The following is a 72089-nucleotide window of genomic DNA, read 5'->3' on the forward strand; positions in this document are numbered from 1 at the left end:
AACATTTGTGATCAACTTCATTTCTTACTTCCACATCTATAACATCAGGTAACAGTGTAGATGGATTCACATTTTCACATCTTGAAATTGTCACATTATCTGCACCTAAGATTGGTTTCTCGTATTTCATCATTCTGTTTTTGGTAAGTTACTGTGTTTTGGTTCTAGTGAGGAGAATCTCCACCGAATGAGGTACATATACTCTCAAAGGAAATCCCATCACTATACCTCCACTTTGTTCCAGACTCATACTTGTAGCAGCTACTGCTTTTAAACATCCCGGCAATGCTCTTGCAATGGGATCTAAAACAGCAGAAAAGTATGCAATTGGTTTTCTCAGTTTCCCATGTCTTTGTATTAAAACTGACAATGCACATCCTTCTCTCTCACTGCAATACAGTTCAAATTCTTTTTCATAATCTGGCATTCCTAATGCTGTTGCTTCACATAGATTTGTTTTTAGCCACTCAAAAGCTTCTAATTCTGCTTTATTCAGTATTATTGGATCTTTTACGTTTGCTTTAGTCAATCTCTGTAGTGGTTTAGCTATTAGTGAAAATCCACTAATCCATTGTTGACAGTATCCTACCACTTCAAGAAACATTCTCACCTGTCTCTGTGTTTTGGGAGGCTTCATTCCTTGTATCATTTTGATCCTTTCTATGGTGACTTGTCTCATTCCTTTAGAAATCTTGTGGCCTAAATATTGTACTTCTTTCTGACAAAACTGTAATTTTGACGGTGACACTTTATGTCCTTCTTCTGCTAAATGATTTAACAATGCAACAGTGTCTGAAACACATGCATCTTTTGTTTTTGATGCCACTAACAAATAATCTATGTACTGCACTAGAACTGATTCTCCAGGCATACTTAAACTTTCTAATGATTTCTTTAGCAATTGATTAAAGATGGATGGACTTTCAGTATACCCCGGAGGAATTCGGCAACATGTCATGACCATGACTCTCCTGACGCGCTCAGAAGAGGTCGCTCCCCACGCTCCCAAGGCTTGGTGATTTCAGAGCGCTTTGAAGCTGATTTGCGGTATCGTAGCGCCTTCCAGCTGACTTAGACCACTGCGTCTGCGCTCCGCTCGCTCTGCTGCCATTCATTAGCGCTATAATACCCCTGCATTGCTGCCGCTGCCTGCATTGTGAGATTGCCATCTGTAGTGCTGCATATTTTAGTTATCGCATTGTTCTGATCGCATTGTGTTTAAAAGTGCTTTATGCCCGATTGTGCTCCTGATTGTGCCCCAGTCTCGCCCAGTTTCGCTTTCTGTCTGGTGCAGCCATTTTGTTGTTGTTGTGCTTCTTAGCCCGTATGTCCACCCCGCTCCCGCCTCCCAGCTGATCCTCCCTCCCACAGATAGTTGTAGGTCGGCACCTCCATCCCCGCGCTGTGACTCTCCTGACGCGCTCAGAAGAGGTCGCTCCCCACGCTCCCAAGGCTTGGGGATTTCAGAGCGCTTTGATGCTGATTTGCGGTATTGTAGCGCCTTCCAGCTGACTTAGACCACCGCGTCTGCGCTCCGCTCGCTCTGCTGCCATTCATTAGCGCTATAATACCCCTGCATTGCTGCCGCTGCCTGCATTGTGAGATTGCCATCTGTAGTGCTGTATATTTTAGTTATCGCATTGTTCTGATCGCATTGTGTTTAAAAGTGCTTTATGCCCGATTGTGCCTCTGATTGTGCCCCAGTCTCGCCCAGTTTCGCTTTCTGTCTGCTGCAGCCATTTTGTTGTTGTTGTGCTTCTTAGCCCGTATCTCCACCTCGCTCCCGCCTCCCAGCTGATCCTCCCTCGCCCCTCCCCTTCCACTATCCATTTATGACAGATGCATTTGCGCGCAGCGTTCACGCGCAGCGGACGCGCCTTATGCGCGCCGAAGGTGCGCCAAAGGTAAGCCCGTCTACGCCCGTCCGAATCTGGACCGCGCCCAGCGCCAGACCCCCTGGTCCTCGCAAAACCCACTCCACCCGCATATCGTATGACGCCACTACCCTCTCAGCCCTTAACATCGGCCGTACACCACAATGCTGCGAGGCTGCCCCAGGACACACCCATGGACCATTCACCTGCCACTCCTGCAAGTTTGCCTGCATCAGGACCTACACCAAATCCACTTCTTCCAAATACAGCTACGAGTCTAACCACCTGAAGTGCATCCTACTGAACACCCGCTCAGTCCACAGACACGCCACCGAACTCTGGGACCTACTCGACACTATATCACCGGACGTCGCCTTCCCTACAGAAACCTGGATGAACGCCTCCTCAGCGCCCGACATCGCCATAGCCATCCTGGACACTTACAAGATCATCCGAAAGGACCGCACCAACCAAACAGGAGGAGATATCGCCATCATCCACAAGAACACCATCAGCATCACGACCAGCTCCGACGATAACCTCGCGACCGCCGAACACCTTCACTTCCAGATCCACACCGATCCCAGGACCACACTTAGAGGCACCCTCATCTACAGACCACCAGGATCCCGCACACAATTCAACGAAGACATCACTGACTTCATCAGCCCACATGCCCTCACCTCCGAGAACTACATTCTATTGGGAGACCTCAACTTCCACCTGGAAAAGAAAAATGACAGCAACACCACCACCCTTCTGGACAACTTGGCCAATCTCGGACTCAAACGACTTGTTGACACCCCCACCCACCTAGCCGGACACACGCTCGACCCTATCTTTACCTCCAGCAAACACATCTCCTTCGATCACACCACAGCTCTCCATTGGACGGACCACAGCTGCGTTCACTTCAGCTACAAAGAAAACACGACCCACATCCCCCCACATCCTATTCCACAAAGAAACTGGAACAAAATCACCACCGACCAACTCTTCACATCGCTTAACCAAAACCCGCCTACCATATCATCGGACCCAAACCAAGCTGCCACCAAACTCACACATTGGATCACCCACAGCGCTGACAAACTAGCACCCTTGAAAAACCACCAGATCAAACTAGGTAGCAAAAAGGCCCCCTGGTTCAACGATGACCTTAAGAAATCCAAGAAGGTATGTCGTACCCTCGAGAAAACCTGGAGAAAAAACCCAACCACTGACAACTTGACCACCGTCAAAGTCGCCACCCGCAAACACCACCAACTGATCCGATCAACCAAGAAATCAGCATTCAAGGATCGACTCGACAACAACGCCCACAACAGCAAGGAACTATTCAATATCGTCAAAGAATTTACCAACCCCACCACCGGCACCAACGACATCACTCCCTCCCAAGACCTCTGCGACTCTTTATCCTCTTTCTTCCACAACAAAATCGCCGAAATACATAACAGCTTTGAAAACCAGGCCGAAAAACAGTCCACTCCACCCACCCCCGAACCAAATCAGCACTTTCACAACCTTCACGCCTGGAACCCAATCACTACTGAAGACACCATCCGCCTGATGAACTCCATCCACTCAGGTTCACCAACCGACCCATGCCCCCACCACATCTTCAACAAAGCAGACTCCATCATCGCACCCCATCTCCGCGATGTCATCAACTGTTCCTTCAACTACGCTACCTTCCCGGAAAGCTGGAAACATGCCGAACTCAGCGCCCTCCTGAAGAAACCCACAGCAGACCCCTCTGAACTTAAGAACTACCGCCCCATCTCACTCCTCCCATTCCCTGCCAAAGTCATTGAGAAAACCGTCAATAATCAGCTTGTCGCCTTCCTTGAATCCAACAATTCCCTCGACCCATCACAGTCTGGATTCCGAGCCAAACACAGCACCGAAACCGCCCTCATCACTGCTACAGATGACATCCGACAACGGAGAAACAGTTGCCCTCATCCTACTTGACCTCTCCGCCGCCTTCGACACATTCTGTCATAACACCCTCATTCAACCCCTCAGCAACGTCGGAATACAAGGAAAAGCTCTGGACTGGATCATCTCGTTCCTCACCGGAAGAACCCAGAGAGTCTGCCTCCCCCCTTTCAAATCAGAGGCCACCGAAGTCATCTGCGGCGTACCACAAGGATCATCTCTCAGTCCCACCCTTTTCAACGTGTACATGAGTCCCCTCGCATCCATCGTGCGACAACACAACCTCAACATCATATCCTACGCAGACGACACCCAGCTGATCCTCTCCCTCACCAAAGACCCAAGCACCGCCAAAACCAATCTACACGAAGGAATGAAACAAGTAGCCGAGTAGATGAAAAACAGCCGTCTAAAACTAAACTCGGACAAAACGGAAGTCCTCATCCTAGGATCTTCCCCCACTGCCTGGGACGACTCATGGTGGCCACCGGCCCTGGGTACAGCACCCATACCCACAGATCACGCACGTAACCTGGGCTTCATCCTAGACTCCTCCCTCTCGATGACCAAACAAGTCAACGCCGTCTCATCTTCATGCTTCAACATACTACGCATGCTCAAAAAAATCTTCCGTTGGATCCCCACCGAAACAAGAAAGACAGTCACCCACGCACTGGTCACTAGCCGACTGGATTATGGAAATACCCTCTACGCTGGAACCACAGCCAAACTTAAAAAAAAACTCCAACGCATCCAAATTGCCTCCGCCAGACTCATACTGGACATCCCCCATCAAGCTCACATTTCAGGCCACCTGAAAGACCTCCACTGGCTCCCCGTCAATAAAAGAATAACTTTCCGGCTCCTTACCCACGCTCACAAGGCCCTCTACGACCTAGGACCTGAATGCCTCAACACGCGACTGTCTTTCTACACACCCACCCGCCAACTACGATCATCCAATCAAGCCCTCACCGCAATCCCATGCATCCATAGATCCACCATGGGAGGAAGATCCTTCTCCTACTTAGCGGCCAAGACCTGGAATTCTCTCCCCACTCACCTCCGCCTTACACAGAACCACCTCTCCTTCAGAAAGCAGCTAAAAACCTGGCTATTCGATAAGTAATGCACCCACCCCCCCTCAAGCGCCTTGAGACCCTCTGGGTGAGTAGTGCGCTATACAAATTCTCGAACTTGAACTTGAACTTGCCAAGACACAGTCTCCAAATGGGAAAGCAAATATTGGCTGGCTTTCAGGGTGAAATGGAACAGTGAAGAACACATTACATATATCAATGACTGTATACCATTCTGCATCATGTGGAATTTGGTAAAGAATTACTGCTGGGTTTGGCACAATTGGACAATATGGATCAACAATTTTATTTACCTTTCTCAAACCCTGCACTATTCTGAATGTTCCGTTAGGCTTTTTCAATCCCATTATCGGCGAATTACAAGGACTGCTTTCTATTTCTCTCAAGATCCCTTGTTTGATAATTTTATTTATCACTGGGGTTATGCCTTCAATATTTTCAGCTGTCATTTTGTATTGGGGAATATTTGGTAACTTATTCCTTCTTTCACAGAAACTTTCACAGGATCTACGTTTTTTATCAAGTCAATATCTTCTCCTGTGAAACCTCACACTTGTTCTTTGACTACCTCCTTCAATTCATCAGGCATTTTTTCTTGATCAAAAACAGGAAACATACTATTCTTTTCTGATTCTATTAGAGATATTGTCATTTTATACAAGCTATCCTCATCTGGGATTTGAAGCTTAATGCCATCAGGTGAACAGTAAATGGCACAGTTTATTTTGCACAGAATGTCCCTTCCAAGAAGATTAACAGGACTACTGTCACACACCACAAATCGATGCATGTCTTTGAAGTTTCTAATTTCTATTTCAACTGGTTTCGTTAAGGACGTTTTAGTCTGCTTATTAGCTACACCTACAACTTGAATGTGTTCACTCGAGAGAGGAAAATTTTGAATTTCCACTGATCTAACAGTTGAACGGGTAGCACCTGTGTCCACTAGGAAAGTCACAACTACATCATTCACCTTACCTTTCACATAAGGACCAGATTGATCTACCTCCAGAGTAGCGCCAAGTACGCACTCTTCTCCCTCTCTCAGGCACCGTCAGAAACGGTCATCCGACTCACTCCCATCTTCCTTCAGCCAATACTGCGGACTCACATTCACTCTTGGATTTCTTGTTACCTGATCTCCTGCGCAGAATCCTGTCTCTGTACCGTATTTCTGTAGGCTTACACTGTGAGGAAGTGGATGTTGTGGCACCTGACACCGTGGATTAACTACCTATTGCTGTGGCGATGATTGTTGAATTACCTCATTCTGCACATGCGGATTCAATGATGTATTTTCTGAATTAACTCTTGGTGGATACTTACGTTATTTTCTCCAATGCCCTATTCTGCCGCAATTATGACATGGATATTTCTTCTTTAATTCTTCTATATTTCCTGTTAATTTTGGGTTATTGAAACTTCCCTTCACTCTATTCTGGTTTCCGTCTGTAGTTTTATTCTCTAATTGAGCTACCTGATGTTCTGCAACTTCACTTGTGCCCACATTGCTTTTTCATTAAGTTTTCTTTGCTCTACTTCAATTTCATCACTACAGTATTTTGCATGTCTCAAAACCTTGTCTACTGAACATGACTGCCATCCCATCAAATTATGCTTAATCATATCCCCTATTTCTGGTCTTAGTCCAAACACAAAACGATATACAAAATGACACATATCCTTTTCATTCAGTTCCTCATACCCACTGTATTGTTTAAACACTAATAACAGTCTCTCATAAAATGCATGAACTGATTCTTTTGCTTTTTGTATTTTCCTATCTATTTTTACCCAATCTGTCTCTTTTGGTGGAATTTAATTTTTCAGAAACACTATCACTTGTTCATATTTTTGCATTACTTCAGGTCCAGAAGCACCTGTCACTTTATCTTGTGGATATTTAGATTTTGGCCAATCTATGGTAATTTTACACTCCGACCATAGATCTGCTGGTACTACTATGTCAAATAATCCATCCGAATCTTCCCACAAGACTTTTGAAACTTTTACAAATCGATCTACTTGCCTATACCATTCTACTGGCTTCTCTCTCAATCTGGGAAAGTCATTTGTAAATGATAAAATGTCCTGTCTGCTCCAAGGTATTTGTACATATCCTCCTTCCGGTATTTCTCTCCTAGGAAATTCATTTACCACTTCTTCTTTCTCTCTTACTGGCTACACTAATGTGGATTTGTCACTGTTTTTCTCTCTTTTCTTTGTCCAAATCATTTTCCACTTTTCAATGTCTCCCCACTTTCTCAACAACACAATCAATTCTTTTATTTGGGTAATTCTTCCTGCTGTATTAATTTTTTCTATATCTTTTTTGGAAAAATACACTCTATGGTTTCTGCAACGCTTTAAATTTAATAAAATCTACATCCATTTCACTTGCTAACCCTTCAAATCGATCATGCATGTTTTTGGTTTTCCATGTAATACTTTTACACATAAACATTAGTTCATCATCTTGATAACTTTTCAATCTATCTGTCCCAATCGTTCCAATTATTAGTTCTTCCATATCAATGTTTAGTCTAGCCACATCTAATGTTTTTGGTTAATTTTCTTTTAATTTCAGAGTTTTAATCCAATCACTTTATTCCTGTTCTGATGGTCCCACTGGAGTTTGTGTCAAATCGATTTTCTCTACAAATCTGGGAATTTATAAGGAAGACTCCGATTAAAAGTTAAATCGGGTGGGGGCGTGGCCAAGCGAGACATCATGGCGGACGCAGCCTAAAGATGCTCCGTCCCGCCTTGCATAAATCCGCCGAGTTATCCTGCTTCCCCCAGCGCTCGAGTGCTCCAGCAGGGAGGTTTGCGCGTCGGGCATTGGTGGCGGGCCCCGTGCGCAGTTCTGGCTGAATTCGCACACCGGGGGCAGAAGATCAAGGCCTTGGGCAGTGAGGCCTGGACGGAGTGGTGGAGCCGGGACCTTGAGTTTCGCAGGTCCCGGCGGTGAGCGAGAAGGCTGGGCGGGCAGTGTGGGTGCCGGTCCCCAGTTTGGTGGGACTGCAGCAAACACCCAGCGGCATTCATCGTTCCCCAGTAACATCCGGTGACCGCGAGTGCAACCTCGGACCACGGCAGGCACAACACCCTGGTGCAGAGGAGGAGCGGCGAGGCCTGGTACAGCCCGGAACACCGGGGACTAAATTTTGGAGCACCCCCGGCGGCGGACCCGGACATCGGCCTGATTTGTGGGGGCCCCCCCTCTCTCGTGGCAGCAGACCCCGGAGGGGTGCACGGTAGGAAGGCGGTGGTGGTGCAGTGGGGAGGGTGTACTGGGGGGCCGGATGGTGTGGAACACCTGAGGATGGCCAGCAGCAGCACCGGTGGCGGTCAGATCGGGCCGCATCAGTGGAGGAGGTCGCACCTGGGCCCACTTGGGGGATGCATTGAGCCTAGCTGCCCGCTGGTGGACATTGGGCCCTTGCACTGGATGCGTGCTGGTCGGGGAAGCGCCTTGCTCGATCGGGCGGCCCCGGGCAGGGCAGCACACAGGAAGTAGTGCCCAGTACCCTGCTACCGACCCAGTAGATCGTGCATTAGGCAGATCTCTGCGCGCATGGTGACACGGGGACGTCCTTGTACCCCTACGGTGGTCGGATCGGGCCGCGGTGGTGAACTCAGTGGTGCAAGACCCTGGCCCCAGGGGCGCTATCGCTGGCCCAGGCAGAGGGCCTGATAGAGGCCGCTGGGAGTGCCACACCAGGATGAGGGTCCGGAGTGGACAAGAGCCAGACATGCACACGGGACATCGGCGGTAAGCAGAGCAAGCCCTGCGGCGTTGTTGACGACAGGTCTCTGGGGGACTCGAGGTGGCGGAGGTGGGGGGCCCCCAAACAAGGCCCAATTGATTAATTCACAGGCCCCAGTGGTGGCGCGGCGGTGTCTGGTGGCCGCCAGGAAGCAGGGCCGGACAACGCCGCACTCATGGTGGCCATAACGCAGTCCCGAGATATCCTAGAGGCAAAGATAGGGGCTGTGGGGTCTGATGTGACGCTGCTGCGCCAAGATCTGAGGAACGCTGTGTCCCCATCACCGAAGCTGAAACGCGCCTCTCCGGAGTAGAGGAAGACGTCGAGGCCCTGAAGCGCAAGATGGCAAATATGGAGTCAGTTCAGAAGGGCCTAGCTCTCTAAATGGAAGATGCGGAGGGACGCGCTAGGCGGAACAACCTGCGCTTTGTGGGACTGCCCGAAGGATGTGAGAAAGGTAACATTGAGGGGTTCCTGACTTGGTGGCTAGAAGGCTGGCTCCCCCTGGACTCACTCTACCGCTGTTTTGTTATTGAACGGGCACACCGGGCCCTCATGCAGAAACCGCTGGAGAGGGCACGGCCACGACCAGTGATCGCTAAACTCCTAAACTACCATGACCGGGACGCTATCCTCAAACTCGCCAGGTAGAAGAAGTCGTTGCTCTACGAGAACCACCGAGTCATGATATTCCCAGACTATACTCGCATGGTACAGCAGCAGCGGCAATCATTCACAGCGGCCAAGGCCCGCCTGCGTGAAATGAAGCTCCCCTATGCCTTGCTGTATCCGGCACGCTTGGGGGTGGTGTACCAGTCCCGCACTCACTTCTTTGACACCCCTGAGGAGGTGTTCCAATGGACAGACGCGACTCTGCCAATCAGAGTTGGAGACGGACTCTTCTCGGGGTGGGCCGCAGCCACGGGCCTCCAGATCGGCTCGAAGTAAAGGTAACTGGAGGTCCAGGTCCCGGCAGCGTTCAACGTCACGGAGCTCATCTGAGAGGGGGAAAGAGGCTAAGCATGGGCAAATTTTGCGAATTCGCGATCCGCGAATTTGCGAATTTGCGATCCGCAAAATTCGCGAATTTGTGCGAATTTGCGTATTTTTTATTTTTTGCGTGTTCGCGGGGTTTTTTGCGTGTTTGCAGGGTTTTTTGCATGTTCGCGGGGCTTTTTGCGTCTTCGCGAGCCGCTTGCATAGCGAAGTTACCCATGCAGTCGTTTATGGGAGAGGGAGAGAGAGATAGATAGATAGATAGATAGAGAGGGAAAGAGAGAGGGAGAGAGAGAACGAGAGAAAGAAAGAGAGGCCGGATCTCTGAAGGGCCAGATTCCTGAGTTGCCCCTACAGAACATACAGCTTTTTATTTTTAGCAAAATGCATATGAAAATTGTGCTGTAAAGGTCTCTTTTAGTTTAACCCCTCCTGACAACTCAAAATGGGTGTATTTGCCATCCTCTCCCTTCTTCCTGTTTTTTATATCTGTAAGTGCTTCCTGATGAGGTTTAATTCCTTGGACAGGTGCCTCGTTGCCTACTATTCTCTGACCCTGCTTCAAGGGTCAGAGCAGGGTCAGAGAATAGTTGCAAGTAGGCAACGAGGTGCCAGGAAGCAATTAGCAGCAGGTGTCCAAGTAGAAGTTAATTTGTTTGTAACCCTTTTGTAAAAGGTTACAAAGAAATTAGGTTCAACTTTTGCACCTGCTGCTGTAACCCTTGCTTGGCTGAAAATTCGTCCCCGCTGATTCGCGGATTTTACCGTGATTTCGCGAGATTCGCGGATCGCGAAATCGCGGAAAGCCGCAAATTCGCCCGCGAAATGGATTTTACGCCCACCCTTAAGGCCCTTGACAGCCACATCGACGGAACCTGAAATTGATGTCAGTGACACTTTGGGAGTGCAATCTACGGCAAGTTTGAACATTCAGCTATGTACTAGCGCATGCATGTTTTTCCTTTTACTTATTTATTTATTTTTTTCCTATTCCCACTTATTGATTCAGTTGTGTGAGGGGGTAGCTCGATGGGAGCCGATGTCCACTCACATTGAATGAGGGGGCGCTGAGGAGCGGGGTGGGGGGGGAATCTTAGGTGGGTGGCTCTCCGAGGAGCGGGTTGGTTGCGGGTGACTGAGGGGTTGGGGAGAGTTAATGAGGATCCATTGGGGTAGGGGGCCTCCGGCCTCCCGTTGGGGGTCGGGTGCCCGCTATGCCGCGACAGGTACTTCATTGTTTCTGAGGTATGTGGGAGTGGGGGCAGGAGGGGGGGTTGTTAGAGTTCGGGGTCGGGGACTGTTGGGGGGGAGGGGTCGCATGATTAGATAGGAGTCTGTAATGTTACTTTGTGTGCGCAGGCTAGGCCCAATGGATGGGCATTCACATTAGATGTCCCCTTATGGCGGATTCCTAGGGTAGAGTATATGGGTCCAGGGGCTCCTTTAGGGCCTAAGTTGGAATGTACGGGGAATTCTGGATAAGATTAAGAGGGGGGCAGTACTACAGCAGGCAAAGAGGGCTGGCGCAGATGTGCTGCTGCTCCAAGAAACTCATTTATTAGGCACAAAAGCACCATGCCTACAGCGCTATGGTTACCACCAGGTGTTTCACGCTGGCTTTACGAGAGGCTCAGGGGAGTGGCTATCCTCATACATCGCAGGATCCCTTATATCCACCCAACTCAGTGGACCGATACACAGGGTCGTTATGTCATCATCAAGGGTACATTGGGTGAGGAACCACTGGTGTTAGGGAGTGTTTATGCCACGCCCCCCCTGCAGTGGTCTCTAGTTGAAAAACTGTTTGGTGTATGGGCCGATATTCCTGATGCCCTACAAGTAATAGGAGGAGATTGGAATGACGTCATGGACAGCCAGATTGACAGGTATCGCCCCGGGAGCGGTGGTGTAGTAGGCCCATCCACTAAACTTCAAGACATGGCACAGGGTTTTTAATTGGGTGGACACTTGGAGGCACCGACATGGCAACACGAGGAACTACACTTACAATTCCGCGGTTCACAAATCCTTTTCCAGGCTGGATTACCTGTTTGTCCCAGGTGTAGCGATACATAGAGTCGAAGCGGCGGACATCCTCCCACGCGGGCTTTCGGACCACTCTCCCACTACAGTTGATATTGGTTTAGATATGGAGCGGCGGCCATTCAGGTGGCGCTTCTCCGTGTGGCATCTGCAGCAGCCAGACTACCAGAAACACATGGGCGAGGCCGTTGCCCACTTCCTGACCGAAAATGTAGGGTCGGTAGCAGATGTTAGTACGGTGTGGGAGTCGATGAAGCCAGCGCTCAGAGGGATGGACATTGCATGGTGTGTGGCCACGAGGAAGAAATGTAGGGGGAACCTGGTTCGGGCTGAGGCCAACGTGGCAGCATTAGAGCTCCTGGGCAGTACAGAAGAGGGGGGCAGCTTCTTCTAGCGCAACAATCTTATGCGTCCATGCTGATGGACGTAGCCAAGCAGATTTGGATTGCTACACGCAGCCGGATTTACCAATGGGGGGAAAAATCCGGGACGATGCTCCACCAGCTCTGTCAGGGTACATTCCAGGCCCAGATGGTGCCCCGGATATTAGACCTTGAGGGGTCACCGGTCACAGATCCCATGGCATTGGTGGAGGGGTTTGCCGCCTATTACGCCAGCTTGTATGCTCCAAACGAATGTCTCCTCGCCGATGTGGTGGACAAATTCCTGGCGGATATGCCGCCGCGGGCAGTCTCAAATGAGGTAAGGGATCATCTGGAACTCCCCTTAACGGAGGAGGAACTAGGCACAGCACTGGGCGAACTTAATACTGGTAAAGCGCCCGGGCCCAACGGGTTTCCCAGTGAATTCTTCAGGAAATATCCCCTACAGATGGGGGCCTTTTATAGAAGGGTGGTGGAGGAAGCTAGAGAGCGAGGCTGCCTTCCACCCAACTGGAGACACGCAGAGGTGGTTGTCTTCCACAAGCCTGGTCGTCCCCCAGAGCAGCACGCCTCCTACCGTCTGATCTCCTTGTTGAACGTGGAAGCAAAGATTCTAGCTAAAGCGTTGGTCAATCGCCTCGTGCCCCACGTGGCCGATCTAGTCCGCCCAGACCATTGCAAATCTACCTTATGGGTGTTGGGTGGTCATGCACGGGCAGGAGCTTGGGCCTCAGCACTCAGGTAGCAAACAGGAGGCATTAAATACCTGGACATCTTCATATCAGAGGTTCCAACGAATTCTTGGGAGCGTAATGTTGTGCCGGTGTGGGAGCGGGCTAGAGCCGATATCAAAACTTGGTCCCGCATGCCGCTGACCATATATGGCAGGTCTGCTATTTTCAAAATGGTGGCCCTCTCCAGGTTGCTGTACCAACTGCAGAATCACCCCTACACAATTCCTTCCCCATGGTTCCAACTGGTCAACGCAGTGCTGGGGCAGTTCCTCTGGACTGGGGGCACTGTACGGGTCGCAGTGCGCACATGCTTTCTCTCCTCCTACTGTGGTGGCCTGGCAACATCGGATATCCTCTCCTACTATCAGGCGTCCCATCTGCTCGTCCTAAATGATTGGTGGTACGGAGATAGGAGAGACCCAGCATACGCCTTGGAGCGCCTCTTAATGGGAGCCCACTCGTTCCATACTATACTCTGCGCGGCGCGGATACGAAAGACACAACCGCCCGGCACGCAGTTAGTGTTTCAGATCTGGAGACAAGCCCTGCGGCGTATGGGTTGGTGGAACACTTTGACGGGCGAAACTCCCCTTTGGCGCAATGGTCAGCTCCCCGGTCTGGATGCGTTACAAGGTTTTGGGGGGTGGGACAGCATTAGAATCTCCACACAGGGGGATGTACTATCAGGGGTGACCCTTAAGTCATTTCAGGAACTAAGCCAGGAGTTTGGTATGCCCCGAACTCGGTTCTTCAAATACCTTCAATTCCGTCATGCTCTCGCCCCGTGTCTGGAGGGGTTGGAATCACTCCCTGAGTTTAGCCCACTAGAGGCCAAGGTATTTATGGGTGACCTGGGGCCCAAAAAAATATCCTATATATATCAATCCCTAGTCACGCATTGTTCCCCTTCGCTGCAGAAGCTTCAGGAGTCCTGGGAGGCAGATGTGGGTGCCTTGGAAGAGGAGGATTGGAGGGAGGCATTGGCCGGGCCCCGTGGAGCCGCCTTTCGGATACACCTCCGGCTTATACAGTTCAAAAACCTCCACAGGGTGTATTTTACCAGACAAAGATTATGGCGGGCGGGCCTGATAGTGTCCCCGGATTGTCTACGATGTGAGCGGGAAGTTGGGACGTTTTTACATACGGTACGGAGCTGTCCTGCACTGGCCATGTTTTGGAAGGGGGTGTGGGACTGTCTATCTGAAGTACTTGGGTGGGAACTCCCCCGTACACCGCAGCTGGGTCACCTTCATGTTTTAAATGGAGTGGGAGGGAACATCTACATGAGACATCTGCTTTTGTTGGGCCTTACTCTGGCCAAGCGGGATGTGGCCAAAGCTTGGAAAGACACACGTGCCCCTACGGCTGTAGCATGGAAGAGGGGGCTCGACTTTTGCATGGGGCTGGAAGAGTCGATTTTTGTTGCTCGGGCTTCCCACAGAAACATTTCAAAATTTGGAAGAGGTGGGCTGATTTTAAGGGCCTATGGCTCGAGCCTCCATCGGATCAAGACCCCCTGGTAGATGTGGGCTGAGATATTCATGATGTGTGCACACATTGGGTTCAGATTTAATGTATTGAAGCAGAGACAAAGAATGATGACTGTGCGATGGGGGGATTGGTTGGGGGAGGGAGGAGTTTGGGTAACGGGAGGGTTGGGGGGGAGCAATGTTTATACCTGCCTCTGTTTTTGTTGAATGATCATTTCAGTAGAAAATCGGATTGTACATTATTTTTTGAAGCCTGAATGTCCTGCAGTTATCTCTGGGGTACAGAGACCTGCATATTGTGTACAATCTTCAATAAAACATGTTTTTCAAAAAAAAAAGTTAAATCAGGTAGTGTCATTTGCTTAGTACTTTTAATCTCTGACAAGACTGGGTAAACCTTTTCCTTTACTCTTTGTAGACTCTGATTTAAAGGAATAGTTAAAGACGGTTCTTTTATCTTTTGATTCTCAAACACTGGAAGTACAGGACCTATTGTTACTGGAACAGTTACACCTTCTATATTTTTAGTAAGTTCTTGTATCTTTTCTGCCATTTCATTTGTCGAACGTATATATTCAGAAATACTCTTTTGTGCTTCAATTTGTTGTTCTACTCTATTCTCATTTTTCCTTGTTTCATCACTTTGTTTAGGTGTCCCAGTAAATCTGGTTCCTATTAATGAAACAACAGAATCATATCTCATTTCTACTCTTTCCGGAAGATCTCAAAATTGTTTTGGAGTTTCTGCAAATCTATCCTCTAACTGTGGAGTGTTTGGGGTTGTACACATAGAGTTTGGTTGATATGGCGGTGGCCTCCTATTTAGGATCAGTGCTTACCTCTTCTCTACCACAGAATTTTACTTTTGCCGATAAAAGTAGCACTTCCCTCTACCTTACCTCTCTCAAGCTTAGGTTAAACTTTACTACTCTCTCCGATTAGAGTTTTAGTCAGAATACGTAATGATCCCTATGCTCAGACCCAAGATTTCACAGGTTGCCCTAGCTATACATTCACCACTTTTACACGTAAAGTTGTAACATACGACGATGTCACCACTTTGAAACAAACTATGTGATGTGCGACTTCACTTGCCACACTTCCTCTGCCTGCAGACAGAGTGACCAGCTTCCCACACTTTCCGGAAGCCTTTTCCAGACTACATATAACGTAATACGAACTCAACAGATGTTAGTCATGAATTCTGTACATCAAAATTCTATATACTCTATTCTACACATCATATATCCTAGTCAACCTATAGCAACCAATGCTCTGCTACCAAGAAATACTGATGCAGCGCAACTCCACAAATTTTCTATAAACCAGCACCTTAACCCAGGGAGCTATTCACAACTTACTCATCAGTGGGCCCATAACACTGCAAGTCACTCATAAACACATTTATTCTGCTCCGTGGATTCTGTGATGGTCAAGAAGAGCTGCTAGATTATAGCGGAGTGTCTGGAAATAAAATGTTCTACATTATTTACATCTGCAGTTTACTTTTAATACCATGGTTGAATTCAAAGTAAAGACAATCAAAAAAACACCCCACCATTATTTGTCAATGGATCTGCTAGTAAAAATTACCTAAAGGATAACAAGACCTGCTTAATTCTCCATTTATTTAATTTTTATTTAGAGATAAAATCTCCTAGCATGACCTCTATATTTTATTTCAAAGGAAAATTCAATTATGCATAAATAACCTGAAAGAAAAGGAAATATGAAAAATTAATATCACCAGAATGTTGAAATGCAGACATCAGCGTAAGAGAGAATAGTTCCCAAAGAACACCTCTCTATCTCTCTCGATGTTCCCCTCAACTAGGACTCCACACCCATTCAAAAGTTAAAGTTCCAAAAAATGTCAAAGTCCCTGCGCCATAGGAAAATTGCGCAGTCCGGCAGCATCTCAGGGTGCAAAGATTATATCAGAAAGCAAGCTTAATTTCAGCGTCCCAAATGTCATCGGTATAATAGGGAAAAAAAAGTAGACCCATGCTTCTTCCGTTGTGTCATTTACTTCATTATTCGATGCCCTATTCCCACGTTCAAGATGTTAACATTCGGAAAACTTGGCATCTATTCCAAGTGGCAGCCCATGCTGTCCTTGACCCATTCTACCCAGGCACAGGCAGCTCGCTCTTCTTCTCAGCGCATGGGTGCTTAGACCGCCACCTCAGAGTCACAGTCAGCTTCCATTTTCTTAGGCCAGATAGGGCTTAATTTGGGAACGATTATAGAAACAAACACAAATAAATGTAAATCTGAGATATAAAACTCTTCTGTTTACCTCCCCCTTCTACTAGTATCCCAGTTAGTATTTACCTAGCTTTAAGCAACACATATACGTGAATTTACTTACCAATCCTAATGATTTATGCCACAAATAAACAGACAGAAAGCACATTCATGCAATTTCCGATTATATTATGAAAAATGCGTACTTTTTATGACGTGATGCATAACAACTTAGTAAATTATGCTTGGCTATTACATGCAATTTAGTATCCCACATGTATTTGTGTAGGTGCATTCTATTCTGTGTTGGCTAATTTCAAAACCACACGATTAATACATGTTATTATTATGGAGAATTGACTTAAGGAGTATCCAAAAATGTTTGTTTCCACCTTGCTCCATCAGGCTCTTCCCAGGGGACTCCTACGATGGTGGTTCTCTGTTTCCAAGTCACTTTTGCCTCGAGTTCCACAATCTTGCTTCTTCCTCCCTCATGACTCTATCTGTTGCCCTTCCCCTCTGGCAGTGTGTCAACTTCCTGGAAGATGCCACAAGAGAGTCTGTTTTCCCTTTTTATCTTATTTGTCTTCTTCCATGGTCATCCCTTTTTCTTTCTTTAATACTTTTGTTTTCTTCCCCCTAAGCACCGAGTCATCCCAGCTGTCTTACCGAAGCAAAAAGTGTCCCTGAGCCTCATACATGTATTTTTTCCTTTTACAGCCCGCCTCTGAATAACTCTTGGTTATGAATATAATTCTATAATTTCACTTTAGAGTAAAGTCCTGCCAGATGCTGGCCAAGGACACTTCATTTGGTAACTTTAACTAATCTCAACATAGAGTAGAACTTGATGTGAATATGGCACTTGAGGATGTTAACTGCATATGCTCAGTTCATTCAAGCCAGCCTTCATAGGAGGCCCATGAAGCGTCAGTCACAACCTCTTCGAACAATGCAATACAAAATATAAATAGAAGAAGTTTGCACCCAGTGCCCTCAACTCTTGGACATTTTTTCTCTCAGTGAATATCTTCTTCATTGACATTTACCTCATTTAGGCCTAGATGTAGGTAATTTTATTTTACCACTTCTTAAATACCGAATTGTACAGATTCGGTATTTAAGAAGTGGTAAAATAGAGGGGGGAGGGGGTGTAGGTATTACAGAATCGGTCAATACCGAATCGTTAATATTCGGTACTTACCGATTCTGTAAATACCGATTCGGTAATGCCCATTGATTCCTATGGGCATTGAAGCCCATAGGAATCAATGGGCATTACCGAATCGGTATTTACCGATTCGGTAAATACCGATTCCAGCAAGGGTGCAGGGGATGTCACTTTGACACCCTCTAGCACCACAAATACAGGCATGTGTGCCATGTGGCACACAGACATGCCCTAAGGGCATGTCTGTCTGTCACATGGCATAGGTGTGCATGCACACATGTGCATGCACACCTGGATTCGGTATTTTACCACCCAATTGGTTTGGGTGGTAAAATACCGAATCTGAAAGGCCTTTGGGACTCAGAAGAGTCCCACCTACATCTAGAAGTTACCGAATCGGTATAAATACCGATTCGGTATTTTACCGATTCGATAAATTTACCGAATCTGTAAAATTGGCCCCCTACATCCCAAAAACCCATTTACCGGTCGGTAACGGCGGTAATCGGCCGTTACCGGCTGGTAAATGGCCACCTACATCTGGCCCCATAAGTTAACTTTTTAAAGTAAGCATTCAGAGACACTTCAAAAGACTATCTCAGACATAAGACTGTCTGAGACTGCTTACTCTGAAAACGTGCCCTTAAACAAAGCAATCATGATTCCATGGCAGGACCGGAGATTTTAGATTATGCTTCTTTTTTGTTATCTACTGAAACACAGCAGCCAATGCAAACAATCCAGAGAAAATACTACATTTCCTAATGGCCCTTTATCCCATCTTCCGCCAATCTGGACTCCCATCGGTTCACATATACTACCATGACACCATAGTCTTTCCTTTTTTTGTGCTGCTGACACTGCTCAGATAAGTGCTTTTCCGACTGTTTTATTCATTGTTGATATTGTTGTGTGCCCATTGGGTCTACCTTACTGCTTTCAGCATTGGCTTTCTCTCAGCAGAGCATTCTGCTCTAGTGGCATAGGCAGGAAACGGGATTCCGCCTTTTGTTACTGCTGGCGTGAAGTGAGAGTGGGACTTTGGAGCTGTGCGTTGCTTGATGCAGAGGATCCAGTTCTCTTTCTGTTGAGGGCTTTAGATGCGCCTGAGGTATTTCCTTTGTGCGCTCGGCTTCCACTTACCAGCAGTGCCAGCTAGATGAAGGTGCTCCGCAATCCCCCTACGTCCAACGGAGCTGCAAAACACAATCAAAGGCTCTGCCTTAGGGTTCAAGTGCCTCCCTCCACTGGTTTTTGTTGGCCTAGGTGGTAATATTGCTCTTTGCACTTGTTGGGGCTGCTCCCCTTTCCTCTGTATACCTCCACTATAGTGCACCCCCGGGACTCATTTTGGGTGCTCTGCACCATAATGGCACAACATTATCAGGAACGTGGACCCCTTCGGTAAATTAAGGGAAGCTCCCTTGAGCAACGCATGTAAGAGAGACTGATTGAGGCATTGGATGTCCATGCATAGGACTTAGTTAATAAGGCCTTGCCTAGGGCTCTCTACCCCTTCACCAAGCCTCTACTCATCTATGGCAGGAAGGAATTTTGTGCAAGCTCAGGAAATCCCCCACTCATGGAGGTTAAATCAGCGGAGCTTGGCCAGCCTCAGCTGGAGGCTTTAGACGCGGGAGGTCACTCAGCCCTACAGGAGCATTGCAGGTCGGCTGTGTCAGACCCTTCGGGACTCAGGTTCCCAAACCTCTGATTCAGAGAAAGGACCCACTCTGGGCAAGGATCCTCTTTGACATAAAAAGTAATGCTCAATAAACTCAGTAAGGAAAGTTGAGTAGAGATATATGTATGACCCCGAAAGCACAAATAAGGTTATGCCTAAAACTATGAGTATGGTGCGAGGCACATTGTGCCACCACACCAAGTCTTGACAGATGTGTTCACTATAGCAATGACACTATAGCACAGTATGTTTGGATATTAGACATTCATTTCATTTTTCATTTTCAAAACTTAATTCGATTCATAAAATGGATCATAAAAGTACTGAACATACAATTTATCGTACCTCATAGAACAAGAAAAGTTTTTTAAATACACAATTTTCCCAGATTTATAAAAGAAACATAATAAAAATGACTGTTATAAAATATATAATACATAATTTTGACCAGAGGATATTCTATACAATTTGATACTAACCGTAGGCCTTCCTGATCTTTAGCGAAACTCTAATAAAATTTAGCATGGCACAGCAGGTTTCTACAGAAGCTAGTGCTGACAGATAATCATACCCTTCCTTATAAGTGCAAGGTTGCCTCCCCTTCAAGATTGGTTTAATAAACCGAAGTCTTGGCTCTTGATATAAGGAGCAAAAAAGGACCGTATGTATAGTGCTTTGGCTATCCCTATTGTTACATGGACAAGGGGGCAGCCTCTCACACCAACCCCCTTGTTTCGGGAAAGCAAGCAAAAAATGCAAAGTGTTCAATCTAAACCTTGTTAGTAGGAATCGCCATTGCACATTAAGGGTAAATGTTAAATAAAACTGAGGTTGGGGCTTACGAGCATAAACATTAGCCTCGTCCAGAGATGGTGAGTTCAATGATTTCCAATACATTGCCTTTATGACCACCTTATGGTTTTCCTCTATTTTTTCCGGATTGTCATAATAGGAACCCAATCCAATCTTATTCAACATGTTACAAACATATGACAACCAGGGGATATGTTTTGAATTTTCTAAAGCCATGCAATCAATAATAATATCTTTAGTGAGTTTCAGGTTTTCAGATTGCCATACTTTGCCCCATAACAATAAAGGGGACAAACGGATAGTATCGGAAACACTGACCATTCCAATTTCTTTATGGCAAAAGATATTTTAGCAGCTTTTGGGAACTGATAAAACCCTTTTTATAAAATTATTTTCCACCACCTGTATCACGGATGGTGTTTCAGTCCCCCACACCCCTGCCCCATAGGTGGCAACCGATAAACACTTTGATGTGTAGAGGGTTTTGAGGTGCGTAACATGTTTTTGCCCCAGTTTGCTACAGAAACGGAAGATGCCCTCTATAGCCCGGGTCGCGTTCTGAGCTCGAACCTTCATGACTGGCGCCCAGCTTAATTTACTATTAAACAAATTACCAAGGTAGTTAAAATTTTCCACTTTTCCGATTATGCGATTATTTACCACAAACTTCCTGATGTTTGACCCTTTAGGGCCACAAGACATTACAAAGGATTTATCAAAGTTCACCTTTAAATCAAGGTCAAGCATGAAAGTATTGAAGGCATCCAAACACACTTGCATGCTATTTCCAGTTAATGTCATTAAGACAGTATCGTCTGCATAAGAAAGCATGGGAATACTTTTACCTTTAATTTTTGGAAAGTCACAACCCTGGTTTAATAAATACTTTTCTAGCCCGTTTGTATAAACCAGAAAAAGAAAAGGCGCCAAATGCATCCTTGACGCACACCCTCAGTAGAAGGAATTGATTTTGTCATTTCACCTCCAGAGCCAAATCTAATTGACACAGTTGTTGCTGCGTGTAACCTACGAAGCAATGTGACCAGAGGTTCCTCAAAGCCCATGTCATCCATCATCCGCCACAATTTATGTCTGCAAACAGTGTCGAATGCACTAGACAAGTCCATGAAGGCAAGGTGTATTGTGGACTTTTTTGCCTTCATGTACTTGCCTAGGATTAGTGCCAGGTTCAGGCACTGCTCGACAGTCCCCTTTCCACGCCTAAATCCGTATTGGGAGTCAACTATAAGTCCTGTTGAATCTGCCCAACTTTCTAATCTCGCTAGGATTACCCTGCCCAAGATTTTACATGAGGCATCTATTAAGGAAATCGGGCGATAGCAACGTGGGTCACACCTATCACCCTTCTTAAAGATCGGCACTACCATTGCCTCCTCCCATGTACCAGGGATGCACCCGACCACGACAGCCTTGAAGACATTCAGTAATATGGGTGCCCACAAGCTAACATTATGTTTAAAAAGGTCCAAGGGGACAGCATCTTGGCCTGGAGCTTTTAGTGATGATCCCTTCTCTAAGGCTTCCTCAATCTCTATCAGTGTAAGTGAAGAGCTGAGGGTCAAAGCCGATGGAGATGCCACCAGTTCCCCTGTCCTATCCGTACTTGCATTTATTGAAATGGAATTAGGATTAAAGATCTTAGTAAAATGTTGAACCCACTGTTCAGCGGTGACCTGCATAACTATAGATTCTTTATTATCGCTCTTAAAAAGGGGGCGATTTAAGACCTCCCAAAAGAGTCTACTATCTTTAAGTTCTGCAGCCTTTTCAAGATCTTCCCAGGCAATGTTTTTTAGGTCCTGCTTTCTTTTTACAATAGCCTCCCTATAGGCCTTTCTGCTGGTTCTTACGAGCTCTTTATTTCTAGGTTTTTGGCGCAAGGCTAGTTTTAACGATCGGTGTGTGGCAGAACACACAGAATCAAACCATCTAAAGGCCTTTTGGCCACCCTTTCCCTTAGGTTTTCTAAGATGCTTTGCTACATGCCCACACAATTTCTCAAAGCTCTCAATAACCTGGTGGGGGTCAGATACTGGGACTAGACATGATTCTATTTCCGTTTTACAATTAACAACAATATCTTCTTCCAGTTTTATCGCGTTAACCTTCCCCCATTTCAAGGTAACGCCCTGATTCTTGCTGTACTTAATTGGCTGTTCCCAGATCTTTGGTGATTCTTGTGCTGGCACGCACAATGACAAAATTAGAGGATTATGGTCACTTGCGGGATTGGCCACCACCTCCAACTTATCAACGTATTTAAAACAGCTGCTGGATACCAAAACAAAGTCAATTGTGCTCATCTCCCCCCTTGTACCCTGGAAGGTTGGTATGTGCGGTGTGTCAGGGCCAGACCAAGGATCTACCACACACAAGTCATTCATAATGATAATATTGTTCAGGGCATCCCCCTGGGGTGTGTGTTTAAAGTGAGTCAAGGGCTGAGCGTTTGAGTCCTCCAGGCCACACACATTCGAGCCTCCAAAACTACACAGCGTACAGTTGAAATCGCCAACCCAGATGACAAACGATGAACGGTGCCTGCTGCGTGCTTTACCCACTGTGTCCTCCAAACTTTGAATTATTGATATATCATGTCCATTAAAGATGTTGTGATACCAGTTGATTAGCAACACAGGTTCTGGGAAAAGATGTTCTAATAACAGCAGTTGGTACCAGTTTGTATCCACCAGTTTCGAAGTTTTCAACTCCTGTAATTTCATAGACAACGCTGTCATTATACCACCCTTTGCCCTCCCAGATGTCGATGGAACGGCCGAAACACTGAATGATTGAAAACCCTCAATATCACAGGTAGTCCTAGTCCAAGTCTCCTGTAAACAGAGGATTCCCTGGGCTCCCACAAAGTCCAGCCATGCATCATCTTCCAGTCTGCCTGTTAATCCGGCAATGTTCCAAGATATTAAGGATATTAAGGACGGCCCCTGTTTCCCATAGGTGGTTCCCAAAGCAACTCTTGTACTTGAGGGGCCTTGTTCAGGCGGTAATGTGTGTTTCTCACAACCCAAAGAGGTGTTTCCCCCAGAAGTGACAACATTCTCTTCGTGTAGCAGGCCAGTACTCACAGTATCACAATCAACAGTCACCAACGCTGAGTCATCCTCGCGGGCTGTCCCTAAATTTTCCTTCTTTCCCAAATCTAACACGATGGACACATTGCCCTCGAACCCAGTTGATGGTCAGTCTACCCCGTCCATACCCATTAATGGATCAAAGCGGTTTCTCAATGAGATGTTATTATTTGAGATCCATCCTGGGTATTCTACGCCCTGAAACCTTGGTCTTCGTGGGTTAAACGGGACTTGTGTAAAAGGCCCCATACTTGGTGGTCCCATAAAGGGGCCATTTGTTTCATGCCAAGGGGCACAGTAATTTTGTGGGCCTTGATTCATGTTCAGATTATGTGCCAAACCCAAGTGATTTTTGCCGTTTGTTCTATACCCATGGTGATTAGGGTTTGAGGCATATGATAAAGGTTAGGGTAGAAATATTCGAGTCCCACGCACTGGATGTCCCCTATCCTACCAAACCTCGCTTTACTGCAGATAATATCCTTAACCCAGATGTCTCTAAAGTTAATCAGGATGCAATCTCCCTCCAGATCTTTTTTACTTGGCCCAACCCAGGGGACCCTCCGCACACTTAGGATTTTTGTGGCAGTATCTTCCGATAGAGGCCTGTTATTATTTAGCCAAAATTTTGTTTTATTTAAAAGGTCCTCCATTTTCTCATATTTGTTCTCTGCAATTAATGGGACACCTGTCAAAATTGCCATATACGGGGCAGCCTCAGGGGGTATGTTTACATAGATCTGTTTGCCAGGCAGGGGTGTTTTGCTAGGGGCTAAAGGTTTGCTAACTGGAGTTTCTTTCCCTTCAGTGTTTGGCATGGCTGGGGCAGCTATATTTACTGGTGTAGCCACTGCCATAGAGTTGTTTAACTTAGAGCCCGCAGTAGTCACCAGCTTAGTTTTGGATAAAGTAGCTGGTACTAAACAAGGGGTAGTACCGTTAGGGTCTGCAGACGCTGCAGTTTTAGGTTGCTGAGATTGTGGCTGATTTGTCTTAACACCCTTTTTTGCTAAACTAGTATTATTACCACCAGTAGCAACGGGTTGTTTGCTATTACCTACAAGACTCTCCAGTAAAGCGGTGTTTTTAGATGTCAAAAACTCTAGTTGATCTAGTTTTAGATTAATGATTTGGGTTTTTTCCATCAGGGGATTCAGCAGGCTTTTTATCAGCTTCTCAAGACTGGCCATAAGGTCCTTATCTTGTGTGTGGGTTGGTTTTTTATCTAAGTTCAAAATACTTTTTTCCATATTCAAGAGTTGCGATCCTATCTGTGAGAGTCTCACTTCAAAGGGAGTTAGGAGCTTTTTAAGTGTTTCCCATACCACAGTCAAGAATTCTACGTCTTTCCCTTTTATGATGCATAATGGCACCCCACTAGTTTCATTCTCTATTACGAGATTATTATTGTCATGAGTTACCACCAGCGATTCTGTATCAGTTTCTGGTGTCGGTTCAGAAGACTGTGTGTTGCTCATTGGGGGTGGATTTGGGGGTAGCGGAGATGGTGCCTTGGTGGATAACTGCGCCTTCGCAATCTTAGCCTTTTTTCTTGCGTATGCTGTTAGGTTGTTACGCTTCCTTTTGTTATGTGACCCTCGTTGTTTACTACAAGAAGGATGGCCTCTGCCCGGATCTATGGGACCGCCCTCACCCTCCTTCACTTCCCCATCTACCCCGCCCTTAGGAGATTTTAGGGAGTTAGAGGATACTAGTGGTGAGCTCCCCTTTAATATGAATGTAGTGTGTTCCAATGGCTGGCGAATATCTGCCTCAGTTAGGATCAAGGCAAGAGGTGGGTCAATTAAACGATCAGGGGTTTTAGCGAAGGCTATGGGCCCTAATGAAGATTTTTTGGCCGCTGCTAATTCCTGTGACAGTCTCCTTGCAGCATCTAGTTCAATAGAGACACGGTGCTGCATTTTAGCAATCTCTGTATGGCTGTGTGGGTCCTGGTGATGAAGTCATCTAGGGTACCATTTTTCAGTTTGAACTTGGCTGCCCTCTCTTTATACTCACGAGATGACATATCGGCTAGTCAACTAAAGAAAATGATGAACTGGCGATACAGTTGGTACCGAGGGTTAGGGCCAAAGGAAGTGGCCCAGTCCAGTCTCTCCCAGCCTCTAACGGCCTCAAACGGCCCGCTCTTTGCCCGGTCTTCGCCCCGGGCTGCGTCCCGCGCTGCGGGAGTCTGAGGTTTTAATATAGGGGGTGTGTTAGGCGGGGGGCGGGCCAGCAGGGAGAGCGGACCGGATGCTGGTAATTGGTCTCGCAGGGACTCCTGGTTGTTGGAGTCCCTGCACGCTCGCAGCCCCGCCGATGCCACACGCCCAAACCGCCTTACCGCTCCTGCCCTTCTGCTGATATATAGCCCCACGCAGTCCTAAACGATGCGGCACCCGCGTAGCGGGTGCGGCGAGATGTGGGTTGATGGGCTTGAAAAACAAACGCCTCCTGTGCAAGCCGCCTCCGTGTGCAGAGAGTCTGTGTCCCAACAAGGGAAGTTGAGGGATGCTTTTAGTGTCCTCAGGTGGGCGGGGGCGGGCCAGCAGGGAGAGCGGACCGGATGCTGGTAATTGGTCTCGCAGGGACTCCTGGTTGTTGAAGTCCCTGCACGCTCGCAGCCCCGCCGATGCCACACGCCCAAACCGCCTTACCGCTCCTGCCCTTCTGCTGATATATAGCCCCACGCAGTCCTAAACGATGCGGCACCCGCGAAGCGGGTGCGGCAAGATGTGGGTTGATGGGCTTGAAAAACAAACGCCTCCTGTGCAAGCCGCCTCCGTGTGCAGAGAGTCTGTGTCACATTCAAATTGAGTGTTCTTGGTTTAAGAAATAGGGCTATTATTTGCCAAATTTTAAGGGTGTATTATTTATGACTCGTAAAAACACCCTAGTCGCACCTAATGGGATGTTTTTATGAAGTTATTATCACTGTGAGCACCTGTCCTTGACTTGTATTTTTCATCTATGTGTTTGTCGGTGTACCACTGTACAGATTACTATCACTGTTTTTAATATTTTTTCCACTTACAGATGTCATTTGATGAGTAAGTGTACTTGACTGCACCAGACTTACAGTTGGAGTAACACTTAGTACAGTGTAAATACCAGGGAGATTAATAACAACAAGGAAAGTAGCATAGAGATCCCGATTGTCCTGATGAATACCAGTAGAGAGACGGAACCGGGAAGAATCATGTTGACCTCTATGCAGAACAGAGGGGTGGAGAGTGCATAACTCACTCATGCCACCACCATCCGAGGGTATCTTTTCACCCTTTTTTACTCCTGACATTCGAATCAAGGAATGAAACTGGTATGATGATATCTCTTAGTCAGTTTTAACACTAATCGTGTGCACGAATTTAGGATCCTTTTCTTTCTTGTTTTTAATTGTTTATATTGTCTGCCCCTCCCTATTGCTCCACCTCTAGCACTGGTCTGCGCTGAGGCATTTAGTAGCAGCCCTATGATGAAGCATGCCACAACTTGTTGTGGGTGACGGCAGTTTTTACTAAGTGAATGTGCTCCAGACAGAACTTCATACATACTTAAAATTTGCGATATGTACTCACCTTACTTCCTTTTGTGTGTATATATCGTCCTGGAGGAGGAAGAGGTAAGGTAATGTCCTTCTCCCCCTTTTCTCGTGTATAGTACTTTAAATATATGCCAGGCTACCACGTACTTTATTCAATTAAAAATTGCTGATGTTGCACATAGGCACTTTAAACGTCTCAGCACTCTTTTTAATAAGATTCGCCAAATGTACTCTACACTGTAGATTGCATGGATCACACTTTAGGATTTTAAACTCCTTCTTTGATGTTCCAATATGTCCAAACTTTTACCCTCAACAGTCGACCTTTTTGTACTTTAAAACTTAAATGCACTTTACATACATGCCAGGATCTCACGTATTTAACTAAATTGGAAAATTGTTGATTCAAATCTTGGAACTGATGAACAGTGACACCGCCATCTGAATTGTTTTTATTATGTTTTACAATTGTTTTATGGTGCAAAGATTTTAGTTAACCAAGCAGTACTAAAACTTGAAACTTGAAATCAAACCTCTGATTCAGATAGCTCCCAGGTGGAACATCGACCCTCATCCGAACAAAGCGCAAGTGCCTTAATGTAAGCAAGTTCGCAACTGCACCCCAGGGATAAAATCTGCAGTGCAATCCAGATTATGTGCAGGCTCCTTTGAACAAGGGTTTTGAAAGGGAAGTGCACAATACCTTATGCTCCGAGTGCCCATCCCGGGCAAGGTGGTGGACATGCTAGTCCTCGATCCTAATGTGACAACGTTCTTGAAAAAATATGTCAAAGACTCAAAAAAAGGAATCAACCATGCCTGGGTAGGCTACCAGGACAAACTCTGGGACATGTTAGGTCCTCTCTCAGAAAAGTCTTGATTTGGCAGTTCAAGCCAAAGATTCCAACAACACTGTTGATCCTGATGCCCTGTTAAAATGGTCCCAATGGGCCATATGACTCCTAGGTAATGCAGACTATGCCACTTACGCAGAAAGGAGCAAAACCCTCTTGATCCACATCAAACAAAATTTATCAGATTTACCTCCCTCTGAGGTGGGCCCATTGGCGAACGGTCTCCTCTTTGGGGATAAATTGGTTAAACACCTCAGAAAATACGTGGCCACTTTTTCAGCTCTTGACAGGGCCCAATCAGACAGTCCGTGGTGACCCACAGACCTCGCACAGAGGTTTCTACTCGCCAGAGGATGAGGAGGAGCCACCAATTCAGGTTCCAACCGAACAGAGTGATGAGTACATTCTATAAATATTTTCAACCAACGTTATCAGCCCTTGATGTCCCTGCCTTCAAAAACCTTAGCGATGTGTCTTGGCATTCAAAATATTGTCCTGACACACCTTTGCCAGACAAACCTTTTTTTAATCCTAGCGGCGTGTCCTGGCATTTACCTTGTGCCGCTGACTTTTGTGTTGGATTGGGGCTTTCGCCTAATATACTGTCCCTGTATCCCCCGGGGACATATTACTTATCCCTGCAATGGCGACTGTCCGGCACATTCATTCCACCTCACCTTGTGTGGCGTGTCAGGGCTGGGGGTTTAGTCACTGGAGCACTCTGCTCCGGTTGTTCCTCCTGCCTCATGATGGCACCTTTTACATTGTTGTTTTGCACATCCACTAACTTACCACATGTTGGTATGAAGTACAGTGTATGATCGGACCACCCTTAGGTGTGTCAAGGTCTTGTTGTCGGACATCTGAGCACTCCACTCTGTTTGTCCCTCCTCAAACACACAGCGTTTTCTGTACAGTGAGATTCCATACGCTCCAGTACACATATGGTTTTCTAGCATGATGGTTACCCATCTATCTGTTAATCTGACCCTTAATGTGCCTCGGCCATGTTCCGGGGATTTTTGTTGGATTCAAATAAGCCCTGACCACAAGCGCTTTGTCCTCAACACCTGCTGGTGGTAATTACCTTGGTGATATCCTTCACTTCTAGCGTATGTAATTTAATGGTGTTTTGTTCACATTGCGGGCATTTTATGTACGTACCCACGTAGACTTAAATTTCACTAGGACCCTATTTGACATCTGGCTTGCCTTGGCAATGCTCGGGGCTCTTTAGTTGGATTAAGATGAACCCTGATTACGTGTGCATCGTCCTCAATGCACCGTTTTCCTGTTGGTATTTATTTTTGCATTGTCCTTCACATCCAGTATGTGACTTTTCAAGGAGATTCATCCACACAGTGGGAATAATATGAACGTCCCTATGTATTTTTGGACCTGATTAGACTCTAGTGCACATGGACAGTAATAGTTAAGACTCGCCAATGAGCACTTTCCTGGACCGCCGTGTTTGGTTGGAACCCAATTGTTCTGCTGTGGAAGTGACTTTTCTAACCCTACTTTTATTTAGATTTTTTTTATTTGCTAGCAGATACATTTTGACTAATTTAGGCATACCTATCACTATAGGCATTCTTCTCCAGCTGTGGTAACAATTATACAGTGGTAAGGTTTCTTTCTATCTGAGATGCTTTTACACACATGGGCGCTGATATGGTCTTCGCTCTCATCATGCTTGTTGCTTTGTATAGGAAAACCTTTTAAACCTAGATATGATTAATGCCCAAACCTTCATTATACAGGTTGGAGATGAGCATGCACCTTGAGCATTCATGCTAAGGACAGCTGGGGCACTGTGCATGACTTTTGCAGGTGAGTGCCTTCCCTTTTAAATATAGTCTCATGACATAGTTTCATGGTGTTAAAGGTATCACTAGGAACTATGTTACACCATCTGCGATTGGCCCTTTTTGTGGGTATTATTTGGGACTGTCGTGCCCTTATAATATATCTTTCTAGATTATTTTTTCCTGACAGACTATGTGTTTCCTGCTCAAAATATTTGACTGACTTACTTTAAGAGGAACACTTTCTCATAGATTGCTAGGTATGTTGGTTTTTTGTTCCCTTACAGGTTTTACCGGGGCATCCAATCATCTTGCTACCTTTGGATCACTGGTTTAGTATCACACTCAATTTACAGACCTACTTGCCATTGTTGTCACTACTGTTCTCACACTTCTTAGACATCACTCTTGCAGCAGTAGCTTACTCAAGATCGTGATTAAAGCCACAACACTCCCTAGGTCACAGGCTGAAACATGTTGATCTAAGCTGAGTACGATTCGGTGTAATGGTTCCAGTTGTATATCTTGTTTTCTTCGCTGTTTTTAATCCTAGCACAAGAAAGCCATAATAAAAGGGTGTGGTAAACCTTGTAGTTAGGTATAATTCACTTCACTATTAGCACTGTACCCCTCACAAAACCGTGCTAGCTCACATTGTGTCTTAGTGATAACCCCTCTGACAAACAAAAACATCCCTGAGCTCCTCTCTCGCAGTGAGGGGGTTGTAGACCGCACCATGACTAAGCTTCATGGTGCGAGGAGGATGCCCAATGATGAAGCATGCCAACTCTGGTGGGTGAGAGTAACTGTCCTTTAAAGGGACGCCTTTTTTCAGTCTGCCTCTTTTGCCTATTTCTTGCTCTTGACAGACCTAAGGGCTTTTGTGTGTTTTTGTCTCAACAATGTCTTACCCTCCTCCCTCCAGAGGGGGCTGTGGTTGTTACCACAAGAACAACTTCCATGGAGGACAATCACCAACAGATTCCTCTCACTCAGACACCAATAATTTCTTATTCAAATGTTACATTGGGGGCAGAATAAGGCTTTCCTACACAAGTGGTTGCAAATTACACCAGATGCTTAGGTCCTGGTTGCATCTGGAATTCTATTCAAAGCCTTCTCGGGAGTTTTAACCTTCCCCTCTACATTGTGCCCCACCCAACAGTCTCTTTTGTAGATGTAGAGATTCTGGAGTTGCTCCACAAGGGAGCGATAGTTCGCACTATGCAAAACCCCTGGGGGTCCGTGAGCACCGTTTTTCTCATTCAGAAAAAAGGTGGGGGTTCTGTCTGCTACTCAATCTGTGTCAGTTCAATTCTTGGATAGTCTATCGCAATTTCAAGATGGAGAGCATGCGTCTACTTCGTGATCTGTTGTAAGCAAGGGATTATAAGTTGCATCTCAATCTAAAAGACTTATATTTTTTGTTCCCAAAATTTTCACCTCATCAAAGATTACTTCTGTTTTATTGGTGCGATCCGTGGTACGAGTTTACCACTCTTCTCTTTGGTCTCTCCATGGCCCCTTAATGTTTCACCAAGCTTTCGCGCTTGATGTCCACTATCTCAGGGAGAGAGGTGTGCGATTGATCGTCTACTTAGATGACAATCTCAATATGACCCAGCATCACAACATGGTTCTCCTCACCTCTCTTGGTCCAGCCAACTCCTGCATGACTTGGGGTTCATAATCAACAGCAAGAAGTCTCTTCTGATCCCAATACAGAACCAGCAGTTCTTGGAGTTCCAAGTGGACTCAATATCTGTGCAGTTCAGACTTCTGCTTCCAAAAATGCTTTCCATAAAGAAGGAATTGAGGTGAGATCTGGCATCTCAGATGATCTCATTGCAGATTTTGCCTAGACTGGTGGGCCTTCTTGCATCCTCTGTTCAAGCCATTTTTCTAGGTCCTCTTCATTACCAAGCCCTCCAATGGCTCAAAATTATGCATGACCACAAGGGTCTGTACTACGCAGAATACACTGCTCTTTCGGAGGAAGTCATACTGGAGATCTCGTGGTGGTTGGCCCAAATGGACACCTGGAATGGCAAGGCAATTTTTACGTCTGTTCCGGAAGTAATCACAGAGTTGAATGCCAGCAGATGGGAATGGGGTTGGAGATGTGTTTCAGTGGAGACAGGAGACAGGTGGTCTCTGGAGGAGCTTTAGCTTCACATCAACTGTCTAGAATTCTTGCAGGTTACTTTGCAATGAGGATTTATCCCCTCACAAGATGAAATGTTGCATCCTTCTCCAAATGGGCAACATTTCAGCTGTACGATACATCAATAAGTTGGGGGTTACCAGCTTTTTTCTCCTGACGGAAATTGCTAAGGACTTCTGGAATTATTGCCTGAAACATCAGAATGTGGCGACAATGGAGTATATTCCAGGCCGGATGAACATTGTAGGGGACTAGAACTTTTAGTTCCTTCGTGACTCCAGCAACTGGAGACTTCTCACTCACATCTTCAAAGCTTTGGATCGTTTATGGGGTATGTGTGGGGTGAACCTATTTACGTCTCGCCTAAGCTCTGACCTGCCACGTTTTTACAGTTGAGGCCAAATCCTCTGGTGGAGAGTTTGGATGCTTTTTTGCAATCTATGTTGGGGGCCTGATGTATGCCTTTACACAGTTCGCAATGATCCATAGGATTCTCTTCCAGATCTGTTGCCAGTCCGCTGAAGTGGTTCAGTTGACTCCATGTTGGAAAGCGTAGTCATGGTTTATGGTGACCATTGCCTTGTCATGTGCTCGACAAGTATAGATTTGCCTCTTTCCGGACCTACTCTTGGATCCGATGGGTTTCCAATCATTTAGTGGTAGAGAAACTATTGTGTCTCATGGCATAAAGACTTTCGGGAGACAATGGCAAGTGCTTGACGTTTCACAGCAAGCTATTTTTTTTTACCCCAATCATGGGCTCCCAGTACCCACAAGAGATATCTGCATCATGGAAACATTGGGTTTCAGGGTGCAGTGAAGTGTAGTCCCTTGGGGACCACAGTGCTGATGAAAGTTACATTTTGTCTCACCTAGCCACCCAGGGTTTAATTTAAAGCCCGAACAACAATTTTCTTTCCCCCATTTTGGCAGGTCACCATCATGTGGCCAGGAAGACTGTGGGGGAGCATCCTCTCATCTGTTAACCCCTTCAGGGTGTTTCGATGGTTCATCCCCCTGCACCAAAGTATTCGATATTGCAGGATGTGGATGCGTTCCTTTGGTTCTTGAGGGCATGATCCACGAACGAGGATCTCTCAACGAAACAGTTATCGGCTAAGTTGACCCTTTTATTGTGTCTAGTCTCATGTAGACGGTATCAGATGCCAAGGCCCTGGACATAACAGGTAGGGCATTTACTCCTGGGGAGCTTCTTTTTGCATTTCCAAACATACAAAGATTAATTCTTGTTGTATAAGTTATCCAGACTTTCCTGACAATTCAAAATTGTCCGTATTTAAATGCAATTAAACCTATTAGAACCATACCTTTGAATTCCACAGGGATCAAGTAGGTCAGTTCCTTATCTCTCTACAACTAACTTTAAGCACTGTTTCTTTTGTAACCCTCGCTAGCTGGGTCAAGTGGCTTCTAGGGGAGTCTTGTATTCATGTGTCTATATATGGAGCTCATTCGGTCCGCAGCACCATCGCTTTAAAAACCTTCTCTTTGGGGTCTAGAATGAGGAATATAGTTTGGCAGCTATGAATTGGTCTTGTGATGCCACTTTCAATGTGTCTTATTGCAAACCAATTGTAGATGTTGCATCTGTTGTGGTTGTACAGCTATGAATAAGCATGATCCAAAGCCTCTGGTCCTGCCATAGAATAAACATCTTTCTAGCTATTGTGCCAAGAATTTAAAATTCTATTAAGGATAAAGAGGTGAAGATAATCCCACCCATAAACATTCTGATTTATAATAATCGATATATGAAGGTTTTATGTATATTGTCATTAAGACAATTATTTCAATGTTTGATGTTAGCCCACAGGAAATATCCTTTACCCCGCAGTCTCAACAATGACCAGCCTTTACGAAGCAGTTACTTCCCTGACTGTGACATTACCAGGTGTTACTTTAACATGCAAGTTGTTACAATGACTTGCTGCAAGGGGGTGCGTTGTTGGACTGGCGTTGGATTTTTAAGTCCAACAACTTCCTCTGTTGCGTAGACTAGAATTGTAATAGTCATTTATACTATAAAAAAGTATGGCAACCCCTAAAGCAAGTTGTTGTAACAACTTGCAGGCTGAAGTAACATGTAGTAACGTCGGGTAGTGACTGTGTTGTAAAGGAATAAGGGGCACGTGCATGCTGGGTTCTGTTATACAACCTTATCACACCCATTGAGTGCATTTTTTCCTGCTGGTGGGATATTTCGGTTACATTTTCTGCCTCACAGGCAGGGATTTCAAACCAGTGTTGATGGTCTGCTGGTTTGGTGGCTGATGCGGTTAGAGCTACAGGATGGAGCAGAAATTCACATTTCCTCTGACACTTGAATGTTTCATGCTTGGACTGGTCATTGGTTCGTGTTGGACCAAGTTGGCCCATTTGGTTTATGGTTGAAACTGTTGGTTTCACAAGGAAAAAGGAAGGACTATGGTATCATGGCAATGTAAATGGACTTTTGAGTAATGTACATGTCGAATTTACTTTTACACTTTTGGATGACTTTATACTTAGTTTTTATGAATAGAGGTGTGCTGCCTAAACTGGCTCGTGAGCAGAGAGGGCATGGTGGAGTAGACCCTTGGTCAAACAAACCGCACTTGGGGCCTTGCAATTGAGGCGCACCCCAGCACAGAACAGAAGAGAGAGGGCTGTGATGCTGGCTTACCCAGAGGACCCTGGAGATCTCAAGTTTATGTGAGCTGGTGCTTCGCTGCAGGGTGGGCCTCCGAGCAAAGGAGACACCAGAAATGACACTGGCTCATTCAGATGGAGTGATTCATGTGCCTAACCCTGACAGAGGTCCCATATTCTTGCTAACCCTAGGATCTGAACCATAGATCTACGACTGTGTGACACTCTGCCACAGCCCCTCTGAAGGCACTGGACTAGATGTGAGCGTTATTAAACATAGCGATACAAAAGGGGATGATGGACGGAGTGTTTGAGCCAATCAAACACTCACCCCCTGGGTTTAATCCATCACCATTCTTTAGCTCACTCACCCACCCCAGTTCAGACATGGCCATATGCAAATCAGTCTGACCCTGTGCCTCATGGGAACAGTCCAGCCAGAACTGCCAAGCCATGTCTTCCCTGGACCGGAAACAAGCATCCTGGGACCGGTTTCGGATTCATAATCCTCATCAGCCAGGCTATCTTGAATCCAGTGGCCAAGTGAGCAAGGGTGCTCACTTGGCCACTGGATTCAAGATAGCCTGGCTGATGAGGATTATGAATCCGAAACCGGTCCCAGGATGCTTGTTTCGGGTCCAGGGATGACATGGCTTGGCAGTTCTGGCTGGACTGTTCCCATGAGGCACAGGGTCAGACTGATTTGCATATGGCCATGTCTGAACTGGGGTGGCTGAGTGAGCTAAAGAATGGTGATGGATTAAACCCAGATCAGTTGACTGGGGGTGAGTGTTTGATTTGCTCAAACGCTCCGTCCATCATCCCCTTTTGTATCGCTTTGTTTGCCCTAAATTGGCAGGGTATGCTCAGACGTGAGTCCCTTGCTCACTTGGCCACTGGATTCAAGATAGCTTGGCTGATGTGGATTATGAATCCGAAACCGGTCCCAGGATGTTGGTTTCCGGTCCAGGGAAGACATGGCTTGGCAGTTCGGGCTGGACTGTTCCCATGAGGCACAGGGTCAGACTGTTTTGCATATGGCCAAGTCTGAACTGGGGTGGCTGAGTGAGCTAAAGAATGGTGCTGGATTAAACCCAGATCAGTTGACTGGGGGTGAGTGTTTAATTTTCTCAAACGCTCCGTCCATCATCCCCTTTTGTATCGCTTTGTTCGCCCTAAGTTGGCAGGGTATGCTCAGACGCGAGTCCCTTGCTCACTTGGCCACTGGATTCAAGATAACCTGGCTGATGAGGATTATGAATCGGAAACCAGTCCCAGGATGTTGGTTTCCGGTCCAGGGAAGACATGGCTTGGCAGTTCGGGCTGGACTGTTCCCATGAGGCACAGGGTCAGACTGATTTGCATATGGCCATGTCTGAACTGGGGTGGCTGAGTGAGCTAAAGAATGGTGATGGTTAAACCCAGATCAGTTGACTGTGGGTGAGTGTTTGATTAGCTCAAATGCTCCGTCCATCATCCCCATTTGTATCGCGTTATTAAACATAGGCTTGGAGATAATAACATCACATAACATGTTTATTTGTAAAGCGCACGTTCACCACTACGGGTATCTTGGTGATGAATAACAGATGTTTGTTGTTACCCAACTCAATGGTACGTAATAGCCTACAATAATACCCTCCTGGGAGGGCTAAAGGACAGCTGAAAGGTGCGGTTGTACCAGGGCTTCATAAAGCTATACCATTTGAGAATGTGCAACTTCACATGATGCGTGTGGATAATGACCATAAGATGGCGGATGAATATGCTATAACAATCCAGTTTTGCCAATACTTGCTGCACTATCTCTGGCAGAGTTTGGGCCACCTTAACTACTACCAGATCAAGCCCCAGTGCAGGTCCTGAAGGCAAATAATTTTAGAGGGGAAATACTAGGGGAAAGCCAAAGCCGAAGAAGGAGTGGGTCACTCAGGGTGAAAGGGGCTTTGACACATACAGCGAAAAAGTGCCCCTCAGTTGAATGCGACTTATTCCCAGATCCACTACTATAAAAACCTGATAGAATTCCAGGTGATATTAGATTCCAGAGAGGCCCTTGTAACAAAAAGAGACACAGTGGCCCAGAGGTCAGCTGGCTTTGCATGGATCAACGTAAGTTGACCAGCAGAGTGACAAGTGCTAAAGAATCCTTGAAAGAGATTCACACCGTGTAACAAGAGACTGCAGAATTCACTGTGAAAGTTTGGCTAATGGAATACAGGGCAGAGGATTTCGAGGGGGAAAACTAACTAAGTGATATCTGACGAGTGGTCTACATGAGTTCATGGAGGGTACCTATACGGTCTCTTATTTAGAAAACTGGCTGTGCTTGAAAGGGTGCATAGAGTGCACCCCGAACAGCCGATCCCCAGGGGATCCTCAAGACTAGTCATGGCCAAGCTTCTCCATCCTCAAAATCGGGACATATTCCTGCAAAAGGCTCACACATCTGGGGGCATATGTATCAAAATCTGTTATTGCAATTCTCAAATAGCGTTTTTTTGGCAATCGCAATTTGAGAATCGCAAAACGGGATGTATTTAAAAATTCGCAAATATTTTGCGATTTCTTGGTATTCCTTAATTGCGATTAGCAAATTGCGAAATCGCAATTAAGGAATACCTTCCCATTTATTCCTATGGGCCAGGAGGCCCATAGGAATGAATGGGAAGTCATTCTCAATTTGCGATTCACAATTAGAGAATCGCAAATTGAGAATAATTTCAAGGGTGTCATGAGAACACCCAGATGCACCCCTGAAATGAGCATGTGTGTGCATATGGCGCACATACATGCCCTAAGGGCATGTATGTGCGCCACATGGCATCTTCAAGAATGCCAAAAAGTGCATTTTTCAAAGAAATCGCGATTTCTTAAGGAGAAATCGCAAAACTTGGGTGCCTGTTACATAGCATTTAAGGAATCACAATTTGCGATTCCTTAAATGCTTACGCAAAATGAAGGAATCGCAAAATTAGCGTTGCGAAAATGGCTCATACATTGTGTTTTGCGATTTTATAATCGCAAATGCTGTTTCTTTGCGAATCGCAGCATTTGCAAATACAAAATCGTTTGATACATATGCCCCCGGTCCCTTTAAGATCGAGAAAAGTGCATTGTTGATGTTTCTTGATTAACTGCTGCTACTGTTAAATTTAATAGGGCTTTTGGCTTTAAAGTCAAAAGATCACTGAGGAAGCAGAGCTGCAACATTCATTATCATTTCCTGTTAAATTAAAGTAATGATGGCAAATCATTGGTCTTTACTGAACCATTGGAGATCTCGGAATGGCTTAAGATAGTCCAGCATTTGACTACTAGCCATATTATTTTTAAATGCGGGCCAAATTACGAGTACAAGGACGGCCATACTTATGGTGGCGGTCCAACCAATGCCACCACTGTGGGTCCCCTGCAAGATTTGTAATGTGGTGGTCAGACCACCAAAGGCCTGCCACCTCCACCGGGAACTTGCAGTGGTGGCACAGTGGAAAGTGGCAGGAATATGCTGGTGGGGCCGATGGGGCACCACAGAGCATATTCGAAGTTGCCTAACCACTGTCATTTTATGGTGGTGAGCCCACCATTAAAAGGGTGGTGGAGAAGCAACTAAGGGGTCCCTAACAGGGCCCATTGCCACCTCTGGGGCTGGGGATGCATGTGGGGGGGGGCACATGTTGGGCCCCCTAGAATAGCACCCCTGTTCCTGTACAGTGTGGCAGGCACAACATGGTGCATGCCACACCATGCAGGAACGTGCTACAGGTGCTGTCACAGCGGCAGCCTGCTATTAAGGCTCTCCTATGAGCCTAACATAGCTGCCATTGTGAGACAACTGCATCACCACCAGCCCAGGGTGGGCTCAACACTGGTTTAGCAGTCCTCCCGATAGCACAGCAGTGGTGGTGTTGCAGGAAGACAGCCAAATTCATATCCGGGCCCTCTGTCTTTGAACAAGGCTGGTTCCAGGCATTAGGAGATTGGAAAAGCAAAAAATGTGCAGATAGTAAGCAAATACACATTTAGAGAGATCGGTCAGATGGCAGTGCCTCTTCCTTGGGAACCATAAATAAAAAATCTGCACTGCTTCCATCCAGCATGTAGTGGGACCCATGGAACTATACTTAAGTGAACAAAGAGGAATATAGTGATATGAGAGATCTGCTCTATTCTCTCATTTTATGGACAGATTGACAGGGGCTTTACACCCATTTTAGATCCTATCGTAAAATAATTGGATGATGTTTCAAGTTACAGTTTCCACTGATAGCCAAATTCATAATAGGTACTTTTATAAACTGTTGTCCTTCCTTTGTTAAAATATGTAACACCATTTTTGTTTACCAACTTAAAATGTATCATATATTATGTATGGGCAGCCATTTGTCAGCCTTCTTTAGACTCCAAAGAAGAAGTGTGTTGGAACAATACCCTGGTAATGTGTTAGTCACAAGTTCAAGGTCCTACAGTGAGTGGTTGGGGCTATGCAGCAGCCCTCAGCAAAGCAGATCCCTTGGAGATCAGGTGGCCACACTGTGATGTAGAGGTGTACCACTTTTTTGGTGTGTTTAGAATACATATCAGGAGCTCCTAAGCAGTTTATGCAACAACCAAGTGCCAGAGATCCCCTTGTCATTATGAAGAGATACAGCCCCCTCATCAAAAGGCCACCCTTGGCTAGTGGATGGGACACTTATCGATAGATATTATCATAGCCTGATACCAGAGGTGTTGGAGCAAAACGCTCAGCTGACATTAGTTAAAGAAGCTGGTCACGATGCCACATGCTTTAACAAGGTGCTATGTCGTCGGCTGGAAACGCTCAGTCTCAATGATGCACCTCAACTGATATCCCCTATCAAGGGTTCCAGCAGTGGAAGTGAAGCTTTGAGTAACGAACCAAATGTTGGAAACAATTTTATCGACATGGAAGATGCTGAAGAATCTATAAAACCTCCAACATTCTTTGTTCTATGAAGATATGGTGTTCTGCAGGAAGCTGTTCCAGAGACTGTAGTTGTGCAGCACCCATGAGCAAGCTCCAGCTCCAGTTATGCTTCGATGGACCTCGGCGACTCTCAAGATTTCAGAGTCACCGCTGAGTCCCACGAAAATGATGAGGTTAGTAAAATTGTTATAGTCATTTAACATGTATACAGTTATATTTTATATTTAACAAAGTTTGTCTTTCTTTCTTTTTTAAACCATAGAAAACATCAGCAAAAAGAAACACTGTTGAGGGAGTGCAGCCCAAGGTTAACTCTGTAATTGTTACTGCTTATGCTGTTCAAAACAGACTAAAAGTTCAACAAACCAAAACAAAGAGCTGCGTAAGAATTGTGTTTCTACCTACCTATCACAGATTTTGCAAAGGAGGCTCCAGGCATCCCCTTTGAGTCTATGTGGCTTTTTGAAGGATTTGCTGCTAGTGTTTTCACTGCTTGTGTCAAGCGTAACTAATATAACCCCTGTTATGGGCACAAAAGTGTCAGACCACTGATAGGTAACCACTAACCTTCGAAGCCAGATACAGCGGGCGCGATGAATGATGCTGCGTAACCCTATCTCCAATATGGAGTGGCCCGTGAGTATGTAGCTATCACTCAGCAGATAACACCATAATAGGGGAAAGGGAAAAAAGGGACAAAGGAAACAATAAAAATGCGGCTGCGAAATCACACAATGGGGAATGTACGTGGAGTTGTAGACCTCAGTCCTGTGTTGACAATCCAGCTGTCTAGCCCCGTGTTCCATGTAACGAAATACAAGCACAACACATATGTATAACAACCACAGCTTTAGCGAGCGTAAGACAATAATGATTATGTGTAAGTACTTACGTTTCAATCTTGCCGCACTTGAACTAATAAAAAACCACAAAAGACAAAAATAAACCATAAAATAAACTTTCTTGCCTTCAATTGGAAGTTATAGCTCCTGAGCCTTATCCTACAGCATAACAGCTTCCCAGTAATGAAAAAAAAGAGTACTTAGCTGTGAGACTGTTCTTCATGGTATGGAAGGTGAGTATGCTGCCTTAGAATCCTTGAGCCGCTATTCCCTGCAGAATGAACCAGGGTTGTATAATGCTGTTCATGCGTGTTGAGGAACAGCTATTTGAGAGAAATGCTGCGTAGCAATCCGAACCTCTTGAGAGCTCTAGATGGGCTCCAGCGTGTTTGCTTTATTTAACCCAGCTGGGACTAATAAACACAAAAAAGAAGGAAGTTTAGCCTTTCAATACGGCTCTGGCACGCGCTTGACACGTTCGTCAGGAAATTTCTCAAACATTAACGAAATGAAGACCACTGGATACAAGCCTTTCAAACGGCTCTACGATGCGCTCCAGCGCATTCGTTAGGAAACTTCTTCAATAACCATGAAATAAGGAATGCGGGATCCGAGCCTTCCAAACGGTTCAAAGAAGCGCTCCAGTGCATATATACTTCAATTACTAATAAAGCAAGAGGCAAAAGTATATGAACCACAAATCCAAGCCGAGTAACGGCTCCAAGACGCGCTTCTGTGCGTTCAAGTCAAAAAAGGTCAAGAGTTTCCAGGTGCATCCGTTTTGCCTGCAGAGCGCTCTTTCACAGCTCAGGGCAGCAAAACGATACGAGATAAGAATCAAGAAGGTGAATACTTTCCTGCAGCTTGATTACACGATGCAGGTCAAACGTCTAAATGACACTTACGTGATTGACAAGCACTGAGCAGCATGTAGGCGGTGCTTAAGTAGGGCTCTTGATACAAAGCCAGGTATTGAGCCCCACAGGATTATGGGAGATGTAGTGCAGACATACCACACATTCATCTAGACCCACACATTTCATGCCTAAATGTATCCCCAACCACTATCTACGCCTTAATGTGGAAAAAAATTAACAATCCTCAGCAGGAGTCTCACTAGTGTCTATACACCTCATACACTTTAAGAGCAATCAGTCATAGATGTAGCAGACTAGACCCTCACATATTATATAAACTGTTAAGGGCGGTGTATGGTTTGTCAGAGGAAAAGAAAAATGTCCACCTGATATGGTTAATGTCTTATTACTTACCAGTAATCTTCATTACCCCGATTAGGGTCCTCCACGTCCCAGTCCTAACAACGTGAGGCAGTCCTGCCTCCACCCAGCCAATCACAACGCCAGTATTCAAAAGTTACATAAGCCCCTCCCACCTACCGCCATGCCTGTTATCAACAAGACTCCGACACAAACACAGCGGGAGGGCGGGAGGGTACAGGACTGGGACGGGGAGGACCCTAATCGGGGTAATGAAGATTACCGGTAAGTAATAAGACATTACCCCCTCATGGGTCCTCCCCGTCCCAGTCCTAACAACGTGAGGAACTCACAAGCGGAGAACCAACAAAAAACGCAGGACACCAGGGATCCATGCAGAGTACAAATCAGTAAAGATCAATGAACAGCAATGTCCAAGACGCCAACAGAAAAACAGCCAGCAGAGGCATGCAAAACAACAAGCCAAGAAGGTAGCACAAATACGAGACGGGACAGCGGGTGGCCGCCCAACAAAATCCCGGACAGAAAACTCCTGCCGCCCCAGCCCAGGAAGCAGGCACAGAACATGTCTAACGACCCAGCACCAGAGACGGAGGAGGCAGACCCAAAGGACCGAAAAGGCAGGCAGACCGCCAAACGTACCCACTGACCAAACTCAGAACCGGAAAACCATATCCCCCAAGCCACACCTCCACAGGAGACAAACAGGGCAGGAGAAAATGGAAAAACACCAGGGAACGAAGGTGGGAAAAAACCGGAGAGTCCAGCGAACCACCAAGGAAGGGGGAACAAGGGACCCCCCAGCAGGTAAAACAGGAAAAACACCTCCAGCTGCCAAAGGAAATGGGAAGAACCCCCAGGCAGAAAGACCGGAACAAGCCACAAACCAACCCAATCCGGCAGGAACTCCCAACAGGGAAAAGAAACGAGCAGAGCACCCAAAGCACCCAACCGACGAGCAGAGGTGATGGCCAGCAAAAAAGCCACAGTAGCTGACAACCAGAACAAGACAGCCACCAGCAAGAGCTCAAAAGGGGGCAACAGCAGACCCCCCCAAACAGCAGGCAAAAACCCAAGAAGGCACGAGTACAGGAGAGACCGGCCGACGAAGCCGAAAGCCTAGGAGAATCCGACTCCCCAAAGGGGCAAAAACCACCAAGGTGGCTCCAGGACCCCGATAAACACAAACTGCCGCCCACTGAGAAGACAAAGCGGAAGGGGCAAGGCCCCGTAAAAAAAATAGTCCTGAGAAAATCCAACACAGAGGTAGGATCCCCCAGCACAGGAACGACCCAATGGGAAGAACACAAAGAGAAAAAAGAACCCCAAAGACGACCACAGCACCCAAGGGCCGAAGGCCGACATGACAACGGGATGCCACGAGCCACCACAGAGTAACAGCCCGAAGACGCCAACCACAGCCGCACAAGAGCCAGGCCGTCAGAAGCAAGTGACATCAGGGCAAAAACCAGCTGTGGACCAAAAAGCGGAGCCGGAGTCAATGAAGTCCGGCCAAACCCGACCCCCGCCAGCAGCAGCAGGAGCAGAAATCAAAGACAGAGAGGTTAACGATACAGACACCTACACACACCCCCTTACATCCCCAGACTATGCAGGAGGAGAAATAGGAGGGAAGGCACACAGAAAGCCCTAAGGCCAAGGAAATGTGCAGGGGCCATGCAAATCCACACCAAATTGAACCAAACAAAGAAAATGCGCCGCTGAAGCGAGCACAGAGGGCACAAAACAGAGGACAGGAGGAAACGGCCCAAGCAGCGTCTACAAACGAAAACGCAGACAGTCCTGAACACAAACTCAAAGCCCATAGAGGAGACACGGCCCAGAGAGAGCTGCGGGAGCCCGAACTACCAGAGGCACAAGACACACCAATGAGCCATAGCGTTGTGGGAACAACACATGGAAGCCAGCAGGAACAGAGACATGCAACCGGTCCCCCCAAGAAGGCCCAAGCAGCAAATAGCCACGGGAAGGCCAGCACGAATCAAAAAACTCGGCCGCCACCAAGGACCCCATTGTGGCGCCCAACCCCAAGGACAGGCGTCCAAGGACAACAAGAGGAGAGAAGGGAGCTGAAAACGCACCCCAAACACCAGGTCGGGAGAGCAAAGCGACCAGGCCAAAGTAGGAACCAGAACAGGGGAGAGAGGAACCAGAGCCATGTAACCTGCACGGAAAAGGACCCAAAGAGCCAATCAGAAGAAACACCAAGGACAGGAGGAACAGGCAAACCCAAGGAACCACAGCCGTGGAGGCAGCCACCACCTCCTGGAACCGCAACCAACCCCAAAGGGCAGAAGGGCGACCCAGCAGGACCCACAAAAGAGCCAACAGGGAAGAGAACCGAGCCGGAGGGTGAAAACAACCCCCTGCAAAGTGACGAACAGGCCCCGAGAAACTGAAGGCCCCGAACAGGAACCAGAAGAAAAATGGCCAGAACCACAACGAACCCCAGTAACCGGAGCAAGGCCACAACGCCACCATCGCCAGAACAGTCACAAGGAGGGTGGAAGCATAAACCGGACAAAAGCCACATAGGGAAAAGCCAACAGCACCCCCCAGGCGGTCACCCACCCAGGTATGGACCAGACTTGACCCTGCATAACATAGAACAACAGGTGCAAGCAGAGCGGAACCGCCAACCAGCAAAAAACCTGCACAGCAGGAGCCAGCACCGCGGAAAAAACCTGGGGAACAGGAGAGAGGCCGAAAGGCAACACCCGAAACTGTAGGAAGAGGGGAATGACAGACCACAAGGGGAACAACCGACCAGTGGCACCAAATGGTATAAAGCCCCGGCCGTGCAGAAAGGAACCAACGGGCGCCAGGACCAAGAACAAAGAGGAAGAGGAACCTTGGCCCGCTCCGCCACCGGAATCAGCACAACAGTGCCCAGAGACAAAAAGAGACCGACGCCCAAAGAAGAAGGTAAATGCAACACGGGTCAAAGGACAACGGAGAAACCGTGAAAACAGCCCAAAAAGGGAGACAGCCCGGAAAGGAAGCCGGAAACCAAGAGCGAAGACCGACAGGACCCACCAGTCGGAAAGCAGACCGGACCAACAAGCCAGGAACAATGGATCCGAGCCCCCAAAACCGTAACAAAAAAAGCAACGGAGACAGGGAACCCACTGCCAGATGAACACCAGGAGTGGGACACAGACCCAAAGAAAAAGAGAAGCAACCGCAACCACCAGGTCACAGAGACCCCCCTCCCAGGGCACAACAATACCCAAAACCCTGGACAACCAACACCCAGGGGCAGCCGTAGGCGCAACAGAGGCCGGGAACCAAACGGAACACAGCCTCCCCCACCCCCGACCACGAAAGGGCCGAGAGGAAGACAGAGCACCACCACACAGACTGTCAGTAGAGGGAGCCAAAAAGCCAAGGAGCCACAGAAAAACAGACAGTGGACCAAGACGCCAGGACCAGGTCAGCCGAGAAGAAGACTCAACCCATCAAGCCAAGACAGGAAGGAAGGCCCGCAAACAGCCAAACTCCACACAACCCATGAGAAGGAACAGTGAAGCACAGGCCGAACAAGAGCCAGCACGCACCCCAAAAGAAGAAGCAACACATGGAAATGCAGGAAAGTGAGAGACAAAGTCCGCCAGGCGAAACCACCATCCCAGAAAATGAGGAAAACCCTGCGTAACTGCCGCAAGCCATGCAAAAGACAGGATATCCAACAGGACAACATGGAAGGAAAAGGTCAACCACCACAGAGTAAACAAACTGTGCGGAAAACCCCACAGCATCCAGGGATCTAGGGCCACAACCAAGCATCACCCTAATAAAGACCTATCCTCAGGACAACGCAAAGTAGGCCCTGGCAGCGCATACTGGGCAGCCAATACCAACAACTGTGGAAAAGCACAGATTGAAACTATATCAACCCAGGTAATTGGACAGCATAGGCAGGAAGATCCCGTGAACACCAGTAGCCCTTCACAGTATTCAGCGCAGCCCCAGAATCTGCAAAAATTACATCCACCTGCAGAACCTGGAAACTATGCCGCATGGAAACAGCCCAGGCAGGCACAGGTGAAGACGACCCTTCACACATGGTGAGTGAACCCGAGCAATCGAACCAAAAAAGGAACTCACCACACAACAAAGGAAGTGCCCAGCAACCTCCAAGCAACACTGCCCCCAACCACCAAATCACACAACGTGAGACCGGTGAAAATTACAATGGGCAGCCCTGTAGTCTCCACCCACAGCCCCAGGTCAAAAGACCAAGACCGTGGGGGCCGGACGCTGCACCAGAACCACAGCGCCGGAACGACCCGGGGCCAGGACACCACAAAAACTCCCCGCCCAAGCCCAGCACATGAACGGGGAGAGTCCCTGACCCCAGAACAGGAGCGCAGCTGACCGGGGGACCGGAGCAGCCGCGCAGAGAGAAAAACCCACAGGAAACAAAGCAGAAGTAAAAAACTGCAAATGAAATAATCCCGTGAAATTCACACAGTAAAATAACGCAAAAGCATAAAACTGCAAATGAAACACTCACGGCACCGTCCTGGAGAAAGCCAGAAACAGAAACAGGAACCGGGAGCACCAGCGTTCCGACAGCCGTCGGAGCAGAAAAAAAACAGGCATGGCGGTAGGTGGGAGGGGCTTATGTAACTTTTGAATACTGGCGTTGTGATTGGCTGGGTGGAGGCAGGACTGCCTCACGTTGTTAGGACTGGGACGGGGAGGACCCATGAGGGGGTAATGTCTTGTTGACCACCCTCAAAGAGATTCAATGCTCGAGCAACCGGAGCTCAAAACTCCAGCGTATGTCATTAAGGAAATATTTAACGTTACATGCTTGCTCACTTTTAGGACAAGCAACAGAATGTCAGAGCGCAATTTGCTCCTGAGTTATGCCTGGGATTAATGTGTATTGCCAGATTGCTATGTGTGTTGCTTAAAGAAAGAATGGCCCAAATACAGTCTGTAACGCTGTGCCATCTGAAGCTTGGTGAGCCTCCCACAACAATGCAGTGTGACGGCCCTACGTGCATTGCCAGTTGATGCATTATTGCGTGGATATCTACATCGGATGAATACTGGAAGGCATACAAATACCGCGTGTGGGAGTTAATACTACAGTCGACAAACAGCTTACATGTCGCATTGGAGTTTCTGACCAACGAGTATTTCAGAAATAAAGGGTTCCTATTGTACAACAGAGTTGTACGATCTTTTTAATGTCATCAGTAACGCAAGTGCACAAATTATAGGCGGGGTGAACAGGAAGTCTTGTAGGGAGTCCTTGAGTTTATTGCTGTAAAAATATCAAAACTTGTAGTTCACAGGCAAAGTAGCTCCAGGGTCCCAAGTAATGTATGCAGCTTGTATCATAATATATATGCATAGTAAAAAAGCCTGCAACCTGTCCAACAGTGCCAAAACGTGTACCATGAAATTGTAATTTATGCCTCTGCTTACGTGTTGCTAATATTCTTTATTTTTTATTAAAATGCCCTTGCACAATCCCATCGTCTTTCATTACAAGGGCTGTAGGGGATGATAACATGACGAGGTAGGGTTAAGGAAACTTTATTAGGATACAAGCGGGGTCAGAAGCTTCGGAAGTGCCACATTTCTGTTTAGAAGGGCTCTAGTTGAAACTTTTCCTGTAACCAGAGATCAGGTGAAGACATGGTTATCTGGAGAAGAGGCATATTCACTCCACAACCCAGCCAGAAGGCATTTTAAGAGGAAACCGACTATCAATAATGCGCAGATAGATTATCAATGGCAGGCAGACACAATCAGTCTTCAAGATCTAGTCAAACATAATAACAGAGCTCGATTTACATTAACTGTCATAGATGTATTGTCCAAGTATGCCTTGGCAGAAGCGCTAAACGATAAAGGGGTTACAAGCATCACCAATGCCTTTAAAAACATCTTCAGGAAAGAGTGAACCCCTCATTAATTACAAACAGATGCCTGAAAAGAATTCTTAAACAATTTGTTCCAGAAATTATTTATAGAACATGCTTTTCACTATTTTGTAATGCGCACACCTGAAAGCTGCTGTTATGGAGCATTTTAACAGAACTTTAAAATCTAAGATGTGAAGATATTTCACGGCCTACAACACTTGCTGATATGTTGATGTCCTAAATTCTTTTATAGAGGGTTATAATGCCAGTTATCACAGAACCATCAATATGTCTGTCTTAGAGGTAATGATAAACTGTTCCTTAGAGCTGTGGAGAACAGTATATCGGAACAGCTTCGCTGCTGGGGTAAAGTAAAGCTCTTTTGAAACAAAGTGATCATGTTAGGGTTTCAAAATTGAAATGGGTCTTTACTAAGGGTTACCAGAAGACTTTGAGCGACAAGCTATTTATAGTGGAAAGTGTGGAGCTTAAGGAAGGTATATATATTTACAGGTTAAAGGACTATGACAGAGTAAGGAGGTATTTTACAATGAAGAGTTACAAAAGATGCCTGACGATCTACACAAGGGGTAGAAGATTGAAAAGATTCTGAAACGGAAAGGAGGCGGTGCTAACAGACAGGCCTTTGTCAAATGGCAGCGATGGACAGAGAAAATTATCAGTTGGGTCCCCAGCAGCTCCTTTTAGGGTGTGTGGGTAGGAACGGGTGCTCTCTGAAGGTGACAATATGGAAACAAGACCATTTTATATTACCTTACCATCCAGCGCCTCCAAGGACATGCTTATGGACAATCACGTTTCTAATTACACCATAAAATTGGCTAAACCTGTGGACCTAAAAGGGGACAGGGAGGCCCTAACCAACATACAATAACCAAGAACATGGAATAGATGCACAACGCTCAAGCCTAAATTTAACGTAAAGATTGAACAGGACCCTTTGAGTATCCATGCTGGCTTTCCCCATGGCTGTTACCCCATTGTTGCAGCGGTTGTCGAGGCCATCAACAAATTCATAGCCAACATCGAAATCTATGACATTTGTTTGATAATGTTAGATGGAAGGCGTTTCTTAAAGTTCCAAATACAATTCAGAGTCAGGTAGAGCCGGGTTCCATGTTTCCCAATATTAACGGGGGGTTCTACACACTCTACGTGTATAGTAATATTGTAGAGGTGCAGAGGATAGGTGATAGTTATTCACTGTTGTTAAGATGGGTCCAGGTGAAGGGGGAGAATAACATAATGATGAATGTGCAATTTAACAAGCCAGACTACATAACGATTTCTAAAACCCATTTTGACACTATCTTGGTCATGACCCTTGACGATTAATCTGAGCCAGTGTCCTTTAAATACTGGAAAGTTACAGTTAAGCTATATTTAAAGCCCCGACGTGTCAGCGAGTATTAAGAAGTCATCATGGTGATCATGAAACCATACGGCCACCCGCTTAAAACAGGGACTATTACCGACACCAGGACGGATATAGGGGGCCGCCATTCTTTCAAGGGGCCCCTGTTATGTACGGGGCTGGTCTGGGGGGTTTCTTCCGTAATTTGTTTAGAAGAGCCATGCCTTTCTTGAGAAGAGTCTATGAAATTGCAAAACCCCACAATCAAGTGGCTGCTTTGAACATTGCCTATGATGTGGTGGAATCTGTGACTCCCGCTGTCACCGAACACATAAACAAACAACACCAAGAAGGAGCGGGACTTGTGTAAAAGCCACACACAAGTATTGAAAGGAAGCAAAGGTCTTCGAGGCGTCAGGGTCCACCAGCTCCATATAAAACAAGAATTTGCAATGCAATCGGTCCCGCCTTTTGGACCTTATATGTATTTAGCTATGCAGCACATTAGCCTTGGTGCTGAAACATCTACTGTTCTTTAACATGGAGGGAAAGTAGGCATCATACTGCATGACACACCAGGTATGGGAACACATGGAGAGAGATATTGCCCATCAGCAGGAATGGTATAGTCCAAAGCTCTGTTTTAATATAAAATAAGGGCCTTTGGACTATACCAGTAGATGTTTCAGCACCAAGGCTAATGTGCTGCATAGCTAAATACATATAAGGTCCAAAAGGCGGGACCGATTGCATTGCAAATTCTTGTTTTATATGGAGCTGGTGGACCCTGACGCCTCGAAGACCTTTGCTTCCTTTCAATACTTGTGTGTGGCTTTTACACAAGTCCCGCTCCTTCTTGGTGTTGTTTGTTTATGTGTTCGGTGACAGCGGGAGTCACAGATTCCACCACATCATAGGCAATGTTCAAAGCAGCCACTTGATTGTGGGGTTTTGCAATTTCATAGACTCTTCTCAAGAAAGGCATGGCTCTTCTAAACAAATTACGGAAGAAACCCCCCAGACTAGCCCCGTACATAACAGGGGCCCCTTGAAAGAATGGCGGCCCCCTATATCCGTCCTGGTGTCGGTAATAGTCCCTGTTTTAAGCGGGTGGCCGTATGGTTTCATGATCACCATGATGACTTCTTAATACTCGCTGACACGTCGGGGCTTTAAATATAGCTTAACTGTAACTTTCCAGTATTTAAAGGACACTGGCTCAGATTAATCGTCAAGATTTGAAAAAAATGTTTCCTACCGGTGCTCATGGAAGACAATTTCTATGGACTGGAATCTAGAGAATGCTAAAGTGATTCTGGTATTTTACTGACCTCTGCTGGTCATTTTCTAACAAGAAAGTTAAATGGAGGCCGCTGTCAGAAACATTGTAAAACATGAAAGTCCCTCAGCAGAAACCAATTCCGGTACTGTACTGGCCTATGCTGGTCGCTTTTCTATCAAGACAATTAAATAGAGCCAGTTAAACAGAAAAAAGTCCCTAAGCGGAAGCAAACAAGTCCTAGGGATGATCTCCAGCACCAACAAAGTACAGACACATATAAGTATATAATACGTGTATACTAAAGTACATACAAGAGGTCTCGAATGCGCACCCCCTTCAAAAAGCAGTCACAAAACATGATCTGCAAGGCTGAAGAGAGCCTCAAAGAACAAGGGAACATCAGCTCCCTTATATTATTTTTTAAAACACAACAAGCTGAAACATGGCATTTCAAAAAGTCAAAAAAAATATCTTTATTTAGATATAAACATATATCTTTAAAAGAATTACAAAGTTCACATTGTATAGCAACTGTTAAAAAGCGAAGAGAAAACAAGTAACAGTCAATTACCCGGCCGTAATAAAAGTAGAGGTTATCCACTCTTGGGCCTCCTTGTTACATAGCAATTTAGGAGGAAAATAAAAACACGGTGTTGTAGTGATAAGAGAAAGGATAGCGTCAAAGCATATTGTGCAAGAAACTTTTCTCATCAGCCCTTTTATAATATACCCATTGTCGATGGTACCATACGTGTAAAAGACAACCAGCATTCCTTAACCTCTATATTAAAATTTCATTTGGTCCCCCCTTAAAATTAAAATCTATTATAAAGTGCATTAAAGATTAAAAATAGTAGGGGGCGCATTAGCGGGACCCATTTTGATTAAAACTACGGTATGCTAGCTGAATGAATTTTGTAAGTTTTATATTTAAAACAGTATTTTCGGGGTTCAAACCCACCATAATCGCTTGCCTACAGGACCGGACCCCCAGCCTATTCCATTCGGCTTTGAGTTTGGACCTGCGTTCAGAGTTAAGGCCTGGGCAGAGACAGACCACATGCAACAGAGTTTCAGATGTTTTGCCACATCCTCTGCAAGTTAGATCCTCCACCGTGCGTCGCCATGTGGGTAGATCTTGCAGAAATCGCCAGTCACCCATTCTGATAGCGGTAAGACTACGTTTTAAGTACAATGAATATGTACAGGCCAAGTAGGCGGCGGGGGCTAGCCGACTATACGAATTTAAAAGAGCCCAAGCATGACCGCGTTTTGAAAAATTTGCTTTATCCATAATGAGAGATTTCATTCTCACACATTTTTTGATCCCCATTTTAAAAGCTGTCTGACTAGGGTTGAGGGCCCATAGGTCACTCGCTGACATTTGCTGGATTGCGTCCTTGAAAAGGCGACCGAACGTTCCGCCTGAATTTTTCTGGGAGATTTCTAACCAGACTAGGGATTCTAATGTGCCAGGGTCCGCCTGCCTCAGTTTGTGACAGAGGTTCAGGTATGCCCCGGTGTCAGAGACATCGTAGTTTAATAGCCCCATCTCTAGTCTTATCTGCGCAGCGGATGCGGACTTTGGTAGCTGGAGAACCTTTTTATAAATTTTAGTCGTGTGCCTATTCAAAGCAGTGTTCATTTTTCCCCTGAATGTCTCTATGCCATATGATAATGTGGGGCCGATTTTCGCTCTCATTACTTCTAGAAGAGGCGATAGGGTTGGACCTGAAAGTTTTTTTGAGAGCTTGCCTAGTGACACCGCAAGGGTCGTAGCTTTGACTGTGATCTCACTACGCTGTTTTGTGAGATTACGTCTAGAATCCAGATGGACACCTAGGTATTTATACGACTGACCTGTGACGAGGTTTACATTGTTAAATGTCCACCCGCCACCACCGTAACATTTCTTACCAAAGGGGACAACTTGCGTTTTCTTTAGGTTGACCTCTAGCTGGTTCATGATCGTATAGCTAAGCAATTTATCCAAGAGCCTTTGTAGCCCGACCCTCGTAAGACTAAAAAGAACCAGGTCGTCGGCATACAAAAGGTTGCTTAGTGCCAAGCCTCCCACCTTTGGAGGATGACTGTTTGTGTCATCCAAGATCGTTGGCAGGTCTGCTATAAACAGGTTGAAGAGAAGGGGGGCCAGCACACATCCCTGCTTCACGCCTCTAGTTGTCATAATTTTCCGCGAGAGATGTGTGCCGGACCCCAACTTCACGCGGACCCAGGTGCAGGAATGTAATTGGATGATTGCCTCTAACAAATTCTCTGGAATCCCCCACTTCCTTAGTTTTACCCATAGAGCCGCCCTGGGGACTCTATCAAATGCTGCTTTGAAGTCGACAAAGCAGCAAAACACTGGCCTAGATGTAAAAAATGCCTTGTCGACAATGGTTGATACTGCTAACAGGTTAGTCCTAGTCCCTGAATTAGCAACGAACCCTGTTTGATTCATCGGCATCAGGTTGTGGTCTTTTACCCATAGCCTCAGGTCCTCCAGAAGGAGGCCTGCATAGTGCTTGGCCTCAATGTCCAAAAGAGCAATGAGTCTGTAGTTATTCGGCGAGGCGCAAGATCCTGATTTATGAAATGGATGGATGATGGCGCCCGCCATGAATCAGGGATTGTTGCTGTTCTCAAAGCGTAGTTGAAGAGGTTTGTTAGCGGTCCAGACCAGAAGGCAATGTCCGATTTAAACAGGCTCTGTGGCAGTCCATTGGGGCCTAGCGCGCCGTCAGCTCTTGCTTTTGTTATAGCTTTGACAACCCTTTCTTGTGTCACCTGGAGGTCCTGATGGACGGGGTGTGGGCACTCGATGGGTGTACTCCGCTTGGTGCCAGGGCCCGTATCAGTCTCTTTAGGGGTACTGCTTCCTGTGAGGCCTAGATATTCTGGAGACTTAAAGTGATCCGTTAGAAATGATGCCCAGTCTGATTCCTGGATATTTTCAGATCCAAATGTCGATGTGCTACAATTGGATCGGTTGATTAAGGCCCAGAATTTTCTAGAATTTTTGCTCTTGCTTTCCCACACCAGTGTGCACCAGAATTGGTTATCGTGTGATCGTTTATCTTTTCTAATTGCCAACTTAAACGATTTTTGGGCAGTTTGGTAAAGCATTAAACGTTCACTATTCCCCGGGGATTTTGCCACTGCCCTCAGGGCGTTGTTTCTAACTTTCTTGAGTGATTTGGTCACAGGTGAGATTGTAAATTGACGAGCCTGGGTAGCCCTTTGGTACTGCTGTTTTGCAGGAAAAAGGTTGGTCAGATGGGAACAGAGCATTGACCATGTTGCGTTCGGAGAGACCTCTTGCTCGGTTCCGTCTCTTATAATGTCCATGCTTATACGCAGAATATTCGGGCTAATATCTTCACTCCACTTGAGGCGCATTAAGTTTTCCGTGTATGTTCTCCGGCAGGTTGGAGGGGCAGATTTATGATTGGCTGGACATGAATTGAAAGATATGACCTGGGGCCTATGGTCGCTTTCGGTTCGTGGGCAGATGCGGAAGTTAACTAGACATTGGAGCAAGGCAGCGTTGCAGATGATATAATCCAAGTAGGATTGCTTGCTGCCATTAGTCCAGGACCAATTTGGAGGGGTATCGCCCTCCGACCTACCGTTAATAACAAGATATCCTGCGCTATAGAATCTCATCACACAGAGTTCGCCCAACCCACATTTAGCTTGGTGTGGCGGTTTGGATTGGGGCATGAACTCAGTGATAGGAAATAGAAAAGGCCCATCAGGATCTGCTAGTTGCCCTTGGAGTAGGTTGGTGTTAAAATCCCCCGTAACGATACAGTCTGAGTTAGGATGTTCCGAGGCTAACTCATTCATAATTTCTGTTAGGCGTGCCAGATGATCTTTTTTTGTGCGTGTACTGGGGTTGATGTACACGTTTAGGATAAAGAGTGGACGCTGTTTCCGCCATGAGTTAATTTTTACACCAAGAAGCCAGTCTTCCTCAAGGGGTAATCGTGAAATTGGACCTTTTATGGTGTCTGATATGTATATTGACAGCCCGCCTTTGGAATGGCCGAAACGGCTGTCCCTGAGTGCTGGTTTCCATAACTCAATGAAGCCAGTGACTGCGCATCCTTGTGTGGCCCAAGTTTCCTGCAGAGCTAATACTGCGTGCTCACACAGGAAGGTGAAAGTGTCAGGGTTCGTAATTTTTTGATGAAGGCCACTTATGTTCCAGGAACAGATTTGAAAAGTAGGGTCCGCTTGTGAGTTAGATACAGTTGTTGGTACAGCTGCTGGGAGATTTGACTTTACCGGGCGTTTGTGGTTGTGGCCCACGGACTCTGATTCGAGAGGTCATTCTTTGCTTTTCGTTGACAAGATGGTTGGGAGCCATCCCCATGCTTGGCATATGTCTTTGTTGGGGACCGCTTTTGGCGAGGTTTTATGATCTTCTTCCGGTCCTAATGCGTTTTTTAATATCGAGTATGGTTTTGGGTGGTCTTTCCATCGTATTGTTCCAGCTTTTTGGGGTGTTGTTGGCTGGTTTAGTAATCCGGTTGGATAGCCTGGCATGGTGTATGGATACACTCGAATGCCCCATTCCCTCAGTGTGGCCTTGTGGTGCAAAAACACACCTGCCCAGCTTGCCGACTTGAGGGTCACCAGGGTTACCTCCGACGGTTGGACACCTCTTGGTGGAAGGAATTGGATGGATTCTATGTCGTCCGATACCAGACCTGCGAACCCCGGAATGCCATCTACTAGTTTTAATATATTCGATCTATTGAGGATATCCTGGCGGCCCTTCGATGTGTATTCTGGTGCCAGTAAGATGTGGTAGGGTGGTGATTCCTTATTAGTCTCCTTGTGTTTTGGACTGGGAGGCAACTTATTCGGTATATTAATTAGCGGACCATCTTCCGGTTCCTGCTCCTGTTGTGTATGGCATTGGCGGGCTTCCCCTGAGCACTGGCAGTTTATGGGAAGAGTTGTTTTTTCATTGTAAATTGTTTTTGTTGGGATCCTTCCTGTTATTGTAGTAACTGCCCGAGACGCGGTTAAAGCTGGCACTGCTTTTAGTTTTGCTTGGAACTCTTTGGGTCTCAATGCACTTAGTTCCTCGATGTTCGTACTTGGCTTTACTGAAGCAGTGCTGAACTCGTCTGTTGCTGTTCGAACTGCTGGCTCGCTTACCTCTTGTGAACTCTCCACAATTGGTTGAATGTCATTTGCAGGTGAGTCCCCTTTTAGATTGATCGCACTAGGGATTCCTAAAGGTGGAAGAGCGACTGACTTGCTTAGGGCCTGTTTGTTAGCTGCTGTTGCAAAGAGGGGGTAGTATTCCGGGTGAATGGTTGTTGTTTTTGCCCTTGCTTTGTTTCTGTGCTTGCGCTGGCGTTTGCGCTCTCTCTTACTGAGGTGGATTTCAGAAGCCGGCAGCGCTTCCTGTTTAGGAGAGGCCAGGATCGCTGGGCTGGCCGGTGACCCCGTCGCTGGATAATCCGTGCAGATGATATGCCCACTTAGGCTCCCGGCATTTTCAGTTGCTGCCTAAGGCAGCAACTGAAAATGCCGGGAGCCTAAGTGGGCATATCATCTGCACGGATTATCCAGTTGTAACTGACCGGGTTTTAGCTGCTCTCTCTGCTGATTTAAGCAGAGAACTGGTCCCCCGCTTGGCTTGACACTGATTTGCGATGGATCTCAAGTTGGCTGGATCTTGGGTCATGTCTGACGGATTTTGCAGTTGCGGGCAGGGAATTGTATGTGGGTTACCTCCTTTCAGCATCTTAACCTCATTTATAACACTGGTCAAGAAGTCTGGGAGCGAAGAGAGTGAGTCAATAATTGGGGAGCAGCAACAGACCGACTGTACGAGCTTTGTCGAAGCTTGCGCTCCGAGTATTAGATTATTCAGTTTATCAAGTTTATTATCGATTCCTGCCGTGAACAACGCTAGAGTATTTAAAAGGTCGACCTGCGCGTCCAGTTTGTCCGAGTGATAATTTAGTGCATTAACTGTTTGTTGGAATGTTTGGAGAAGTTGAGGCCAAACGCTATTTACTATAGGCTCTTCTTGATTGGACTTGGTGTTTGGCGTGTCTTTGGTAGGATTTTGAGTATTTTTGAAGAAAAATGACAGGTCCGCTAGAAGCTGGTCATTAGTGTCGACTTTTTTAGGCGACTTTTGGGGCGATGTCATTATTATTACTGGTGATGAGAACGCGGTATCCTTGGGACTTGACACAGTCAGTGGCTCCTTGGGTGTACTCACAGTTTGAAGCGGGTGGGACGATTGAGAGGTGGTGTTGCTCGAATGGGAGCTTTGCACATGGATTTGAGCAAGCGTTGACTGACAGTATGGGATCGTTGAGGCTACCTTTACCGCGACAGAGTCTTGTCGGAAAGGTATGAATGATGTATCCGGTTTCAGGGTTTGGCCTGTGATGGGACTCAGGCTTTCCCATGAACTTGGTGGAGCAGTCTGCAGATGACTAGTTCCTTGCTTGTCCACTGCCATTGGTAAAACTTGCTGTCCTAATTGCTGGTCCTGTTGTGTGGCAGGTTGATGGTTAAGGGGGTACGGTTTGAAGCTTGCATCCTCCTGCCATGCCAGTATGGGATCGTTAAGTGCTGAGCCGAAAATGTATACTCCTGCCGGTTGGGCTATCTTTTTGGATTCCGACGGCCACTGTTGTGGGGATAGAGGATGGAGAAGAAGTGTGTTTGTGTCCGGCTGCCGGGTCAGAGCTCCACACTTGGATGCCTCCTGGTGCTGAGACAGGGACTGGGACTGGGACTGCAGAGAAATGTTAGTCATTGTTGGGATTTTTTTAAAATAGTCCAACAAGTTCGCTGGTTTTAAGGCGATTGACATGTCTGAACCCGTGCTCTTGCCTTTTTGTTTTTTTTGGCTGGAATTGCAGTAGCCGTTAGGTGAGAATATGCCCACGGTTGATGTTTCCTGGCTGGTCCGGGTGGGCTTATGGGTACCCGGGTGAGACTCCCCGTCGGGTGCCTGCTGTTTCGATTTCCTCCGTTTTGTTGCCACCACAGTTTTTCTTACTTTCCCAGATCTCATAGCGTTGACTAGCGTTGGCTAATTGGCTGCGGCTAGTGCTGCTAGACTGACTGCCGAACTGACTGAAATGCCTGGGATAACGCTGATGTGACACGTTAACTAGTTGACTGAGGCTAGTGCTGCCAGGTCAATTGGATTAACTGGGGTACCGCTGGTATGGCACAACCAGAACTGTTGAAAGACTGAAAAAAGATTGCGATGTCTTAAGCTGTCTTAAGGCTCCGAGACTCTGTTGACTCAGGTAGGTCTTGCTGTTCTGCCACTCCTGAGTCCCGCTGGCTGGCCGACTGGTCGGCTGATGCTGTGCTGCTGGTTTGTGACTCTTTGGTCGTGGGCCCGGATGGTTGGAAACTGACAGAGATGAAAATGAGTTATTACACTGCTGTAGCAGTGGTTTTGCCAGTTGTTTTGCAGTGGTTTGTTGCTTCGTCGCTTCTGTGCTACCCTATGCTGCCCAGTGCTGTCCAAGTCATGGCACCCCCCGCTCTGTCTATACCACAGCCCCCCGCTTTCGCCACCAGCAGGCCCCTAACCCCTTGTGCGGCTAGGGGGAGGGGAGGGGAAGGGGGGCCTTGAGAAACCCGATTAGCAATCTCAGGGCAAATGTTGTCTGGCGGGTGGTAATGAAGATGGCGGTGACCACTGTCTCCCTCTCAGCTGCCGTACCGTGACTCTTGGCAGCGCACTACGAGCAACAAGCAGCGAGCAACGCCGCTCAGTGAAACAATACCCCCGCTCTCACCGGTTCTCTGCGGCTCGGCACTCGGCACTCGGCAGCTGTTGCCCACTACTCACGGTGGCTGTGGTTGCAGCTGCAGCTTCACTTCACAGCTCTTTCTCAGCGTCTGCGTCTGCGGGAGCGGGGACCGGGGGGCTGGGCAGGGGCGGCTGCGAGCGCGGCTTTGCGGCTTGCGGCGATTTAACTGAGGCTCTCAGACCACTCAGTCCGCTCTCACTCGCACCGCTGTGACTTCGCTCAGCTGCTGGCTGCCGTCTACCGTTACTGCTCACTGTTCTGCTCACTGCACTCAATCACTGCACTGGTCTTGCAGGACAGAAAGCGGCCGTGTTGATCCTGGGGGAGCAGGCTTGGACAAAGCAATGCTGATGCAAGAAATCGCTGTTATTCGCTGTTATTCCGCTGAAAATCGCGGGCTCCCAGGCTGTCAGGCTGTTAGGCTTTCCGGCTACCTGCAAGCTGCGGCTCGAACCCTCAGCCGTGAGCTCAGTTCCTTGTGCAGCCCGCACTTCTCGGCCCCTCGTGCTGCCCGCACTTTTCGGGGGCTTTACATGGCCGGCGGCGGCCAGCAGGATTCGAAGCCAGTCGGTTCTCGGCGTCTCGGGGTCGGGATCGATGTCTCCTGGTCTCCTGACGTTCCTTCCCGACGCTCCGCCACTACTGCTCACACGGTCAGCTCAGCTCAGCTCAGCTCGGGACTGCTGCAAACTCCGGACTGGACTACACACTGATTGGCATTTGTACATTGCGCATCGGGCGAATGGGCCAAATCAGAGTTAGATCTGTTTTCCCTAAAAAATATAAGTCACTGGTATAGAGGGGCGGTGCAAATGTTCCTAGGTAGAATGTCAGATTCTAAAGACATGGCTTTGTGGAATGAGAGTGGTGAATTCCTCTAAAAATGCTAGCGGGCTGTGGTATCTCGCATGTTCGACCTAGTTAAAAGTCTTATACACCCCAAAACACTTTCTCTCCAGAATGCACCTAGAGGTTGGGAACAGTTTCTGCAAGCCCCTGCGGAATTCAACATCTCTACGACGCTCATGGGTAATGCTGACCACAGACGGACGCATGAAAGTTTGAAGGCCCTCCTCCCTCAGTCCCCATCAGCCTCTGTCCTACCCCGACGATCACCCTCTTGGAGCACTGCTGCTGGGCCTGTGTAACCTAAAAAAGAAGACATTGGCCAAAGCAGACATGTGGTTTGTCATCTGATGTGTCTTGTTGATGTGTTTGATGTGTATAGTTTTGCCATCGTTAGCATTTTGACGTTTTTCTTATTTATTTCTTACGCAAGTTTCTCAGTGTCAACTGTGCTACGAAAAAACTGTTTTGTTAAAAACCTTTTCACTTTTTCATCTTGTTTCAGTCATTTTTAAAGCATTTTCAATATGTGTCCATGCGTCAGAATAAAGATACTGAGTCTGCATTCAAGCTTTTTAGTCTTTTATTTTAGACAACCATCATTACACATAAAAGTTGTTCCACGACCTTACACTTTTGACAAACTGTGTATTCTGTTTTATCAGAGCCTAATGTAGACCTAGAGTTTTCTTTCACATATTTCATAACAATAACGTCATTGTTAACTAGATTAGAAACATTTCTAAACTTTATACCCTCAGACTGTTTGAAACTCTGATTTTGATACCCGCTCCACCCTGTTATGCTGTTGGGGTATGTGGAGACGGGTGATGGCAGATTTACCCTTGACAGGGGCTGGTGGGATCATATGCACCTGGTAGTAAAACTGGTGATATAGGATATGGGGAATTTAAATGCTTTTCATTATTGTGGCCTGGTTTTTAATCACCTGGACTCAAGCATGCACCGCTGTTGTGATATACATCATGTTTACATATTTTTATAGAATACACTGTGTTTAAACAAACTGTTCAACAGTATTTAATTTCATACTCTTCACAAAAATCATAATCTTTTCATGATCATTTTACATTACTTTTGGATACAACAAATAGTTACAAAACAGTCACTGTTTAACAACCAATATATTGAAGCTTGTAATCTTCGACCAATGCATTTCGGAATGGAATGTCCCTTTGTCAGGGGCACAACCTGTCAATAAAACATAATATCAGCATATCGTGCTCATTTATGGCTAAATGTACAGCAGCATCATGCATCTATCTATGTCGCAGTACCATCATGTTTGTGTCTAAGATTCAATCCCTTGTGAAAAGGAATGCATCTACCTATCTGAACCATAGTGCATTGTCACAGTCAGAAACAGTCCCAAAGGAACAGGAATGAATACAACCTTTTGAAACCATATCACATTGTCCCAATCAAGTCTGTATTATTGTGCAAACACCAAACCAAAGGGTCAAAAAAAGTCTTAACCACACCCCGTATGTAATCCGGATCACTGAAATATTATCGACGGTCACATTATCGACTTACCAAAATATCGTTGAAAAATTATCGACGACAAAAATATCGACTTTCTATACTTATTACACAAATTACAAAAATATCGAGTAAAAAATATCGAGTACTAACTATATCGAATACATAAATATCGACTCTTTAAATATCGACTACAAATATATCGTTGGACATGAAATTAGCCCTAACACTACAAAAATATCGACTACAAAAATATGGACTACCAAAATATCGTAAAAAACCATCTTTATCATCAATAAAAGTCATTTCTCTATACAAAATACATTTCACATATAATACCTGTTACTTACATAAAATTACTATTAATCCACATTTGCTATACATTCTATTACATGCATTTTATCAATTTCTACATATTCTTTGCATTTAACTAACATTTTCATTACTTATTTTCACATAAAAATATATTTCATTTAAAAACAAACCTGCTTTAATGCGGGAATCACCACATACCACCATTCTCACATCAACAAACACTCCAATTAACTAAAAAAAATTCAAACTAGCCTATACAATGCTTCCTTACATCCTACAACCAATCAAATCAAAGCACACATAATACATATACTATAAAAGGGATACATGCATTCTACCATTTGTTGCTGCTACCTCTCTGGAAAGTAGATGCCAACACTCTGAAGATTTTGTTGCAGAATAAACATCTTTAAAGATCCAGCTCACTAGCTAATTAATCAAGTAAGTAACACAGCATTTTTGTAGAAATCTAAATTAGAAGTGCACTATTTTCCTTACATCTCCTAAGTCTTACACTTATTTTATTTTCATCTCTTCCTACATTTCTGATAGAAACTACTCCAACACAATTCCTATTACATGGTCATATTTCTTCACGTGCAAAATCAGATAGTAAGTATATAATAATGCTCTGTTATACACCAACTGCTGTTTTTAAACACTAATTTACAAGAGTATTTAATTTTTAAAAACATTATATTTACAGATATACTGAGATTGTCCTATTTCTACACCAAAAAGGATAAAAGTACACTAATTACACATGTAAGTATAGATGTGTTTGTTATAAAACAGCCAATTTCATTATTGCACATTTCGAATGAATATATCTTGCTTTTTACATCTTCCCTATAGATCATTTGAAAGATCCAACATCAACTATACCAAAACACAAGAGTACCCTTCTGAAAAATGTAAGTATAATTGTAATTTGTCTAAAAGTGGGCACAAACAACGCTAACTATATTCTTAACACCATGTTATATATTTTGAATTGCCTCTACAGATATTCTGAAAACATCATACATCTATTCTACATATCCTATGAAAACATCCAACACAAACTAATCCAATATACAAGAATACCCTTGTAAAAACATGTAAGTATACTTGTCATTTCTCAAAAACTGCCGAAAATAACACAGACTATGTTCTTAACAACATGTTATCTATTTTATATTTCCTCTACAGATATTCTAAATACATCATACAGCTATTCTACCTACAACAAAGAAAACGACTTATTTAGAAGTTAGTATACTTTTAAATATTTTCCATTTCCAAATGGTTCAATATAAAAATTATAATATTTTGCTTTTATTTCTTCTATCTACTCTACAGATCAAGCCTGTACTAACTTGATGTACTCCAGCATTTACTACTACTCTACTATTTAAACAAGTAAGTATATGTAATGTTTACATCCAATGTACAAGTAAGCAAAAATGACAACTGCTTTTGAGTAGGAAATACGTTTGTTATGTGTAAACATTAACGTTGCTTTTCTATATTTTCATACCAACAGCAAATAAAGACATACATACAAGAACATCCTTCAAAAGACATTTCTGCTTCTGTGACTACTACTTTGATTAACTGTAAGTATAAATGCATCAATAATGATGTTAGCACCACAAAAGGAAAAAAATGTGTTCTGATTTTGTTTCTTTCTACTCTTTCCTAGAACAAGTAAATCAAAATGACTGAAGGTGCAGAATTTGTCATGTCTCAGAAAAATAAATTACTATTATGCTACATGGGTTATGTGTATAATCAGGAAAGACAAAGTGGTAGAAAAGTTTTTTGGAAGTGTACCAAATATTACTCCAACAAATGTTATGGGAGGGCCACTACTGAGGAAACTAATGTGCTATTTACTAGGGAACACAATCATCCCCCAAATGTCACAGAAATTGAAATTAGAGATGCTTTAGAAAGTATTAAAAGTGCTAGCACACAAAGTGACAAACCAACAACCCAAATCCTTAAAGAAGAACTGGTAAAAGTCCCAGCCCATGCTTCAGGTCAACTACCCTCTATTGACTCCCTGAAACGCACAATTGCACGCACTAAACGACTCACTAGCACAACCCAACCCAACCCAACAACTTTTGAGGAAATTATTATTTCACCAGAAATGGCCATCACTCACAATAAAGATAAATTTATTCTTTTTGATAATGAAAGCAGTACAAACAGAATAATTATGTTTGCAACTGCAAGTAATTTACGAAAAATCCAACAGTGTTCCCAATGGATGATGGATGGAACATTTAACCCCTGCCCAAAACCTTTTTATCAACTGTATTCCATCCACAGTTTATACCATAATTCTAACATACCTTTCATTTACTGTTTGCTACCCAACAAACAGCAAACCACTTACACCGAAATATTAAATGTTCTCAAAACGGAAATCAATAATTATTTTCCAGAAAAAATAATTATTGATTTCGAATTAGCTATGATTAATAGCATTTTGAGAACATTTCCCCACACAGCAATCCAGGGTTGCTATTATCATTTTAATCAGAGTATATGGAGGCATCTCCAAAAATCTACTTTAAGTATACTCTACTCTACAGATAGCACCTTTGCCTATCAAGTTAAAAAGTTAATAGCCCTGGCCTACGTCCCTGTTACAGATGTAGCTGAACATTACAATTTATTAATTGACAGCGCATATTACAAGAAGAATGAGGATAAACTAACCCCATTACTGGACTATTTTGAAGACACTTGGGTGGGAAGGTTGCACAGATCTGGACATTGACGCCAGCCCAAATTCCAAATCCCTTGGTGGAATGTCTATCTTAGTACTTTAAACCAAGAGGATAAAACTAACAACAGTGTAGAAGGGTGGCATAATGCTTTCCAAGCAACTACAAACAGAGGCAAACCCACGTTCCATAACCTTCTAGAAGCTTTGAAAAAAGAACAAAGCTATCAGGAACTAAGAATGGAACAATCAGTGTCACAAATAGGTCCAAAACTCACTAAACAAACAAAACAAATGTTCCGACTACTTCAAAGTCAAGTCACACTATACCCTACAACTAGAGGATTAGAATACCTGGCAATAATAGCTAAAAGTCTACTATAAAAATGTCAACTAAATATACGAATGTCTTCTTACAATAATAGTAAAATTTACATGTCATAAACATATATAATCAATTATAAATAATACATATTTGTTTCACAAACTTATTAAAATTATGAAAAAAATGTCGTAACAAATATGCAATGTTTATAATTTATTCACACATACACATAACATTAAAAATCGACATTTCCCACCCAATCAAAATTGTAAATTAAATACTTACAATTTTTGGAGATGAGAGACGCAATCAAGGAAAAAGCAATCCATACAATCCAATCCAATATCTTACTATTCCAATATGGGAAACCCTCAAAAACCCGAAAATAAAGTGTAAAACGTAAAAAAACGCTCCAGGAAATTCCGAAAACAGTAGTGTGGACACTTTAGTATTTAAAGTGATATACACACAATTTCTAAAAAACGGTCACGCATATCAATGTATCAATCCGAATCGAAACCCTCCAAAAAACCCGACAAAGGTTGAAAAAGTGTTAAAACCGCTCCTGGCAAACACGAAAAATAGGAGATAAATGTCAAAATATAAGCATAATAACTCAAACATTTGTTTCTCCGTTAAAAAACACGCTTCCTTCCATGTAGTTTTCATGCGAGGAACCGAAACCTGTAAAATAACATACATAACGAAACCCACCCACAAATACCCCCTTCACATTTGTAAATATACTAACAATTAACATTAACCATGTAAGAAGACATTTCCGAACACTTAAAATAAGACTTGAAGCAAAAAAAGCAGGACACATCTATAACGGAGTCTTTTCACCCAAACGCTACTTAAACTATTAATACATACACCAAAAAACACTACAAAGTTCGATTATACCCTCAAACATGACCACTTACTTATAATTTGTAGGTAAAAATAACCTTACCTCTCTCCACGCGAAGCAACTCCCAACCGCGAGCTTCTCCAGTCCAGAATGGAGCGCAATAACCTTACGCGGTAAAAAAGTAGTCCCCTTAACCCATTTGTGTAAAAGGATAATAGAAAATACAATGTAATATGTTAAAAATATAATACATACACATGTATAATGTAACAAATTAATACACTATACTCATTACAATTTTCCTTATTTAAGAAAAATAAATATATTTAATATAAATTAATATATAATAATTATTATATATTAATAATATTACAAAAATATGTAAGACTTTGAATAAAAGATGTAAATATTTGGTTATTGTGTATATTTATATGAATAAGTTTGTGTTTATTTTTAAGTAAACATTATAAATGTTTATGGTAATAATTAATAATGATAAATAATATAACTTATTTATTGTTATTAATATAACAATTTGAACCATTTACTATATAAACAATGGCCAGAAAAAAGTATTTATTTTATCTGTGAATGTATATATTTTTGAAAATAATAAAAGAATGTTTATGTTTATTAATTAATAATAATAATAATAATAATTAATAAAATAATTATTATTTTTATTAATTATGACAAAATGTTTTATAATAATTTCTAACTATAACAAAAGTATATAATAGCTTAACTAATATTTTGGCAATACCAGATATTATAATTAAACATATTGTTTCCCTATACAATTATAAACTTTACAACCGAATCGATTTCTATGTTGAATGTAAAAACAACATTTTCTGAAATATACACCAAGAAATATTTTATTTTGTATTTCAATTTCTTCTAACAAATGTAATAATACTCATGCTACTTGTTAAAATAAAAAATGTTTTATATATATTTAATAATATTAATATTTAATATTAACATTATTAAATATTAAAGTAAGAAATGTATAACAAATCATTGTTTTATGTATTTCTATATAAATACTTGAAACTGTAAGTGACTGATGGGAATATGTAAAATTTACTGAAAGAATGTTGTAAACAAATTTATTTTTATGATTGACAACATGTATATAAATGTAAATATGTTATTCTGTGAATTCTAAAAGTCAAAAAAATGTGATGTTATATTTTTTTGTGATTGTATTGTAGTACACAATAAAAATTTAAAAAATTGTTTAATAAAGTTTTTTTAAAACATCCATGTTGCATTATTTTTTAATATTAAAAGACAGTAATGAACAAATGTATGCAAATGTGCTGCACACTGACCAATTTAATATGTCCTATTGCTACTCCAGTCAAGCTAATATCATAGAAGCTGCAGGACACTAGCTAAAAATTATTTACTATTCCTACTCCACTCAAGCTAATATCATAAAATGTGGTGGAGACTGACCAATGTTTATTTATTAATCCAACTCCAGTGTAGGTAATATCAGTGATGGTGCTGGACGCTAACCAATTAATAATTAGAATTCCAACTCCACTCTAGCTACTGTCTGGAAACATGCTAATACATATATTTTTTAGATCAAAGTAAAACTTAATAATGTCAAGTTATATTATTTTGTATTTTCCTATAATAGCTTTAATGTATAAGTGTTTTATGTTACACTATACACCAGCACTCTAAAATACCCAAAACTGTCCCTAAACACTAAAAATACCCCTTCACCCCAAAGCCCAAAACTGACCCAGAACCCTACAAATACCCCTTTATCCACAAACTTAAAACTGACCCTGAACCCTACAAATACCCCTTTACTCAGAAACTGAAAACTGACCCTCAACCCCAAAAATACCCCTTTACCCAAGAACAGAAAATTGACCCAGAGCCCCAAAAATACCCCTTTACCCACAAACTGAAAACTGACCCTGATCCCAAAAAAGACACCTTTACCCAAGAACTGAAAACTGACCCTGACCCTTTAAAAAACTCCTTTACCCACAAACTGAAAACTAACCCTGAACCCTACAAATACCCCTTTACCCACAAACTAAAAACTGACCTCAACCCAAAAAATACCCCTTTACCCAAGAACTGAAAACTGACCCTGAACCCCAAAAATACCCCTTTACCCACAAACTGAAAACTGACCCTGATCCCAAAAAATACACCTTTACCCAAGAACAGAAAACTGACCATGAACCTTAAAAAACTCCTTTACCCACAAACTGAAAACTGACCCTGAACCCTACAAATACCCCTTTACCCACAAACTGAAAACTGACCCTCAACCCTAAAAATACCCCTTTACCCAAGAACTGAAAACTGACCCAGAAGCCCAAAAATACCCCTTTACCCACAAACTGAAAACTGACCCTGATCCCAAAAAATACACCTTTACCCAACAACTGAAAACTGACCCTGAACCTTAAAAAAACTTGTTTACCCACAAACTGAAAACTGACCCTGAACTCTACAAATACCCCTTTACCCACAAACTGAAAACTGACCCTCAACCAAAAAAACCCTTTACCCAAGACCTGAAAACTGACCCTGAACCCTATAAATACCACTTTACCCACAAACTGAAAACTGACCCTAAACACTATAAAAAACCCTTTACCCACAAACTGACCCCAAAAAATACACCTTTACCCCTGAACTTAAAACTGACACTGATTATAAAAAAACACCCCTTAATCCACAAACTGAAAACTGACCCTTCACCCTTTCAAAACCCCTTTACCCAAAAACTTAAAAATGTCCCAAATCCCACTAAATACACCTTTAATCACGAACAGAAAAATTACCCTAAACCCTAAAAAATTACCCTATACCAAAAATTATTAAACTGACCATGAACACTATAAATAATAATGAACACAACATTAAACATTAATGTTTAATTAACAAAAAAATAATATTTAACAAAAACAAAAAGAAAATATATTATCACATTAGCTATAATAATAAATTTGATTAATTAATATTGTTTAATTCCAATTAAATAATTAACACGAACATACATTTATACATTACATTTAAATGTATCCAATTAATGTAATTAAGTCATTATTATAAATTAATTACCAATGAATTAATTTAAATAATATGCAAAATAATAATAAGATCATTAACTAATTATAATTAATTTGTTAGCAATTTAAAAATTTCAATAATATGCTAATTCATAATAAAATAAATCACTAATTATTTATAATTAATAACCAAATTATCAATTAAAATAATATACAAATCAATAAAAAAACAATAATTATTAATAATTAATTAATCAATTCATCAATAAAATAATATGCTAAATACTTAATTAAACAATTAACTAATTAATATTAATTAATTACCAATTAAAATCTAATTAAAACAATTACCAAACATATATTGATTAATTAATTATTATTAAATTACTTCCCACCCTATTCCCCTATAAACCCACAACCCGCTCCTAAACATTAACTACTATTTTTTTAAATATTATATATATATTTTTTTTTTAAACATTTTTTTCTACATATTTTCGATATTTTTTACTTTCACTATATTTTGATATTTTGTCTGGTCGATATTTTTGAGTCGATATATTTGTATTCGATATTTTTGGGTCATTTTTTCAGTCGATATTTTGTCCAACGATATTCCTATAGTCGATATTTAGGTAATGTCGATATTTTTCCGTCGATATTTTGTCCATTCGATAATATGTAGTCGATATTATGTCCAGTTACCATGTAATCCATGCCTCATGAAAAAAGTGCACACTCATGATTTATTACTGCTGAGCCGACATCGTAACAAACACACTGGATACGGCGTCTCCTGAATACATTATAAAAAAATGTCAGACAATCGTATAGCAAAAACGTTTCTCAGATTAATCATCCTCGTTAGAATCATGCCTGCTCACCAGGCTATGTGATCCTCCTAGTGAGATAGAATGCTTAAAACTCGTAGACATTTTTTTTATGTAGGGGAAGCTTTCCAATGTGCTTTACTAACAAGTAAACCGGGTGTTTTAATATGGCTGCCGAAAATGCAGGAATTCTCCTGCGCATGCGTCTACTGAATCTACGTAGTATGACGTCCTTTGCTTTTTGGTGGGAATTCTTTGCAGCTGCGCAGTAGTGCAGAAAATGGCCGCTTTGAACCTCACATGCTAATGCATATGGCTCTGCTAAAACTAAACCTTGAGTGTTTTGCTAATCTGCTAATTCCATAGTTAAAATAAAGTAATGGGAATAGATTAGAAATAAGTGGTATACAGTGCATTCATTTCTTTCCATATTTTAACATGTTCTTCCTTTACTCTAATATTAGTTCATATTTGTGCCTGGCGGGTGACTGAAAGCGCCATTTTGTCATTGAGGACGCAGGCGCATTGAACACTCTGAACTTCATGAAAATGACATTGAACCACAGCCAAAGGACTGTCTAACAAGAGATGTGCTTGAGAACTGCACCTTTAACCTGAAGAAGGAAAGAAGAAGTGTCCATTTTTAAAACATTGTTTTTGATTCAATGAAATGCGGGTGGGAATATTAAAGCATGGGAAACCAAGTAAGGGGAGGGAACATAGAACAATGAACCCAAAGGAAATTGACATTACATTAGTATGGTGTGATGACCTCTCCCCGTCCCACTGACCAATCAAATAGAGGGAATACATGACTATTGAAACATTGGGGGGTGGTACATACACTGGAAAATGGTATAACTAAGGTAGGCTTAGTCAGTTAGATTGTCCGACTTGTCACAGACCTGTCACTGATCCAACTACTGCTGAAGGAGATCGCGGATGTTATTGAGAGCAGAGGGCTGGTCGAGCACTGACAGAAGAATCGAGAGATTGCTGAAGGAGAATAATCTATCTATCTTGAGGGGTCCGAGAGTAGCACCAGAGAGGGGTGTGATGCTGGCGTTGCACTTAGAGGAGGTTACCTGTCCTGTCCTAACTTGTTGGCACCTGATTAGTCAGGAGTCTCTTTCTTTCCACGCCCTTGGCCAGGGATTGGTCCTCGCGTCATTCTAGGTAAATATAAATCTGTGTGATATGTCCTTGTACTGTTTTCCCTTTTCACCCTTCCCATGTACCAATGTCTAGAAATTTTACTAAGTCTCTAAAGGTTTTTGCTTTGATCATTATTTTTATTCTTGAGAAACTGGTAACTGACCTGTATTGGTATTTGACTCATGAAATAGTGCATAGATAAAACTTTTAAAACTCTCCAGACTCTGTGATCTTTTTATGAAATAAGGTAAATGAATTGTTTATAGTAAACAAAAACTTTAAAGGAGGGCCCAAGGGGATTTGAGATTACTGACCCTTAAGTGTCCTATCCCCCAATCTACATGTGCTAAAGAACAAAAGGGACACTAGTGGTCAAACAGTATGTGGCTGAGAAAAAACAGAGAGTAGCACAGGCTGTGTCTTATGTATGTGGCACCACAGTGTACAGAAAACTCATCAGCCCACCCAATGGCGGAGCATCATCATCTGGGATTTTTTGTAAAAGAAAACTGGTATCTCATCCGGGAGTCCCACTAGTTGTTATCGTGGGACATCCAAGGAAGGATCCGCCAGTGGTGTACAACAACCAAAGATTGAGATGCGGTGGTGCTGAAAAATAAATTGCAGCGTTGAAAAAGGAGAAAAAGTGAAAACTAAAATTGACTATTATAATGCCAGAAGAACCAATGTATTAAGTGGCCATCATAATGTCAAGATTAAAAATAGTGTTAGGATAGTAAAAACAGATGGTAACTATCCAATGATGTTTGAATAGGTCGACATGTTTCAGCCAATCAAGGACGATAGGTAGTCCAGTGGCTTTCTTCAGGACCAAATACTAAAACACTACTGCAAATGTGTGAAGAAAATATATAAAAACGAAAGTAAATAATCAGAGAGAGCCTACCATTTGACGGTGTTCCAAAATCTGGAAGCGGTGTCTCTGAGAGATAATTTGGTTCCTGTAAAATAATGTACATACATATATATACCAACACATACATATATACAGACACAGACAGGAAGAAGCCACTAGATGTAACAATTACACACCACATAAATCAATGCTGTAGCTAGTACATTCCATCAGCATTCTTGATTGATATCCGCAAGGTATACTAATTATAACTCACCCAGAACAATCTTGGGATCAGACCTCACCTCTCCTGGCGCTCGCTCAGGCAATGAGGCCCGCTCTATTGATGTGCAAAAAGAAAATAGCAAGAGAGACAGTATTATCCTGCCATTTATGTTATATTATGTAAGCAATCATAAAACCTTGGTAGGCGCTTGAAATGAAATGAAATGAAATGAAAACCAATTTTATTAAGCGCTAGCAGCTGCCCTGAGGCGTCCAGGCGCTAAGACTACAACCAATTCCTTCAGAAAAAAGAGCAGGGAAGACCCCACTAATTAAAAAGGAAAGTTTTGAGCTGTTTGCGGAAGCTCAACAGGTTAGAGTCAGCTCTAAGATGGAGGGGTAGAGCGTTCCATAGTTTTGGGGCTTTATAAGCAAAGGATCGACCTCCAGCCCTCGCTCTATAAATCCTCGGAACTTGGGCTAAAAAAGCATGAGGAGTGAAGGGCTTTGGTGGGTTGGTATGGTGATACCAGAGAGTGGCTGATTTCTGGGCCGGATTTCCAGTAAGCTTGATGTGCAATGCACATAGACTTAAACTTGACTCTCTCTCTAATGAAGAGCCAGTGCAACGCTCTTAAGCCAGATTTTATTGAGATTCTGCGGGGGATTCCAAGCAATGTGCGAGCTGCACAATTTTGGGTGCGCTGCAGTTTTTGTAAAGTGTACTCCGGCGCCCCCAAGTACAGAGCATTGTTTAAATCAAGGCGAGATTGAATTAAGCCCTGTATAACTATCTGCCTGGCCTCAAAGGGAAGAAGCGGAAGGATTCTTTTAACCATCCTCGAGAGGCCAAAACAGGTCGCTGAGACTTTAGCTGCCTGAATGTCGAAGGTCAATGATTTGTCCATCCACACCCCCAGGCTTTTGATATTGTCTCTGGGGGCGGGGGCTGTGCCCATGCTCAGAGGCCATAACAGCTCTAAGGTAGAAGGGGTTGGGGGGCCTAGGAGCATAAGCTCAGTTTTATCATCATTGAGCTTCAGACAGGACTTTGTCATCCAGCTCTTGACCTGTTCCAGGCATATTGTTAAGTTGGACTGTGGTAGTGGGCTGCTCTTTTGCACAAGGGAGACCACTAGCTGGGTATCGTCCGCATAGGTAATGATGTTAATACCATGCGGACGCACGATCCCAGCCAGCGGTCTCATATATGCGTTAAAGAGCGTAGGGCTCAGTGAAGAGCCCTGCAGCACCCCACATCCCAGTGGCTTGCTAGAAGAGACCGATGTACCTTCAAAGACCTGGAAGGTTCGATCAGGACAGTCTCTAAGAGACCTGTTGATGTTTAAATAATGTTTATTGTAACCATATGGTTAGATAGCCCCGTCTAAGTTGTTATAAAGTGCCTGGTATCACATCATAACCTGGTTCTATTGTTTGATGCATAAACGCTAATCTCAGCGTTGTCTTTAAAGAAATTGCCCAGAAGGACTGAAAAAATGGCCAAATAGACAGACCAGCTGTCAAAATGAGAAATGAAGGATGCCAACAGTCGATAAATACTCTCGGAGAAGGTGCCGCCAAATCCTGGTATCGTCCCTGGCCTAGCTGAGG

This window comes from Lissotriton vulgaris, chromosome 11 (genome assembly GCF_964263255.1).
Source record: "Lissotriton vulgaris chromosome 11, aLisVul1.2, whole genome shotgun sequence".
In the NCBI taxonomy this organism is placed as follows: Eukaryota; Metazoa; Chordata; class Amphibia; order Caudata; family Salamandridae; genus Lissotriton; species Lissotriton vulgaris.